Source organism: Triticum urartu, chromosome 2A (assembly GCF_056163025.1).
Source record: "Triticum urartu cultivar PI428250 chromosome 2A, HENAU_Tu73, whole genome shotgun sequence".
Taxonomy (NCBI): Eukaryota; Viridiplantae; Streptophyta; class Magnoliopsida; order Poales; family Poaceae; genus Triticum; species Triticum urartu.
In genome coordinates, this window is record NC_141874.1 from 7,870,105 (window position 1) to 7,922,194 (window position 52,090).

At 46.0% G+C, this 52,090-nt stretch overlaps 3 protein-coding genes across 4 annotated transcripts; all 3 read right to left on the reverse strand.

Annotated features, from left to right (window-relative positions):
* Window positions 1-14,764: 14,764 nt before the first annotated feature.
* Window positions 14,765-17,901, reverse strand: LOC147982786 (uncharacterized). Of its 2 annotated transcripts, none has more exons than XM_087542696.1 (2): window positions 16,662-17,901; window positions 14,765-16,295 (listed from the first exon to the last, which is right to left on the reverse strand). In XM_087542696.1, the coding sequence occupies exons 1-2, from the start codon at window positions 17,872-17,874 to the stop codon at window positions 14,905-14,907; spliced, it is 2,604 nt and encodes an 867-aa protein (XP_087398822.1). In that variant the 5' UTR covers window positions 17,875-17,901; the 3' UTR covers window positions 14,765-14,904. The 2 variants fall into 2 exon arrangements, with proteins under 2 accessions (XP_087398822.1, XP_087398821.1); XM_087542695.1 differs by having other exon boundaries at window positions 15,780-16,117; window positions 16,864-17,901.
* A 4,279-nt stretch (window positions 17,902-22,180) lies between these two features.
* Window positions 22,181-23,359, reverse strand: LOC147982787 (uncharacterized). The gene has a single exon (XM_087540544.1). The coding sequence runs from the start codon at window positions 23,339-23,341 to the stop codon at window positions 22,181-22,183; it is 1,161 nt and encodes a 386-aa protein (XP_087396670.1). The 5' UTR covers window positions 23,342-23,359.
* A 13,709-nt stretch (window positions 23,360-37,068) lies between these two features.
* Window positions 37,069-39,994, reverse strand: LOC125534683 (uncharacterized). Its single transcript, XM_087539348.1, has one exon. It carries the CDS (start codon window positions 39,970-39,972, stop codon window positions 37,180-37,182), a length of 2,793 nt encoding a protein of 930 aa, XP_087395474.1. The 5' UTR covers window positions 39,973-39,994; the 3' UTR covers window positions 37,069-37,179.
* Between the last annotated feature and the right edge of the window lie 12,096 nt (window positions 39,995-52,090).

Here is a 52,090-nt window from a genome sequence, read left to right on the forward strand (position 1 = left end):
ACACAAGAAGATAGCGAAATATGGTAGGGATGTACACCTTATTCCTTCACTCTTCTCCCCTTGACGCGGCTGGAGTATTCCACTGAAGCATACACATCTGACGGTGGTCTCCTTCATCCCGTCGCGCATTGGAGAATATCCATGCATGGTCAATCTACGACGGTGGACCGTCGCCTCCTCATCACATACAGGTAGGGGCCATCAGGCATCGCCGGCGTAGGTGGCATCACAATTAAGTAATCACAAAGAGAGGACTGCACTGAACAACAAATAATTTATCATAAAGATCTCATAACCTAGGGCATTTCTAACCGATACCCTAAAAGGCCATAAGGGAGTAAAAATTCGGTTATACTCCCTTATGGCGCACCTAGCCGATCCCCTAACCGGCATAGTGGAGTAAAGACTTTACTCCAACTCCCAATATCCCCCCCCCCCCCCCCCCGTCCCCCCAAATCTCCCTGAATAGACTCACTCCAGCCGCGGCCGAGTAAAACTGACGCCTCTCTTTCTTTCAACCCCCCGCGCCGCCGCAGCCTCCCCTCCCCCCCCCCCCCCCGGTCCCCCCAAATCTCCCTGAATAGACTCACTCCAGTTGCGGCCGAGTGAAACTGGCGCCTCTCTTTCTTTCAACCCCCCCACGCCGCTGCAGCCTCCCCTCCCCCCCCCCCCCCCCCCCCCGACGCCACCAATGACCGTCCGTCCGTCTGGCGGGAACGGATAGTCCGGACCCTTCCCTGCCGCCCGCTGCCGCCAGCTTTTCGCCACCAAAAATCACCCACGTACCGCCGCCCACGCCGAAGAAGAGTTTGGGGATGAAAAAACCCACCGGGTTCAAGCTCCTCCTCCAACCGCTCCAGTGGTCTCCGGAGTGGCCACCGCATCTCCGGCAACAGCCCGCTGCCCTCCCATCGCTCCCGCCGGAGCCAAACGAGCTCGAAAGCCAACGCCAAACGAGCTCTAACCTGGTGTGACCTTGGGGAAGATCCATTGGAGATGTTGGCACCACACCTGCCGAACCTCGCATATCTACAACTTGCCAATATGCATAGTGCAAATACTTTGGTTATTTCAGCAGATTACTTTCCCAACCTGAAGACACCTGTCTTGAAGCACATGCCTGATGTCAGGGAGCTGAACATCATTGATGCTCTTCCATGCATTGAAAGTTTGTACATTACATCGCTGCCAAAGATGGATAGGATCCCTCGAGGCATCGAATCCCTTTGCTCCCTGAAGAAAGCTCCGGCTGCTGGACTTGCACAGGAATTTTTTGAGTATGGCGCAATGGTGATTGTTATTCCAATTAATTTTTAAGTTATTAGTACTTGTGTTCTGACAAGTTTGTGATTGTTATCTTCTCAGTCTGCACATCGTTAGTACGTATATTACTGTAAGTACATGGATGATGACACAATTATATTCCTCAAATATTGTTGTTCATTGCCTTCCACTTCCAGAGGAACATGTAACCTTCATGCTATTTCAGTTACTCCCTCCGTTCCTAAATATAACACCTTTTAAAGATTTCACTATAGACTACATACAGAGCAAAATGAGTGAATCTACACTCTAAAATATGACTACATACATCCGTATGTAGTGGATAGTGGAATCTCTAGAATGTCTTATATTTAGGAACGAAGGAGTACATGATTGTGTACTGATTTATAATGTAAGAGATATATGTACAGATCGAATCGAACATCCTTTCTAAATAATCCTGTCAAACAGTTTATCCTGTTCTTGATCTACACTGTTTCACCCCAGATCTGATTCCCCACGTTATAATCCGTCCATGAGTGCATAATCTTTTTAGTACAACATTTTTATGTTCTCTAGTATTTGAGGTCCTCAATTTCAAATCACCAGGCTGACTGATCCGATCAGAAATGTACTTAACCTGACTCTCAGATCCTGGGAGATGCTATGCGATGAGTGAATTATTCTGAACTCTCACCCCTGTTTTTCTGTTCCCATCCCCTTCTTCCTCCACATGCCAAGTTCTCACTGGCATCACAATTAATTAATCACAAAGAGAGAACTGCGTTCGTCAACTAATAAATATGATCACAAAGATCTCATAAGTTCATCACACAAGAGAGCAAGGGACGGTCATCTCCTCAAGAACTTGCAGGTCAGCAACTGAGGGTACCATGCAGAAACTCGTCATATAGTGTAATTATTCCGCTACCATTATTCATCAGGGCACTCCAGTGGGATATGCGCGCTGCACCGTCAGAATGCGCAGAGAAGATGATTAATGGTCTGCAGGTAAACACCAAAACATAACAATTTGTTATGACGGGCACATTTCCGATCGCCAGTGTTAGAAACACTACTCCAAAGTCTATTACAACACAACCAACATTACATGGGTGAAAGAGCCTCGCACAAACTGGACGTCTTCAGACGTTTTAGCCGAGAATCGTGACCAGGCGATGTCCAGGGGACTCCTCACTCACATCAAGCCTTGTATCTGGTTCGGTGGGCTCAGCTGGTTCAGGTTGGGGGCACTGCTGTGGCTCCAACTGGGTTTTGAGGTGCTTACGAGTAAGGAATGCGATCACGGCCAGGGCGGGTATGAGCAGTGCAGTAACAAACACAGCCAGTTGCCAGTCCCTGCTGGACCCGGCGGTGTAGGCCACTAGCAGAGTCAGCAAATCAAGCGTGATGACCGCGCGCATCGCCCAGCCATACTGTTCTCCCCTCTTGAGAAACTGTAGCAGCAGCAGCAGTATGGTGACAATAGACCAGGCGAAGGAAGTGGAGTTGCTGTAGAAGAAAATGAGGTACCGCTTCCTCATATTGTGCTCCCAGCCTGCGATGTTGTCCAGATCCGCTTGGCCGACAAAGGCATGTAGGACCGAACCTCATTTTATTTGAAATGCAAGTTGTTGCAGGTGCCTAGTGCAAGAAACCATCAATCACGAGATCTTCGGTTCAAATCCCAGCTCAAACCTTTTTATTGTTTATTTTTATTCCTAGACCCGCTTCCAAAACTTGCATACTTTTGAACCTAAGTTTCATGAGAAAAAGGGTCCAAGCCATGTTCTTCCTATCCATGGAATACACAAAATCCTATCCGGATTGGGCCTAGGACTATTAGCTAACTTTCTTAAGAAAAACATATTGTACTAGCTTGCTTATTGCTATATATATATATATATATATATATATATATATATATATATATATATATATCCGGTCGACTGATCAAGGGTTTCCAGCGGAGGTAGTGAGAGGAGTTGGGAGCTTCACCTTGATCATGCCTTCATAAAGGAAGCGACGCTAAGGGCGTCATCATCACCGGCTCCGGCCACCGGTCGAAGTTCAGATTTTCACCGGAATCCGTCCCAAGAATATCCAACCAGCAACTTGTGCATCTGCAAGACCACCTTCAAAGTCCCGGAGCTAGCTGCACAGTAGCAGTGCCACCGTGGTGTATCCTGACGCTCCGTCCACTGCCGAAGGGCGCCACCGCTGGAGCATGAAGAAAGGGCTGCCACCCCACTGCGCCATGCCGGAAGTGCCATTAGGATGAATCCCAAGCACACTCTTCACCGTCTCTGTACGAAGCGGGATCCATGGTCGAATCCGCCGGACTGCCAGAGCAGCTCTGCCTTGGACATGGGTATGTCCATGCTATGCCGCCGAGAACGATCTGGGCTTCACCATCCGCCACTACCCAGGGCCGCCGCTGAAGCGCGGCGAGGCGACCACCCTGGCCAGGCCATGACCGGAGGCCACCACCGCATGTACATGGCCTGATCTGTCCGGTCCTCCACGGCGTCCTCTGCACGCCGTCGCCACCGGCCTGCAACCAGCCGGCCACACTGCCGTCCAAGGCCACCGCCCGAAGCAAGCCACGTCGCCGCCTAGATCCAAATCGGCAGCGCCTCCTCGCGGGATGAGGTCCGCCCCACCTCCTCCATCACTAGTAGGGAGGGGATCCTCCGCCACCATCGTCGGCCGCCAGGCTTAGCCAAGTGGCGTCCTCCAGCAGCGATGGAGGGAGAGGAGGATGGAGGAAGGAGCCCGGCCGCTAGGGTTTGGGGGCACCCGAGTCGCCCGAGGTGGAGGCGACGCGGGGCGGGCTGGCTGGGAGCACGCCATGCCGTTCACAATTGATTTTAAAGGTGACCGAGAGTTGTGTAGGCCGGGGGCCATGTCAGCCATTGTAAGTTTGAAATACCTGGGTACTTTAAGGTGACTCTCAGATCGTGGGAGATGCTATGCGATGAGTGAATTATTCTGAGCTCTCACCATTGTTTCTCTGTTCCCATCCCCTTCTTCCTCCCCAAGCCAAGTTCTTGCCTGTTTCCTTCCCAATCCCCTCCCCGTATGATCAGAAGGAGGCATCACAAAAAAAATTCGATGAGAGGGGCCACATGGCCCCCGTTTTCATTAAGAAAATGGAGTCTTTTACAAGCAAGGAGCAGTACACTTCTCACATTCCTGGCACTTAACCACATCAGGATGCTACGAAACACTACTGACCAAACCAGCACTAGCATACTTGTCTAGATAATATCTAGCCAGATCGGCGGAACAAAAGCTACTGCAAAAATAGAGGTAGGTGACGATAGAACAAAAGCTAACTATAACCAGCATCAGAAATATCCACTCTTTGGGTGATAGCCAGAAGCGATCCAAGTCTTTGAAACCAGCACGTTCAGCAACTGATTTCATCATATTCTCCTCACATACGGCGCCCACCCATATCCTCTCCTGAAGACATCCCGAGTCACCTGGGCAGTCCTTCTAGCGACTAGCTGTAGCGTGTTTTGTAGTCCTTTTTTCTGCAAAATTTTCCACGAATACAGAAGGGAGCAAACAGACATAATAACATCAGTAGGATCATTGGGCATTACACCTTGAAAGCATGATTTATTTCTTGTTTTCCAAATAGACCATAGCAAAGCAGCAACACCAAGCATAACAACTACTCTATCTTTGCCAATATAGTTAGGCAACCAATTCTGGCATAAATAATCAAGGAAAGACACGGGGGATCTTTGGTTACCCAAGAAGCACCCCACAATACTCCATAAAAACCTAGACATGGAACAAGAGAAGAATAGGTGATCCACATTCTCTATACTGTCACAAAACTCACAATGCTTAGCACCTTTCCACCCTTTTTTACTTAAGTTATCTTTGGTTAGGATGCTATTCTTGATCACTAACCAGGAGAAGGCTTTAATTTTCAATGACATCTTCATTCTCCATAGCAACTTATAAGGGAAAACAACTTGTCGAGCAACAAGATAATGGTACAGAGATTTAACCCAAAAGTTCCCAGAATAGGTAAGAAGCCATTTAACTCTGTCAGGTTCCCCCGACAAAGTCACTTCACTGCACATATCAAGTAATTTGTTCCACATCTCAAGGGTCTCCCCATGCAAACATCTTCTAAATCTGATGCAATCAAAATCCTGGCTAAACACCTTCGCGACCGTGACATGCCTACAAAAGGTCAAGTTGTAAAGACGTGGGAAAACCAAACATAGGGGTTTGTCTCCTAACCAAACATCCTCCCAAAATCTAGTTTTGCGACCATCACCCACAACTCTCTGGCAGCATCTATAAAAAATATCTTTAACCTCCATCAAACCATTCCAGAAATGGGAATTGCCAGGAGATGATTCACATTGAGTCAAAGTTTTCTTTTTCAAATACTTTGTTCTAATCATCTCCTGCCAATCTCCATCCTTGTTCTATAGCCGCCAAAGCCACTTGCACAAAAGATTTATGTTCTTTATATCTAAATTAGTAACTCCCAGGCCACCCTGATCTCTAGGTTGGCACACATCAATCCGGTTTACCAGATGATATTTACGCACACCCTCCTTTTCTTGCCAGACCAACCGAGCTTGGAAAAAGTCAAATCTTTCACCCACGCCTTTTGGTAGTCTAAAAAAAGAGAGCATGTGACTGGGAATGTTACTCATGCAGGTTTCTGCAAGGATTAGCCTACTCCCCATAGGAAGCAAGCTCCCCTGCCAAGTAGCTGCTTTCCTTTCACACTTCTCCTCTGCAGATTTCCAATCCCTATTACCAAGCCTCTTATAATGTAAAGGAAGACCCAGATACCCAAAAGGAAACTCCCCAATAGCACACGTAAAAATCTGAGCATAATCATTCTGTTTTGGTTCAATCCCACCCAAACAATAAACCTCGCTCTTCAGAAAATTAATTTTTAGACCAGTCAAATGCTCGAACACACACAAGATAATTCTTAAGTTTCTACCACCCTCTAAATCATCCTCAGTCATAAAAATAGTATCATCCGCATATTGTAATATAGAAAGGCCACCATCATTCAGCTGGGGAACTAAACCTTTAATAAGACCTTGCTCCTGTGCCCTTTTCACCAAGGTCATCAGGACATCAGCCGCTATATTAAACAACAGGGGGGAAAAGGCATCACAATTAATTAATCACAAAGACAGGACTGCATTGAACAACTAAAGAGTGACCACAAAGATCTCATTAGTTAAGCACGCAAGAGAGCACTCCAGTGGGACGATAGTGTAATTATTCTGCTACCATTATTCATCACGGCACTCCAGTGAGATATGCGCGATGTACCGTCAGAATGTGCTGGGAGGATGATTAATGGTCTGCAGTTTTATTTTTATTTTGAGCACTAACTGTCTTCAGGTAAACACAAGAACATAACAACTTGTTATGACGGACGCGGCAAACTTTTATTTGTAAGTAGAAAGAAACTCGGAATCTTCAGCAAAGCTTTGCAGTAATATGAAATAAACAAATATGAAATGCTTCAGATATCTTGGCAATCCACCTTCTTCACACCTCTTTTTATCAAGACAAGGCAGGGAGATTCCTCCGGACAAAACTGATCATAAAACATTGCCAAGACAATGGCAACTGGCTGTGTTTATGATCAGTTTTGTTTATGATCACGGCCAGGGCGGGTAAGGAGTCTTGGCAATCCAACTGGCTGAAACTAACCAACTGCCCAACAAACACAACTCAACCCAGCCGGCTTTGTAGCCCACGCAGCTACGCGGCGCCCACGCTTCCACGCCTGGCTGCTGAATGCGGGCGATCTGCCCGTCCTCGCGCACGACGCGCTGGACGTGGGAAGCTCTGATCAAACACGGTGATCCCGCTCGGAAAAATATTTACGCATAGGGACGGAGCGTGGACTGCATGGTCGCGGCTGGGTCGTTCGTTTTCCTTTTTTTAGGTGGGTGGGACCCAGAGGGCGCTCGAGCCAGCTGCGGTCGAGGGCTCGAGGCCACCGCTGGCTGCCTGGCTGTGGTCGAGGACTGGAGGCTGAGCGGCCGAGTGATAAGATCATAGATACATACGTATAAATTTTCTTTTGCCAATAATCAAGGTATGGCAGGTGCCATACCTCGCCCACCGGAGCGGTCCGCCACTGCACACGCCGGGAGCGGCTCCTACGGCTGGACGAAAATATCCATGACCAGGCAGGCCGTGGGGTCCTTTCTGGTGGGGTGGTGCTGCCTAGCTCAGGATGTGCCCTCGTCCACTCCCGGCTAGATGGCCCCGCCGAGGAGCCGCGCCAGGTGGCTGCCATGTCCTTGCGGCGGTGGCGGAAGGTTGGGCACATCGGGCTATTTGCTTGGTGGCAGACCGTGGCGGCGAGGTGATGGACTTCCACGCAGGTGCTGGTCGGCCAACGACGCTACGGTCCTATGTTACATGGTACGGGGATACGGGTACGGGATACGGATACGGCGATACGGGAAAACGGCATTTTCGGAAAATAGACTTACGGGGATACGGCGAGTATATGTACAAATGCATAAAAAAAATCATAACCAAAAAACAATTTCTTTGGGAGGATGAGTATCTCCATAGGGGGTAATTTAGGATTGGTATACTTGTTAACAGAGGATTGACGTTGCCTAACGTTGAGAAAAATAGATAGCTAGATCCCCTTCGTTCGGCCCTAAATCCTAATCCATATCATGCAAAAAAACAGAGATCCTGAAACAATGGATTGAACCTTACTTGCGTATAGATTCCGGATGGCAAAGACTTGAAGAATGGAGACGAACTGTGAGGTCTGGCCGGCGGCGCCAAAGGGCAGTCTGGAGATGCGTCGAAACTATCGAGTCTAGTGATTTGGCAACTGCCAGGTGACGGCGAGAGGTAAGATTCCAGCGATTAGATTTATTTATCCAATCGATTAGGCCGTCTGATGGGCTGCAGAGTCGAGTGGTAGCAGGCCCTTACAAATCCGTGATGTATCCCATCCGTGTCCCAGCCGTATTCCGATTTATTTCTTTATTTTAATTCGAAAAAATGTGATACGTACGGATATGCGTATCCCACGCGTATCTGGGCGTATCCCCGTTCCGGTGCAGTATCCTGCACCGATTCGGCACTTCTCTGTCGTATCCCTGCAACATAGCTACGGTCCACCGTCCACGGCCTGGTGGTGGTGTTTCAGATCTGGTCGTCCTGGTGGGGGTGACTGTGGATGCTACCGTGACCTCCCACGGCTACACGACGGTGATGATCGCCAGATGATCTTTGAGAGCATCTTCTCTCAAGATTCAGCGGCTGACTTTGGCGGTGAGATACAAATTATGGACGACGACTTGACGCAGGGGATGGTTGTGCGGCAGTGGCGGGCATCACAAGTAGCTGCTGGGATCGCGGAAAAGTGGTGGCGACAAAACTTAAGTGACTTCGATGGTGGTGCTACTTAGTACCCAGTCTTGAGCTCCGGGATGAAAGCCTAGGTCTGAACCGAGCGGTTCTACCTGGCAATGGCGATATTTTTCTTATGTCATTACCTTGTTGAAGGCATTGCTCGGATATGTCTGAACTGATTTTTCAGGGTGAAAACCTAGATTCTGGCTCTGTGCTTGGATCCGGTGACGGCGGCACTTGAGTGCCGCTCCCTTCCTGAAGGCGTTGCTGTTGAAGAATCTCGTCGTCCATGTGATGTCATGAGATAGTTGATGCGGATATGGTCATTGTTGTAGTTTCCTGACCACATATCTGATCGCTTTTGGGCTTTTTTTCTTTTTCTCGCCTACACATAGTTTTGGTCTTAATGACTTTGCTATTTGTTAGCGTGTTTTCACGTTTGTGTGAGTTGGTGCTGGCTGTGTGCATCCTAGCTATGCAGAAGCCGGATGTGTCCTCATCGTGTTATGTATCTTCTTGATGCTCCATTTTAAGCAAATAAAATCCATCCTTTATCGAAAAAAAAAACACGCACACACACATGCTACTGCCTAGCTATCACCACGAGCGCGCACACACTCATACATACGCCTACGACCCGACACGGCCACACACCAGCGCCCAGCTCGACCAGCAGTACACACTTACGTATGGCCGTGACCCAGCCTCACGGACCCGACCTGGCGCTGACGCTGGTCGCCACTGTGCTCCGTCGCGGCTTATTCCCAACACTGTGCTCCGTCGCGGCTTATTCCCAACACTAGATCACTGATGGCGCGCGTTGCTGTGCCTATCTATTTGTACAACTAAATGATAGAAATTTTTGTAAATATATTATCACATGAAACATATTAAATTTGCATAAACATAACCATAAATCAATCTGTAATATAAGGAAATCTCATATACACACGGTAAAATCATGCTTCACATATTCAAATTGGCTGGGTATAAAATATATACAACAATTTAGATTGTAAATACAACTAATCAGTACTACCAAGACAAATAAGCAATAAGCCATAGATTGTATACATGGTGCATTTTCAAACTCTTCACAAGACTCTACTAAAGGGTGACCATATTAAGAAATAAAGAAATAGGTGAGAACCTAAAGGGCAAACATGTTCGGAAACAAAGAACTGGGTGGGCCTGATGCACCTAGCCATTTCTCACGGAGTTCATCACATTCATGTGATAAGAGTGCTAACAAGGATTATAATTTGTTAGAATTATCAAATAAAATATCCGCCATAATATGGATATGTACTAATCATATAATTCAGTTTTGTTTGCTTGTTTTATTAAAGACCAGCCAGGCGGTAAGAAAGTGACAGACCGACAATTCCATTCGATACATGAAAAGCCTTACCAAGACATCAGCATGGAAAACGGTGTCGCTAGACTTGTATGAATTAAATATAATCCAAATTGAAATGTCGACCAATCAGCAACCAGGCTGTGGCATGACAACATAACTGATATAGCAAGTAACATCTTGTCTCTTGTGTAAGAGAAAAACAAAGAGTATTAGAACGAAAGTGAACTGGAATAAATGCGAAGATGTGTAATAGGTCAATACACCTAGCATGCAACCCGTGCGTCCATGCATTAGTGTACTGAAATTAATTTCAGCAAAGAGTCAATAAAATACTTTTTATTGAAATGAAACTTGAATCCTCTTCAACAACTTCATCTGGCAACTACCAAACTTTCTGCAATAATGTTGAATAAGTTTTAGCATAACAGTTTATATCCTGATTGGCACCCTCGCTTCTTGTATATACCTCGGAACTGTAGTAAACAACATGAGTATTTATGAGGACCAGCAGAACCAAAGGGAATGGACTTTTGTGTTCTTGAGGCTAGCTTATAAGGTTCAGTCGTGTTCGCCAGATAGTTGATGTGGCATCACATGGTAAAACTTAGATTCCGAGTCTGCACTCCACTAATAGCAGAGACACTCGTGAATTAGAAAGCAAAAAACTGTACCTAAGTTATAATCTTAATGTAGTACTATTGCTGCTCATAACTGGAAAAGGGCCGATTTAGAGAAAGATAATCTACAGGATGCGCAAAATAAAATTTGGATGTTGACATATATTGCAACAAAATTCAAGACATTCATAGACTCTAATATATTGTACTTGCTTATTTGCTAGATCAAATATATATAGCAACTGGTTTCTTTTAGGCACTTAATCAGCTATTTATGGAACATGGAAATAAAAACTGTAGGAAATGAGAAAAATGGTAAGTACTAAATGTTTCCAGCTGTGGGACTCCAGAATCATGTATTTACGTTGGAACTAAGTTGGTGCTCCAATGCTATCTTAGTGTCCATCTGAAACTCAATATATGATACACATAGAAGACTTCTGAGTTATAATATGGAAGGAATTGTTGAATTAGAAATTAGAATTACGTAAAGTAGTCGATACCTAGAGATTTATAACATAAAAGTTTGTACGTGTGACGTATTTACGATTAGATGATTTGAATGTTTTCACCATGCTCGCATAGGCCTCCTACAGTAAAAGTAGATAAGTCAAAATACTATTACATGTGTCGCCTATTAGGTCCCACATTCAAACGAACTGAAGTCATTAAATATCTAGCAAAATTACATTGTAATCTCCTTTGCCACCATTCCCAAAGCAACACACATGCATAGTGGGAGATGAGGTCTGGCGACACACTGATACAACAAGGCAATACACTGCCGAAGTAAAGAACAGTGGAACTTATTTCAAGCCTAATTGGATGGAACAAAAAGGACAAACACATAGAACAATGAGAATTCTACCAAAAATATGATGAAAACTTTTCCTTGATATAAATTTAATCATAATAAATTTGAATCTATGAAAGAAACTTGGAGGAATTACATAGTAATATAAACTACGGAATTACCATTGAAGTGAGCAAAGGAATGAATTTGATTTGGGAGATTTCAAGTCGCATACCTGGTATAGAGTAAAATGCTCGGATGACACAACAATTCTGGAGAAAAATGATTCATGTAATCGTGCAGCAGCAACCAATACAGGCCGACAGTAACACTATCGTCCACTTGTATCAAAGACTGAAGTATGCTTCATGAAATAAAACTCGGAGCAGGCAACTTCTTGTGTGTAGCACCAAAACATGATCATTATTAAGAAACCTGTCCTGCCTTTAATGGTTGGTCGCTTGCACACAAGAAAACTGAATAGAACATTAATAAATACAAGTGCAGAACAAAACTACGAGGATGATAGCATCATGTTACTAAAACTGAACAGAGGAAACCATCCTTATATTTTGTAACAACCAATTAACTATATTAATAAAATGGCGCCATTGCAAAATTGTGGGAAAGATACTGTACATGAACATTAGTTTCCTCCAGAAATATTTCCTTTACTTCATAGCACAAAGTTTGGACCTGCAAACTTCTCCATTAGTATAGGAGAAAAGTCACAGATTCAATGAAAATATTGTATGCTTTTCAAAACAAAATAAAATGAAATATTGTACGGACGCGAGTGCAAGACAATGAGAAACACAGTTTTGGAAAATTGTACGAATGTGATTGTATGGTCACCTTGGGAGGAGGGTTTGACATCAACGTCCATAGGAGAAGCCGAGAAGGTGTCATGTCCTGCAGATAAGTGCCCCAAATCCCTTGATGCTTATGGCACGTTCGTCCTGGTTGTGCACCTACAAAGGGCTCTAGAGCCACAAGGCCAGTGGCATAGGATCTTCCTAGAGGGATGGATGGCAGGGGTGGTCGCGTTCCACCTTGAAGGACGGCTCCGAGCACACCGTCGTCGTAGGCAAATCAGCGGAGATGGCGCCGCCGTTTCACTATGCGCGCTGCCGCTAGCGGTCAAGAACGAGTGAGGGGGGCCGCTGGTCGGGGTCGAAGTTGTGGTCCGCGGCGCTGCTGGGAAGGATCCGCGCAGCCGCCTAGATTGGGAGCAGAGGAGAGAGGTCGGGGAGAGGAGGAGTCGGGGAGAGGGGTTGTGCGAGCCTGCGTATCGATCCGCTTCGGGTGAGGAGAGGAGACTCGGTACAGCCCATTGGGCCCAATTTAACACACAACGTCCAAAAATGCTACCGGAGCAGCGGCCCAGTAAGGTGTGGGATCGATATTAGCGAACGAAACGACATTAGGCGCGATTTACATCTAATCCGACGGCCAAAAATGCTTAATTTGACGATCAGACGGCAGGGAACGTTGATGGCCTGAGAGGGCTGGAAAAGTGTGCAGTTTTAATGTATCTAAATAGCGGAGCTGTTTAGCAGTCCTAGACTACGGATGTACTCTTCCTTCAAAAAAAAAAGACTACGGATGTACTCCGCTTCCCCCTACCTCTGTTTGTCACTCTCTGATAAACTTTGTACAGTTTTTCCCCCTACTATAATGAAGAAGGCAGAACTCCTGCCAGTTCCGGTCCAAAAAAAAAGTTACACATCCAACTTCAAATCTACATTCAACAAACAAACGGATTTTGCCACCTTCCCATGTTGATGCTTTGCAGGTACAACCCATGCTCAATGGAGCAACACGTCAAGATGAAGGTGATCAGTGGCCTGTTTCAATTTGCTTCACAGACACTCCCGTCTCTCAGAATCATGCTCCAGGTCTTGGGAGGCCACATCAGTGTCAAGCGTCAACATGGTCACCATGTGCTTCGGCCTGCATCAGAGTTCAAGCTATGATTCCCGCTGATCTCTCTGCTGAGGACGGAGAAGGCCATGCTTTACACTTAGCTAATCACTTCCTGAATCAGCTTCAGGCCAAGAACTGCAATCTTCTCTTTGACAATATATGGCCGTGGTTCAACCAATCAACGATCAAGCTTTCTCTGTGCCAAATGTTAACAGCAATCAAGCCAGCCATCTCTACATTCTGGAAACATTACTGACGAGAACCTGTATCTTATCACAGAGAAATAAACCATGAGGATAGCAGACTAGCAAAGGAAGCAACAAGACACAGGGACTCAGTAGCCTGTACGAACCCTGTACAGGCTTCCTGTCCTGTTCTCTATGCTTAATGTAATCAGCCCTACGGGACAACAGCTCCGGATGTGATGTGTCCACCACATGGTTTTCACTTTCAGTGAGATTTCGGTGAAATTCACTGAATTTCAGTAATTTCAGCAGACACTGAAATATTACGTTTCGGCCAAAATATTTCAGCAATTTCAGTATAGCACAACAATTCCAATATTTTTCATAATATTTTTTAAAATTTTCAAATTTTTAATTGAATTCAAGTGAATATTTCGGTCATTTGGCTGAAATGGAAACTGAAATCACTGAAATTCACTGAATTTCAGTGATTTCAGTTGGTGCTGAAATTTTTCTGAAACTGAAATTGAAAACCATGGTCCACCATATTATCAAGTACATAGTTCAAATTCATCTCGAAACAATTGAGGGAAAAACAGCATAAATATATGCCGAATCGAGTACAGAAACTCCACACTCATATCAAGCCTCTAACTGGTTCAGTGAGTTCAGACCAGTGACACTGGCTCCAATTGGCAACAAACACAGATGAATGACTTCCAGTCAGAGCTGGAGCCACTAGCAAATCGATCAAGCTAAACAATCGTACGTGCGCATAACCCAGACTCTAGTATCTATAAATCCAGAAGTTTAGACACTGACTCTGATAAAGCGGATGCCGGGGAAATTCAGTAGTAATGCTGCTCACCGACACCGTAGGCCTATGCCAACGGCTTGCTCTCGGTGCATTGGCAATGGGATATTAAGGGCACACAAGAACATTACTAGCCATATGGGGGCCGTCAAGTTTGTTTTGAAGCTTCGCATCCTTGTTCCTGGGCAAGATAGTTGCTGCTGTACTCAGGTCATGTATGTGCTTTTAGATCTGTTTCCAAAAGTACCTACTGATAACCATGATTTGGTATCATACTTACAAACCACGTGTATGAAATTTGGTAAGTCTTGTCTTAACGAAACTTAATATTCATTCCGTACATACCTGAATGGAGAGAGGATCAGAGGACTATAACTATTATTCTTATTATCAGTAACTGCAACTATGGAACAATAACAGGTCGTACACACAAAATAAAATAAATGTGCTCGTGCATGCATAGACACCAGAGCCAATTACATAAATGATTATTCTTTCCAATAATTTTGAATATGACTCCTGCAAAATAAACGCGGCACTTGGTGCCGTTACTCCATCGGGGTAAGAGTTTGACGTGAACGTCGACGCAGTAATGCACTTATCATCACCTTGATTAGAATGAGGGCAAGGACGGTTATGACCGGTGCGGCAACAGACAAGGACGATATCCAGTCCCTAGTGGAGCCGATAGCGTAGGCCACCAGCAGAGCCAGCAAATCAAACATAACGACCATGCGCATCACCTTGATATGCAACGGCCATTCTAACCTCTTGAGTTGCCGATGCGCCTGCTTCTTCAGGAAGTGGACTTGCTTCAGTAGTAGCAGCAGCAGCATGATAATGGAGGCCGCGAAGGAAGTGGAGTTGCTGTAGAAGAAGGCAAGGTACCGCTGCTTCCTATTGTCCCGCATTGCCGGTCCGCCTGCATCGTGGCTATTGGAGTCAGTTTGCCAAATTCCGCCTGGCGGATCAAGGCCGGCTTGGTAAGTGACACCGACCACCAGTATTCCTAGCAACATCAGGTGTTTGCGCTTGGCATATTGTGTTTTAATCCCTAATTCTTCATCACTTGGCCTCTCTATACATGACTCTTCTGTTTCTTCCGGCTGATGATCCCTCACCAAGAATACAAGGAGCAGCACAACTAGAATCAAGAAGGCCACAGCCACCAAAAGAAAGATGCCGATAGATGTTGTCAGATGCTGTGTGCTCCCGGCGGCATAGGCACCCATCAGGCAAGATAAGCCTGCCACCGTGCAAACAGTTGCTGCATTCAGCACAGACCTTCGTATATCTAGCCTGTCGGATACTCTGTTCATCAGCAGAATCATGGTGGTGACTGACATCATGAAGCTTAACGAGTTGCAGTAAAAGAAGACAATGTAGCGGCTTGGATGGTTGTACAAGAGGACGGGGTTGCCTGCCGCATGTTCATCATCATCTTGGAGCCAGAACCCGGCCGGAGGGTTCAAACCTGCTTGGTAACTCATGGCCGTGGATAGGGTTGCCAAGAGGTGTAGCAGCTTTCCCTTCTTCCGAAACCGGCTTCGTGAATAATCATAGCTTGGTAACTCATGCTGGTGATAGATAAAGCAGCTGGTAACACAGATCACCACGACTAACAGGACAGCGCCACCCAACGCCATGACATAGAGGGAGGTTTTTAGTTCCCTGCAAGCCCCTGCCGCATATGCACCAATGAGACCAGACAATTCCAGTATCATGACTGTCTTCACCACGCGGAGCCTTCTGAAAGTATCCCTGAACAGGAACCGGATGACGGTAACCAAGGATGCCACAAATGCAACCGAATTGCAGTAGAAGAAGATCCTGTACCGAATGGCACTGGTGGCAAGGAGGATTGGGTCACCGGCGACGTGACCGTTGTCATCCTGCCAAACACCACCAGGCGGATCTAGCCCCGCTGGGTAAGTGATGGCTGTCAAGGTTTTGGTTACCGAATGAGGTAATTTTACCGAGGGGGACTGATAAATGTGGTTACCACGGTTACCGAGAAATACCGACAAATACCGAGAATATTTCGAGCGAATTTTATAGTTGAATTTTGAATTCAAATAAGAAAATGAACGAATATTCAAACCAGAGACCTCTCAAAACAGGAACTAGGTTGCTACCAACATGCCATAACCAACTTTCATTGCATTAATTAGACCCTACATACCTTACTGTAAATCGAGTGTTTAAATTCAAAAATTTCAAAAAAATGGTATTTTTTGCTCGGTATGACGATTTACCGAGGGGCACGGAAATACGTGGTAACCATGGGAAATCTTGAAATTTCGACTGGTAACCAAAACCTTGATGGCCGTTGCAAAAGTGGCGAGCAACAGCAAAAGAGATCTAGGCGGCGGCCGAATAATCCACGCATCCAGATTAGAAGGACGAGAAACACAAATCTCAGCTGGTGCACTTGAAACCCGCCAAATCTCAGCTGAAGGTTGTTCATCAATTTGGAAGAAAGATCGTACTCGGAGTAGAATGCATACCAGACCGGCAATAACCACAAGGACCACGTAGACGGTGGTGCCAGCCTCCCTGCAGCTTCCAGCGGCGTATGCTCCGACAAGACTGAGAAGCACGGCCACGACGCATCCGAACATCTCGCGAGACCGTACGGTCGTTCGCTCATGAAGCTTCCTTCCGAGGAGCAGCATGATGATGAGCAGCGACGCCATGAACGCCGTGGTGTTGCAGATGAAGAAGGTGGTCAGGCGTGCCTTATGGCGGCCGTCGATGAGAATGGCACCGCCAAGGCGGTGGCCACCCTCGGTGTTGTCCCAGAAGCCGCCCGGCAAATTGAGCCCGGACACATACGTGATGCTCACTGCAAATGTCGCGAGCAGTATCAGCACCTTGCGGAGCCGCTCTTCGAGTTTGACTGTGATATTGTCTTGCTCTGCTGGAAGAGAAGGCTCTGGTGTACGGCTGGCCCAGGCCAGGGCCACCTGGACTGTGAGGTAGATGAAAACTCCGGCGGCCATCAGCACCGAGGTGTAGACGGTGCTTAGCATGTCGCGGCAGCTCCCCGCGGCGTATGCACCCATGAAGCTGAGCAGGTCAAGCACCATGAGCACACGCAGCAGCTTGATCCTGATCCACACCACCTCCTTCTTCTCGATCAGATCGATCGAAAGGAGCAGGAAGAGGACGGTGACCAAGACCGACGAAGCCAACGCGAAGGCGTTGCAGTAAAAGAAGACCAGGTACCGGAGGTTGTTGGTGTTGAGGACGATTGAGTCGCCGGCAAGGTGGCCGTCGATGCTGGCTTGCCACACCCCTCCCGGCGGGCTGAACCCTGCGCCGTACGTAACCGTCGCCACCAGCGTGGCTAACATCAGGAGGTACTTCCGCAGGATGTACTCCGATGGAACATTTTTGCAGTGGGCGGGGGCCTCCACTGCCATCGCCACTACCTCAGGCGAGCTTGAGCTTGATGCCATTCCCTCAGCAGTTAAGCTACCTAGTGCACTGCTACTACTCTCAATCTCTAATGCCATGAAGAATGTGAGTGCCAACCGTGCAACTAGAACGACTAGCTTATACTACGTAGTACTCCCTCCGTCCGAAAATACTTGTCATCAAAATGGACAAAAAAAGATGTATAGTTTTAGATACATCTTTTTTTTGTCTATTTTGATGACAGGTATTTTCGGACGGAGGGAGTACTGATTACGCCATTCCTCCACCTCACGTGATGCGGATTTAAATTAAGCACGGAGCTGCTTAAAAAACAACTGTCTTTGCTCACATCTCGATGAATTTATATGTGGGCTGCAGGACCAGTGCTGTAAATCTGTAACCCATCAAGGAACACTCCATCGAATACCACCCTAAGCAATACTAGAATACTACCAGCAGACTGTAATAAGATTAAATACTAACACCGGCCAGCTAAAAGCACTTTGTTTGCAATTGCTTGCCCTAAGATCGAGTACTTTGACTATAAGTCAAGGAGTCGTCTCTTCAATAGCCTCTATAAAGCTTGCATTGCTTTGTGGTTTGACTGAGGCACTAGATGAATGTGTGGCGCAGTGGACTGGAGACTGGGATCAGGTAACACTAGCTTTTTGGTTGCTAGTGGGAGAAATCAAACTTTATCTGGTCGCACAAGTAATGAGAAAGAGAAAGAACTCTGTTAAAAGAAACAAGAAACACGATAGGAAAGCAACATTTCCTCAAAAATTTCCCTTTTTTTATGAATGAGGGGACTATGGGACGGTGAACGGGATCGAGAAAGTAGATGGTTATAATTAACTGACAATCTTATGCACAAAGGTTAATTGTTGATCTTATCACTAGTACCACACAGTCAATAGGAAAAGGAAAGAGGTTTGTTGCTTCGTGCTAGGAATCTGCACCCATGTGCAATTTTGTTTGGTTATGTTTAGTTCCTTGTCCCCAGTTGTGCATCGAGCTGGTCTCAAAGATGGCCTCGTTGACCGTGTACTCTTGTCTTCTCTTGCATGACCATTACTAGGTTAGCTTATAATCCATTTTCTTAAGTTATCTCTTGATTGGATACTGCACGTACGATGAGTAGGGCATATCCATATTTTGGATGCCATATGGCTGTTTGATTTGGGTATAGGATGACAAATTAAAAGAGCACTGCTACCCTCCTTTCACACCTCTCCATCCCCTACAAGTGTACCCTTTGTTGGTATACTTTCCTGTAATGTGCTGTGATGCAAGTTAATCTTGATGAAATTGAGTCAATCAAAATTTCCTGCTCAAAAAAGACAACATTGAAAGCAGAAGATTATTGTGCCCCATATATAAATATGGCTGTGTTCATCACAATGATAAAGAGACCGGGGTGTCACCTCCTTTGTAAAAGAAAAACACTCTATCCCATAAATAAATTAAGCTGTCGATCCGAGCCGGGGGCAGACCAGGTAGGCTGAATCCCAGAAATCAACAACAACAGCAAGCTCACTCTATCAGCAAAATGATACTAGATCCTGCGAGCTTCATGGTGCGGACCATGCAAAATTAAATTATACTAGATCCCATCGTTGGTAAGCTTTCAACTCATTATTGGTTGCTCAAGTTTTGTGTTTAGAAATGAAGCCTAGCCGCTCATATTCCTTTGCACCTTTTTTGCGATTAGAAACATGACATTTAGGTAACTGTACATTCTGAAGACAAACATTAGACCATGAAAAAGTGCAACTAACTGCGTATTTATATGGAGAACATAGTTTTTCTTTTTATATTTTTTTCTTTTCTAGTATATTTTTTTTTCAAGATTAGCTTAAGTCTTGTTGTTGCTTGTGGAGAGAGAAGCCTTGTTCTTTTTCCACAAGCAACTCCAGTACTTAAGCTAATCTTGAAAAAAAAACAGAACAAGGCTTGACTACGCTTGTTGCTGACATCGATCACTGAACATTTGTGCTAGAGCAGCCTTGATAATTCAGCGTGCAAGCAACGCACAGCCTATATCCGAGTTTGTTGTATGGCAGTAGACGTTATCTTTGTCCTATAAAGTCCATTCATCTATTCAGACAAGAAGGACCCTAGAACCCCTGGCTGGACTCGAAGGTATGTTAATTATAGACAACCTCTCAAACGATAAATGGTCTCTCCCTCTGGCAATCATTGGGGATACCGCAGCAAAAGACATGGTACCATAAGAAGTAAAACTGACTGATACTACATATACCATTGGCTAAATGGATTAATAGTACACCCACAGGAGAGGAAGATTGCCCCTTCGGGGGCAATACGTTGGAGCTTATGCTTTGGGGTCTGAAGGTGGAAATCCTACCATTTTGTCACCTGATGTAGTTTCCATTGAAAATGGCAGTTGACAAAAGCCAGACAATGCTAATGAACTCACCGCCATTGTTGAGCTGCCTGGCGTGTGAATCCCTGCTACAGTGGTGTGCCGCATAGCACAACATCTCCACCCACACCCCCAGCAGTACCGTCCACACCGCCATGTTGTCCAGGTCCGGCGCATCATTATATATCAGCCTTTCAACAATCTCGGCTCCACGGACTAAGGCGGGCGGATGTAAACGTACCGAAAGAAGGTTCTCCTTTCCTCTCTCCAGCACCTGCACCTCCTCCCTTATTGTTTCCAACTCCTCCCTTATTTTTTTCAGCTCTCTAGCATGCCATCGCTCCCTCTTTGTTTTGTCCAACTCCTCTCTTTTTTTGTCCAGCTCCGCCATTCTTGTGATGCGCTTAATAAAGGAACCCACCACACAATGCAAATTAAGCTTTTGATATGCTGCCTCAGCATTGGCATATGGTACAGGGCGAGCAGGGCTAGGCAGCATGTACGGACGTTCCAAATGGAGGAATATCATGTATCCGGACAGTCTATTGATTGCCTCCACAACTGGCACCGGCATGCCTTGGTTCCACGTGAAATTGGAAGAACATTTTGGTGGCAAAGTACCAGGCAAGGATTTTGTCATCAAAATCAATGCCAGCGCGTGAGGTGGGATCCTCAAAGGTTACCTGCCATCGACTCAGCGCGCACTGACCACTGTAACTCCTCATGACATCCTCTTGGCCATGGCATTCCTCCACCATTCTGTATACATGGCTCATCACCAACTCCTTAGTACCATCTGAAATGACAGGTAAGGAGCGGTGCAGCTTCTTCCACAAATCTTTGCAGTGCTCCAATTAGAACCACTTGGAAACTTCCACTAGTTTTATTTTCAAATTTCTGAATTATTTTAACCTCTAGTCTATAATCACCACCCCTCATCATTCCAAATCATCTAACTTTCCGAACGGTCACCCATCCTCCCACTCCCCCGGCCTGAGCACGCTTAACTTCCGGGTTCTATTCTCCCTCGCTCCAAGTCTGCACTTGTTGTTTTCCTGACAATACTGAGATGTCAATCCTATTAACCTTCAGGAATTTTGCTTGAGCATGAAGTGACACATTTCATAGTTTTATTTTGAAACTATTGTTTTAAAAAACAATAATTATTTAGTAACACTAATATTTCTTGAATAATTAGTTTGACCATTGTTTGACCACAGTTTGACCAGATTTGACCAAAATTGAAATAACAAAAATAATTATTTAGTAACACTAATATTCTAGAATAATTAGTTTGACCATTATTTGACCACAGTTTGCCCACCGTTTGAATATTTTTCGATTTTTTCCACTCTAGATCTTAAAAGCCCCGTAACTTTTTTTTCTATTAGGTTTTTGAGGATTTTGCAAATGTTTAACGGGGTTTCCCCGGTTAAATTCGGATGTAACTTTTCGAGTAGATGATTTTTCATATAAAAAACTTTTTCATCCGAGTTAGTATGCAAAAGTTATGCCCATTTTTACAAATTTCAAAGAGATTTTGCAAATAAAGTCAAAATTCACATTTGCAAATTTTCCCAACAACTAGACCACATATCACATGGGAAACTTATTTTCTTTTATTTTTTTTGACATTTCCATCATTTTCTTTTATTTTTTTTAAAACTGAAAAGGCGATCCGCTGGGGGGAGGGGGGGTAGAGTTTGAAAATGGGACCTTTAGTACCGGTTCGTGGCACGAACCGGGACTAAAGGTCTCAACCCCATTAGTCCCGGTTCGTGCGTTAAACCGGGACTAAAGGTGTAATCTTTAGTCCCGGTTTGAGGCACGAACGGGGACTAATGGTCATCGCACCCTTTAGTCCCGGTTCATGTCTTAAACCGGGACTAAAGGGGCCGAGTGAACCGGGACTAATGCCTTAGCCGCATGAACCGGGACCAATGCTCACATTAGTCCCGGTTCGTGACTGAACCGGGACTAATGTGAATATTGCCCCATGACCATAGCCCTGTTTTCTACTAGTGTTCCCGGGTCCAGACACCCCTGCCCTGTCCATGTCCAATGCCAGTGGACGGCCTGGGCTGTCCAATAAAACCTGGCCATCTTCTATTTCTTTCCGCAGCCCTGACATGTTGTCGAACAGATACGACTATGCTATGAAGCCGAACCCATCTTCTAGCACGCAACAATGCGCATGCCCATGTTGAACCCATTGCCTTCAACAATGATGTCATCTCTAGGAGGACAGCCCCAGCTATTAAGATGTACGTGACAATGATATCACCTCTGTTGAAGTTGTTCTTGCCAATGCTTGATTGAAATAGGAAGAAAGCACTGATGGTGGAAACCGATGATATCGCACGGATGGAGCATCCATACCATGTGAAGATCACCGCCGCCTTGGTGTACAGGACGTCATGCATCAAGGAGAGCTGCATCTCGATCAGCTCATACAAGCACCCCTTGCGTCTGAATCGGCAGTTGGCTTGAATCTGCAACCGGGACGGCAAGAACTTATAATCGACAAACTGACCCATGCAAATGGGTAATAGATCATGTGCTCCCTGCAGTACTTCAGAATCTAACTTATCCTCTTCGCCCCACTGTGCAGGCAGAGGGTAGGGCCGTTCTTCTTCTCGTTCAGCCTCCTTCAACACCCTCGGCTTCTCAACCTCATCAAGGAACTTACTGATGCTGTCCAGCTTGGAGTTCCTGAGCGCCCATACTCTCTTGCCATACTTAAGAACACCGGCCACAGATACCAGAGCTGCGGCTGTGAACAAGGTCCAGCTACCAGCGACATACTTGTAGAAGACATAACCTACTCCCAATGCCTGCACAACCAGAGAGAGCAGGTGGCGCGGCCACAGCTGGTTGTCTTCTATGGAGTAGGCGGTGATGGTATCCTGGCCACCGAGATGCACCAGCAAGAACGGCGCCCAGAACGCCATGAGCTGTTGCTTCTCGTGGGACCTGCTGCAAATTGACATGTGGCCGAGTATGTATATCACTGTGGAGTCAGCCAGGAGGTATGCTAGCCATAGGAGGGTCCGTGGGACGACGGAGATAGTCTGTCGACGCCTCCCTGCAAACAGGAGCAGGAACACTTGGAGCATGAAGCTTGCAAGCATTAGGATTTGGACCTCCCACTCGTTCCATAGGCGCACCACTCCAGCCATCAGTGACCACTGAATGCACACGAGAGGATCACCATATATTACAATCAAATTAGTTGAAGTAGATACATATATTTCCTTAAAAAGGAGTACACACGCAATAAACCATGGGGACAATATCGCAACCAACATGGCAGTCAAACTAAGCCATTAAAAGTGACCACATACTAATGGAATGTAAATGGTTATACAAGTTTCTACCATGAAGGTCGTTAGGGAATCTTATCTTCTAAGAACTACCTAGTGGAAAATATGGTCCGGGTGGGGCGAATTAGTTGCTGGAGTGTACATGCGGCAGTGTTCTGGACTCATGCTCTTTAGCCATTTTTTGAGGAAAGCCATTTACGTACTTGATTCGATCTGAAAGTAACAGAACACAAATTCATTACCTTGTTTAGTTCAAATTCAATACGGCAATCCAGACTCCACCAGAGCAGAAGCCAAACAATAGCATATGGAGCAGCAACTCTCCTCCTCCAGATCACAATCTTCTTTCAAATCGGTGCAGTGACAACCCAAGGAAAACTGGTAGATCGAGCGCTGAATGACAATAATCCACATAAAAACCACAAGAAAAGAACAATGACAAAAGGTCTCCCTGAAAGGAAAAAAACTAAAAAGAGAAGAGTTGTGAACTGGATAGATCGAAAGCACACGGCAGACAGGAGATGAGTAAACTGTAAAAGAGTACCTTTTGCGCAGTCGCTGGTGCTCGGGCCGCCGAGATAGGGCCGCTGCTATTGCGGAGGAGACGTGGGTATCTGTAATCTCTCAGTCATCAGATTGCATTGAGTGGGCAATCAGCTCCATTGCTAGGCCTCTTAGTCCATCCAAATTATACTCCCATCTCGAAACATTTTATAACATGACAGTATGACACCCTCGTAGAATACACTTTTTTTAAACGCTAATGTCACTCCTACTTCACGTTCACAAGATGTCCTCGTATCAGCCTAGCCAGCATCAGGAGGTACTCCAACGGAACCTTTTTGCACTGTGCGTGATGCAGATTCAAATTAAGCATGGAACTGTTTTGAAAACAACTGTCCTTTGATGCAGGACCTGTACTGTAACCCATCAAGGAGAACTCCATTGAATACCACCCTAACCTAACCAATACTAGAAATAACTATCATTAGCCTGTAAGATTAAAAGACTAAGACCGGCCAGCTAAAGGCACAGTGGTGTGCAATTGTTTGCATCAAGATCAAGTACTTTGATTATATGTCGTCCACGAGCAGAAGCCCCATCTCTTCCGTAGACACTGGATGAATGTGTTGTGTGGCGCAATGCTGGTTTAGCAACCAAGGTAAAGTAACACTTGCCACATATTTGATTAACAGGCTGGATTGCTAGTGGGAGAAATTAAACCTCATTTGAACGCAGAAGTAATGAGAAAGAAGAACTCTCTTAAAAGAAACAAGAAACTCAATAGGAAAGCATCATTAATTTCCTCAACATTGTCCCTTTTTTATGAGCGGAATATGGGACAGTGAACGGGAAAGTAGATGGTTATAATCAAATGTCAATCTTATGCACAAAAGTTAATTGTTGATGTTATCACTAGTACTACACAGTCAATAGGAAAAGGAAAAAGGAAAGAGATTTGTTGCTTGGTGCTAGTAATCTCCAACCATGTGCAATGGTGTTTGGTTATATTTAGTTCCTTGTCCCCAGTTGTGCATGGAGGGTGCTCTTAGAATAAATCTGAGGTCACCGTCGATCATCTGAGGACCAAACAATCACGCAAGGCACGATATCGAGATTTGTTAACGAGGTTCACCGATATGGCTACATCCCCGGGGCTTTACTATGGGCGCTCCTCCTTATGACACCGCTACAATACCGTACCCGGTCGGCCTGGACGCCGGCACATGCCGCCGGCTTCCCTGCGTTCATGTGCTATTATGTTGGCATAGGTTACATCGTATGTCTACCCTCGCTATATTTGAGAGGTCTAAGATACAAGTGTCATATTTGGACACGACTCCATATCTTGTGAACACAATATTACTCAGAGTCCAACTATAACCTACCTTGTACACAATATTCGACACAACTCTAACAAACTCCACCTTCGCGAATATTCTCCACCACCTTGAATTCATCAATGTGTCAAACTTCCATGTACACCGGACTTAGAGTTTATCCCATGAGTACCGCTGCTACTCCAAAGACTTCATGTGACTTCACCTGCAACTTGTAGTCCCTCCTTTTCTTGACCACAGTCAACACTCGAGTAAAATTAAGTTCCACTTTACTCTAGTTTGCACTCCCTACTTCGAGTATATCCGTCCAACGCCATTACACACTGATCACTGACTTACATGAAAGTGAACAACTCACATATTGGGTGTCACACATAAGAGTTACCTGAACTCAACATCACCGCTCATTTCTTGACTGCGTGTCTGAAACTTGAAGAAATTCCACCGTTGCTTGCAGCCATGTGGTGGCCGTCGCCGCTGAGAATCGGGTCTCCCGCACGATGCCCGTCATAGGTATCGTCCCAGAAGCCGCCCGGGGAGTTTAGCCCAGACTCATACGTGATGCTTAACAAGAACGCCGCGAGCAGCATCAGTACTTTCCTGAGCCGCTCTTCGAGTTGGAATTTGTTCTTGTCTCGATCTGCTGGAAGAGGAGACTTTGCACACCGGGCCAGCACCATCTGGACTGTGAGGTAGGTGAAGACCCCGGCTGCCATTAGCACCAAGGTGTAGACGGTTATGAGCATGTCGCGGTAGCTCCCCACAGCATAGGCACCCATGAAGCTGAGCAGGTCAAGCACCATGAGCACACGCAGTGGCTTGATCATTTTTCGATAAAGGGTGAGTTTTATTAGCTCAAATGGAGGATCGAGAAGATACGATATGAGCATACACCCGGCCTCTGCATAATTAGAATGCACACAGCCAACCCAACACACATACATATAAAAAGACCAACAACTAGCAAGGTCACAAGACCAAAAGCTATGCATAGGCATGGAGAACAAAAAATAAGAAGGAAAAAGAAAAAAAAACTCCAAAACGATCAGATCAGCAATGGACAAACTACAACTAAGACCATATCCGCACCAACCATTGACATCACATGGAGACCGATGTTCTTCAACAGCAACGCCTTCAGGAAGGAAGCGACACTCAAGCGCCGCTGTTGCCGGATCCAACCACAAAGGCCAGAATCAAAGTTTTCACCCTGAAAGATAGTCTGAACATATCCAAGCAATGCGTCCAACAAGGTAACGACATAGAAAACATCGCCATTGCCAGGTATGACCACTCAGGTTTGACCTAGGCTTTCACCCCGGAGCTCGAGACCAGGTGCTCACAACACCACCATCAAAGCCACGCATGTGTTGTCGCCACCACTTTTCCGTAATACCAGCAGCTACAATTTGACCGCCGCCACTCCACAAAACATCCCTGTGCGTCAAGTCGTTGTCCATAGTTTGTAACACACCACAGAAAGTCATCCACCGGATCAAGAGATAACACCTCGTCTTTTTGATAACCTCGCTGTCGTGGATCCATAGGAAGTCACTGCAGAACAGTCAACAGTCACCACCGTCTGGCCAATTTTATCTAAATCACCACCATCAACCACTAGTAGAAAAGGGGGCAACGGTCCAGGCCGGGTCAGCCCATTAGTCCCGGTTCAATCTAGAACCGGGACCAATGGGGGCATTGGACCCGGTTCGTGAGCCCAGGGGGCCAGCCGGGCCACGTGGGCCATTGGTCCCGGTTCGTCTGGACCTTTTGGTCCCGATTGGTGGGACGAACCGGGACCAATGGGCCTGGCTCCTGGCCCACCACCATTGGTCCCGATTCGTGGAATGAACCGGGACCACAGGCTCCCCTTTAGTCCCGGTTTGTGCCACGAACCGGGCTAAAGGGTTCGCCCTCGTTGCACCCAGAGTTTAGTCCCACCTCGCCAACCGAAGGGCGCCCATACCTGCTTATAAGTCCGTCCCTCTCTGCGTTGTTGAGCTCTTCTCAAAGTGAAAATAGATGCACCTATAGAGGAAAATTGGACCTAAATTCATAAATAGAAATGAATTATGTATTTATGTTTAATTTTCTCTATAAGTGCATCTATGTTCACTAACAGAGAAGTTTTTATTTTTTGTGACCTAAAAAAAAAGAAATCACTAAAAAACTATAAGTATTTAGTTCTAAGTAGAAATGAAAAAATAAATAGCAAAAAAGGAAAAAAATGCCTATAATATTTGTAAAGTTATTCATAAACTAGTGATTCACACAAATTTTAAAAAATTCAAATTTAAACTATTCAAATTTTAAAACTAATGGCACTAACAGAAAGTTTATAATTTTTGTGACCTAAAATAAAAAAGAAATCACTACAAAACAAAAAAAAGTGCCACCTACAATTAAATAGCAGGAAAAAGATTGACTCAAAAATCAATTTTAACTATTCTACAAAGTGTTTTCACACAAATTTAGTAAACTAGTGATTCATAAACTAGTGATTCACATAAATTTCAAAGAATTCAAATTTTAACTATTCTAATTTGACACTAATGGCACTAGTAAAGTTAATCACAAATTTGAGATTCACACAAATTTCAAAGAATTCAAATTTTAACTATTCTAATTTGAAAACTAATGGCACTAACAGAAAGTTTATAATTAAAAGATGCCACCTACTGGACCACCACGGCCTAAATACGACTAGAAGCCCATCCATGGGCCTGGATTCAGGCCCGCAGAAGGCCCACCAGGCCCACAGGCATCGCGGTGTGAGATTAGGCCCATAGGCCTGCAGTTCTGAGGAGTTCGATGGAGATGGCGAGGCAGCGCTTATAAACAGGTGTGGCCGCTCCTCAGCTAGCGAGGTGGGACTAAACATCCCACCGCACCGCGGCTTTGGCAGGTGCAGGATATTGGTCCCGGTTGGTGCCAAGAACCGGGACCAATGAACACCTTTGGTCCCGGTTCGTGGCACCAACCGGGACCAATGCCCCCTTTTAGTCCCGGTTGATTCCACCAACCGGGACCAACGGCCGCCGCTTCCCGCCCTTTGGGCTGCCGAAAAGTGGTCTTTGGTCCCGGTTGGTGGCACCAACCGGGACTAAAAGGGGGCATTGGTCCCGGTTGGTGCCACGAACCGGGATCAATGCTTCGTCTATATAAGTAGCACTTGTGAAATTTTTCATTCAGTTCGTTCTTCCCCGCCCGATCGACGACGCCGCCAGGCTGCGCCTCGCCGTTGCCGTTGTCGTCGCGCGCCGTCCCGCGCCCCTCTAACGCCGTCCCGCGCCGCCCCGACGCCGTCGCCGCCCCGCGCCACCCCGACGTGGTCGCCCTCTCTGCCCCGACCTCACCGTCGCCGCCCTCTGCCGCGCCTCGTCGTCGCCGCCCAGTGAGCCCCGGCCCCTCCCTTCCCCCACGCCGCCGCCCCTGCCTTCTCTGCTTGCCGCGCGCCGCCGCCACCGCCCCGGCCTGCTCTGCATTGCCGCGCGCCGCCGCTGCCGCCCCGGCCTGCTCTCGATCTGTTTTTTTCATATATATTTTGGATGATCCACCGCCCCGACATGTATATATGGATGTTGTATGTATATGTATATATGTGCAGATGTATGTATGATCCATTGATATGTATGAATTGATATATGTTCATATGTATATATGTGCATATTCAGAAAAAAAAATTGTGTTGCAAAAGTTACATTTAAGGTTAGTTGATTTAATGCACTTGAGGTTATTAGTTCTACTGTTAGTGCATTTTAGGATAGTACATTCTAGGTTAGTGCTTTGAACTAGTTTAATTAGTAGTTGAATTAGTTGATTTAATAAGTACTACTTTATTTTACTATATATACAAGTAGTTTATTTTTAGTTAGTACTACTTTATTTTATTTATAGTAATTAACTACTTATATTAGTAGTAGTTGAACTGGTTGAATTAAGAAAACTAGTTTATTTACTATATATAGAAATAGTGTATTTTTAGCAAGAAAATTAATAGAACTAGTTTATTTTTTTAGTTAAAGCAATTATTCCCGCATCGACGTGGACGATGCCTATCCCGCATCCTCGTCGTCGAGTCGGCGGAGGACGACACCTGCTTGACCAGATGGGCCATGTCTGGGACTGGGCTCCGCCGGGGTGGTACTGGGAGGCGCTACCTTCCGGGGGGCGTAGCTTGGTGAGGAGCCAGCCCGTCGTTGACCCGATCCTTGTTTGGTGGCGATCGCGTGGGCCAGTGACGGTGTCGAGGCTTCCGGACACCGCGGAGGTGGTACGTCACCATGTCAGCGAGGAGGACCAGCACGTCTGTCGCTACATGGTTGCGTTGGAAGGCAGGTTCGAGAATACCTGGCAGGTTCTTCAGGGATCTCACTGGAGCTATGATCCTGTGATGGTTCCTTCCCTTTGGGTGTCCACCGCCCGCGCCGATACCCGTTGGGCGCTACGGTTCTAGCTGTACTGGCGATATGTATGATAGTATTTGACGTGTATTAGTGATAATATTCGATGTACGGACACATGGAGATGATGTAGTTTTTCTTATAATTGAATGCATCCTAATTTGAATACTACTTTATTTTGCGATTTGATTTTTCTTATTGAATGCTCAAATTGGAGAGCACCATGCAAGGCATATGCATATGATTAGTTGAATAATAATGATCTAATTTAGTCTTTGAATTATGAACGTATAGGAAATGTCATCATCGGACGATGGAAGTCTCCTGGGGGAGTGCCACTGGTGCCACGACAATCGAGGTCAGTGCGACAGGCCTCACCTGGACGATGGTCGGCGCTTCAGCATTAAGCTCGAGGAGACCTTTGAAGTTAAAAAGGTACGCAACGACGACAAGTGTTTTTTTTTCATAATTAAGCATGACTTCAACTATTTCAACGTGTAATTTTCATCTTTTACAATTCAAGTATAGTTTATCTCATGCCATGCAAGACGCTATGTCTTGGAGAGGATGGATTTTGAAGACCATGAAAATTTTGAAACAAAGAAAATTCACCTAAGGACCCATCATGATGTGGATTTTGAAGTAAAGTTGTATAATGCTGAGAGCGTAACCCATTTTGGTTGCAAAAATTGGGAAGCATTTTGCAAATTGTATGGTTTTGATGAGGGTATGCTTGTCACCATGGATCTTGGTGATCCCGAAATCGAGCAAGACAATATGGACATTTGGGTCCTTGTTGATACGCCTCCAGTTCTACCGCTATGTGAGTTTCTCAAACATAGTGAATTATTAACTAATTTATTTGTTCATTTCAAAATAGTTGACAGCTTATTTTGAAGTATCAAAGAATGTGCAGAAGATGGTAGATAGAACTTACTACACCGATGGCGCTGAGTTAACTTACAAGGAGAAAACTCATCTGGTTGGATTTTGTAATGATATTGAGAATTACAATATCGACAATCGAACTCCTCAACATTATGGTCAATATGTGCCACTAGTGCATGTGTTGAACTACGATAACTACCATGGAGATACCCTGGTAAATTTTTTTACTATTACGACATCCGTGCATCTTTTTGCATACTTCTAAAACTAGTACATCATTACTAACTACGAAGTTATTACTATGTTTTTCAACAGAGAATCCTAGAGGATTGTGTGCCTCATTTGATGTATCAGAATGGCGGCAGCCTTCGTGTTTTGAACATATATCCAGGTCATCCTACGAATCTCAACTATCCATACCGGATTTCTAAAAGAAGTGGAGACATGACAATCAAAGAATGAAAAAAATGTATGGACAGTCGTAAGGAGCTTCTTGGAAGCAAAAGGAAGCGAGGCGCAAGAATTGGAGACAGGATGATCTCCATTCTTCATAATGGAGAGTCAGGGTCTATATTGTTTTATGCTATTTTACCTTAAGTGTGTTTAGGTCCTACCTGATACTGATGATCATGTGCTAAGAACAATTATGTAGGGTTGGGTTCGATGACTATGAGGATGATGATCGTATGACTTATTATTAATAACGAGTAGAAGTTGTATGATGATGCTTGATTAATTAGTAGGACTTGTTATTATATATGATGATGTATGATGCGAGCATGCATGAGTTATTATATATATATCTGCGGGTGAAATGAACATAGCAGTAGCGTTGGTAAACCAAGGATGAAGATATAAGAGAGGACACTTCTCTCTATTAGCTAGCTAATAACAACCTAAAAATAACCCCTAAACCTCTAAAACAGCCACTTTTTTTAAAAAAGAAAAAAGAAAAACCTCAGCTCCAGCCAGCTGCTGACGCGTGGAGGTCTATTGGTCCCCCTTGCCTGGGCTGCCAGCAGCGGCCACGTGGAGGCCCATCTGTCCCGATTCTAGTTTGAACCGGGACTAAAGGGTGAGGGTATTAGTAACGACCCTTTAGTCCCGGTTCAGGAACCGGGACTAAAGGCCCTTATGAACCGGAACAAAAGGCCGTTTTTCTACTAGTGAACTGAGGATCGCAATGTTAGCGGCCCGCACCGCACATGCAAAAGGCCACCTCATCACGGCAACCCCACATGTCCAGAGACCGTCATGGCCGGAGCAGTGCCATTAAAGATGCACCGCCAAAAGTAGCCGCCGCAGTGGGACGAGCAACGTTGCGACAGCAACCACGACGCCACAGCCACCACCATCGATCGAGGGATGTGGGCGGGGGACCGGAGTAGTGTCGACAGAGAACCACGATGAAGCTTCAACCCTCTACCAAAGGCACGCCGTGACACACACACACCATGGAAAAAGGATGGTCGGCCAGATCCGATCTGGAGCCATGAGAGGGCGGTCCGCCAGATTCGATCTGGAGCCATGAGGGGGGTCCTCCAGCTTGTCATGGTGGAGGAGGGGGTCCGACCCACCGCAGCCCGGCTGGCCGGAACCAAATCTCAGGGGATGGGGGGTGTTGCAGCCGCGGGGTGAGATGTTGAGGGCGGAAGTGCCCCGCCGCCGCCATCCCAGGGACCGGCGCGGCTTCGCCAGCGGGCCCTCCGGCGGCGGCGACGCGGGGTTTGAGCCGAGGGGGCGGGCTACAAGCGCCCGCGGCTAGGTTTCCCCCGTGTCGCCCGTGAGCCACTTATCCTGCTTCTCGACCAGATTGATGGAGAGGAGCAGGAAGAGGACGATGACCAAGACCGATGAAGCCAACGCGAAGGCGTTGCAGTAGAAGAACACAAGGTATCTGATATTGTTGGTGGTCCGGACGATTGGTTCACCGGCAAGGTGGCCGTCCATGCTGTCTGACCAGACTGCCCCCGGCAAGTTGAAACCCACACTGTACGTCACCGTCGCCACCAGCGTGGCCAGCATCAGGATGTACTTCCGCAGGATGTATTCCCATGGCTCCTGCATGGGTTGCGGGGTGACCGCCTCCTCCATTGCCATTGCCATTACCTCAGGCGAGCTTGAGGTTGATGGCATCCTCTTAAAAATCAACTACCTTATACGCTACTATTATCAATCTCTAATGCGATGCAGAATGTGCAGTGCCAACCGTGCTACTAAGGCTTATACTACTATATGTATATATAGGAGTACTAGAGTACTCACCTGCCGTGTCACCACATCACGCGTGATGCAGATTCAAATTAAACAGGGAACTGTTTCAAAAACAACTGTCCTTTTTCGCAACTCAATGAAATTCATATATGGGCTGCAGGACCAGCTCTGTACGTCTGTAATCTATCAAGAGCACTCCATCGAAACCACCATAAGCAATACTAGAATATTACAAGCTGCAGCCTGTAAGAGTAAAAGACCAAGACTGCCCAGCTAAAGGCATGGTAGTGCGCAATACTTTGCATCAAGATTGAGTATTTTGACAATACAGTATGTCGAGGAGAGGAACATGCCGAGATCATCACATTTCTTGTTCATGGTAGTAAGGGGGGGAAAAGATGAAAAAGTTAAAATAAACAAGAAATGCAGTAACAAAGCATCCTTTCCACAGCATTTTCCCTTTTAAGAACAAGGGGAATATGAGCAAAATGATACTGGGTTTTGTGATGCAGACCATGCAAAAATTATACTAGATCCTGTCCATTGGTAAACTTTCAAAGAGTATGAAGGGATCTTAATTGGTCATTATTTTTTATATTTTTTTTCAAAGGAACATTACCCTGGTTGCTGACATCGATCACTGAACCTTTGTGCTGGACCAGCCTTGATAATTCTGTGTGAAACTGAGGGACGACGTAGATCCAAGTTTGTGATGACACGACGGTACTAAAGCTTAATCTACTGTGTAATAGAGTATTTGCCAGTGTGCCTCCACCTCGCGCATGATGCAGATTCAAATTTTGAAAGAATAATTGTTTATAAAACAACTGTCTTTTTTCACATCTCTGTCTAATGCCATGCGGAATGTGCAGCTATTGAGGGAGTAGTAACTTCTTTTGAGGGAGTATAGTAGCTTAGTCCCCTCCCAATGCTCCACCTTGTACAGGTGCTAAGCCTTTCACGTAGGCAAAAAATCTGATGTGTCAAGTTATTTAAGAGGAGAGAGATGGATGTGGTGACCCCAGAAAGAAACAATGCTAAGCACGTGAACCTAGGCAAAGCATTTAAATGAAGGAAGCCCACCAATACATGAAGATCGTTAGTTGCTAAATCATTAAATGAAGCAAGCTTAGCTACCATAAGCTAAGCACCTATGCATTGGGGGGTATAGTTGCTAATCTATTTAATGTGGCTTATGCCTCTTCCAATGCATTGGTGCTAAGGTGGGGTACTAAATGCATTAAAAAGCTAAACAACCACTCTCCCCAATGCATTGGTGTTTAATTTTTGTAGCTAAGGTTGCCTCATTTAATGTTTTAACACCAAAACACCATCATGCATTGGTTCATAGTCACTTTGCATAGGTCCATGCGCTTAGCATCGTTTCCTTCTGGGTTCACCATAATGCTCTCTCTCCTCTTTAATTGCTCTGCCACATCATTTTTTGCCTATGTGGCATCCTTAGCACCGGTACACCTTGGAGCACTGGGAAGGGTAGTAGTGTGTTCGCCGTATGTGAACCTTGATCCAAATTCAAATTAAGGACGGAACCATGTCAGAATAAACTCCTCGATCATTGGTCCTTCCTCAATGCGTGTATGAAATTTACTATTGTCGTGGTTATGTGTGGCGCCCCCCACCCTCATATATATATGTGGGGGGAGAGGGAAGGCAGCCAGGAGGCGCCCCACGTGTGGCCGAATCCCACTTGGGCTCCTGCCACTAGCCCCCCCCCCCCCCCCCCCCCCCGTCCATATTTGTGCCGGAGGGAAAGAAAAGGGGGAGGCCGAATCCCCCTCCTTCCTTTCCCCCATAGGCCTGCTGCCATGGGTGCGCCAGCCCCTTGTCGGCTGGTGTGCTCCCCTTTACTGGCCCAATAGGCCCATCATCCTCCCGGGGCTTCCCGGAACCCCTTTCGGTGATCCGATGACTACCCGGTACCTCCCGAAACTCTTTTGGTGTCCGAATATCATCGTCCTATATATGAATCTTTACCTCCCGACCATTCCGGAGCTCCTCGTCATGTCCGTAATCTCATCCGGGACTCCGAACAACATTCGGTCACCAAATCATATAACTCATATAACACTATATCGTGAACAAACGTTAAGCGTGCGGACCCTACGGGTTCGAAAACTATATAGACATGACCGAGACACCTCTCCGGTCAATAACCAATAGCGGAACCTAGATGTCCATATTGGTTCCTACATATTCTACGAAGATCTTTATCGATCGAACCTTATGACAACATATGTAATTCCCTTTGTCTGTCGGTATGTTACTTACCGGAGATTCGATCGTCGGTATCTTCATACCTAGTTCAATCTCGTTACCGGCAAGTCTTTTTACTGGTTCTGTAATACATCATCTTGTAACTAACTCTTTAGTCACTTTGCTTGCAAGGCTTCTTATGACGTGTATTACCGAGAGGGCCCAGAGATACCTCTTCGATACACGGAGTGACAAATCCTAATCTCGATCTATGCCAACTCAACAAACACCTTCGGAGATACCTGTAGAGAATCTTTATGATCACCCAGCTACGTTGTGACGTTTAATAGCACACAAGGTATTCCTCCGGTATTCGGGAGTTGCATAATCTCATAGTCAAAGGAATATGTATTTGACATTAAGAAAGCAATAGCAATAAACTGAACAATCATATGCTAACCTAAGGGATGGGTCTTGTCCATGACATCATTCTCCTAATGATGTGATCCCGTTATCAAGTGACAATACTTGTCTATGGTTAGGAAACCTTAACCATATTTGATTAACGAGCTAGTCTAGTAGAGGCTTACTATAGGGACACGGTATTTGTTTATGTATCCACACATGTATTTAAGTTTCCAATCAATATAATTCTAGCATGAATAATAAACCTTTATCATGAATAAGGAAAAATAAAATAACAACTTTATTATTGCCTCTAGGGTATATTTCCTTCAGGTGCACCGAGGTGGGGTTCAGCCACTACTTTCCCTTATATTATATAACCATAACATACTTTTAGTTTTGAAATTATGATGATTAAAGCCTGGTCATATTGGGCGTAAAGGATTTTCCTTTTTCATCAATGCTTCCTTGTGAGTGTTCATTTTGTAATATGAAGAAAGAAGGAAATGTCTTTGTCAAGGATTGCATATGGTGCTATGTTTTTTTGGTAAGAAAAAACACAATATTTTCCAAGTTTTTTAAACGACGTCCAAGTTTTGTGACCTAGAAGACAAACTACATGATTAGAAATTAGAAGTCAATCGTAAATGATATGTTGAAGAAGGTTAATGTTCACCCACTAGAATATGTATGCCCTTGTTGCGACACATGAGCAATTAACTATTTCGGATAAGATTGATGTTGAACCATTTTAATATGTACGCCCCGTTGCAACACACAGGCTTCTTGCTAGAAATGTCCCGCTACGGCAGAAAACCGAGTGGGAAGGGGATGGTCCGGCGGGAAAAGGGAAGGGTGCGCCGGGTGTGTTTTTTTTCTTGGCACCGTGTGTTGGGGATAACATTGCGGATAGTTCAGACAGCCACTTTTCTCCCCCATATATGGATTGGATTTGGGGGAACCCGGACAATCCAGACGGTTGAATTTTGGGGAGCCCATTGGGCGCCCATTGGATGTCCCAACACATCCGGACATATAAGGGAGTAAGTTTGGACCTTGAAGACCATTTGTTATGATTGATTTATATGCATTGTAGCCCGTAGCAATGCACGGACGTTCTACTAGTAATTTGTCAGAGTGGATATAATCACTTACTTTTTGCTGACTGGGTCAAGAATGACTTTCTTTAGCGCATATGGTCGCGTGGGGAGCTTTGAAACCCACACAACCACACTTCTCCCGCCTGTGGCTCTGGTCATTCATCGTTATCCAACAATTCCTCCATCTCACTCTCCGTGTTAATCACATGAACAAGACTCTTCTTGTTGGCGCCCTTTTTATTGTTAGCGTCTATCATCTTTCAATCACCTGCATGGACAAAAAGTATTTTGATTACTACACATGATACACCTTGAGGTTTAGAAATTTGTAAGAAATCAAAGCAGTTTCATAAGCACAAGTAAGGAAGCTCATAAGCTAGCACGCAAGTAAAGCTGTCCATAAGAACAAGTTATGTAGTTCATAAGCAGATGTACTGCGATTCATAAGCACAACTTTAGAAGTTTTAAATCAAAAGTTTAGAACTTCTTGGCCAGAAGCACAAATTCATAAGCACAACTTTAGAAGTTTTAAATCACAAGTTGTTACATCAAAAAGTACATTGACTATCGAGCTGTCAGACTCGACAAAGTTTACATTCACCAGTACATAGTTTTACAAATTTCAAAAGTCAGTCGTCGTTGGGGTCAGTTGGCTCAGGAGTTTCATCATCACTATCACGCATGTCTTCCCACCAATCTGGACTATGGTCTGCAGGTGCACCATCCGGCTTATTGTTTTCGCCTCGACGAAACCGTTCAAGTAAATCCAAGTCCTTCAGGTTCTGAACGACCACATCGTTGTTCGGCTCACAGTCTAGGTTTATGCCTTCATAATCTTCATCGATTGGAGCAGCTGGTTCAGTCTGCGTAGGTACCGTGGTCACAACATCCCAGCCCTCGGGATGAGGCTGTCCTGAACGTCCATGCAGTAATGCGCTCACCATCGCCTTGATTACAATGTAGGCAAGGACGATTATGACTAGTGCGGCAACAGACAAAGTCGACTTCCAGTCCCTGCTGGAGCCGGAAGCATAGGCCACTAGTAGAGCCAGCAAATTCAGCATAACAACCGAGTGCATCACCTTAAGGTGCAACGGTCGTTCTAACCTCTTGAGTCGCCGTCCCTGCTGCTGCTGCAGAAGCAGCAGCAACAACATGATAATGGACGCCGCGAAGGAAGCGGAGTTGCTGTAAAAGAAGGCAAAGTACCGCTGCTTCATGTTGTCCTGCATTGCCGGTCCGCCTGCATCGTGGCCAGCGGTGTCGCTCTGCCAAATTCCGCCTGGCGGATCTAGACCAGACTGGTACGTAACACCCGCCACCAGTATTCCTAGCAACATCAGGTGTTTGCGCTTTGTATATAATTTCCTAATTTCTGCTTCTTCTTCACTTATTCTGGGCTCCTCTTCATCTGCCATCATGAAGGTTACTGTCCTCACGAAGAATTTTAGGACCAGTACAACTAGAATCAAGAAGGCCACAGCCAGCAAAAGAAAGATGCCGATGGATGTTGTCAAATGCTGTGTGCTCCCGGCCGCATAGGCACCCATCAGACAAGACAATCCCAACACCGTACAAAAGGTTAGCGCATAGCTTTGTATGGCTGGTCTGTACAGGTCGGGTTTCGCTAGCAAAATCATGGTCGCGACCGACGCCACGAAGCTTAAAGAGTTGGAGTAGAAGAAGACATTGTAGCGGCTTGGATGGTTGTACACGAGGACCGGGTTGCCTGCCTTGTGCCGGTCATCGCTTTGGAGCCAGAAACCGCCCGGAGGGTTAAACCCGGCTTGGTAACTCATGGCTGTGGACAAGGTTACCAGGAGGTACAACAGCTTGCGCTTCTTCCTCAAATTCTCTCCCTCAACATATAGATCATAACTCGTGAGGAAGATAACATGAATCACCAGGTACACGAGAACAGCACTAGCCAATGCCATGACATAGATGAGGGTGTTTATGTCGCTACAAACACCGGCGGCGTATGCACCACTGAGACCAAATAATTGCAGCATCATGACCTTCTTCACTGCGCGTAGCCTGAGCACGTACCCTCTCAACACAAACAGGATGATGGTGACCAAGGAAGAGACAAACGCAACAGAATTGAAGTAGAAGAAGATCCAATACCGAATGGCATTTGTTGTAAGGAGGATCGGGTCGCCGGCGAGATGATCGTTGCCGTTTTCTTGCCAAACGCCACCCGGCGGATCTAGCCCCGCTGGGTAGGTGATGGCCGTTGCAAAAGTGGCCAGCAATAGAAGAAGAGAGCTGGCTGACGAGCGCTGAATCTGCACATTTCTGTCTTCTCTAGCAATCTGTGGAGCTGAAAGAACATGCCAATCTCGGCTGAAGGTTGTTTGTCCTTTTGGAAGAAAGATCTTACAGCTGGAAGTAGGATGCATACCAGACCGGCAGCAACCATAAGGACCACATATATAGGCGGTGGTGCCAGTCTCCCTGCAGCTTCCAGCGGCGTATGCCCCAATGAGACCGACCAGCACAGCCATGATGCATCCGAACATCTCGTGAGACCGTACGGTCGTCCGCTCATGAAGTTTCCGGCCGAGCAGCAGCATGATGATGAGCAGTGAGGCCATGAACGCCGTGGTGTTGCAGACGAAGAAGGTGGCCAGGCGTACCTTATGGTGGCCCTCGCTAAGAACAGCGTCGCCCGGGTGGTGGCCATTCCGGGTGTTGTCCCAGAAGCCACCCGGCGAGTTCAGCCCGGACACGTACGTGATGCTCAAAGCGAACGTAGCGAGAAGCATCATCATCTTGCGGAGCCGCTCTTCAAGTTGGCGCATCTGCACTGTGATATTGTCTTGCTCTGCCGGAAGAGGAAACTCTGGTGTCCGGCTGCCCCACGCCAGCACCACCTGGACTGTGAGGTAGATAAAGACTCCGGCGGCCATTAGCACCGAGGTGTAGACAGTGGTGAGCATGTCACGGAAGCTCCCGGTGGCGTAGGCTCCCATGAAGCTGAGCAGGTCCAGCACCATGAGCACACGGAGTGGCATGATCCTGACCCACACCTCCTTCTTCTCGAGCAGATCAATGGAGAGCAGCAGGAATAGGACGATGACCAAGACCGAGGAAGCCAACGCCAAGGCATTGCAGTAGAAGAACACAAGGTATCGGATCTTGTTGGTGGTCTGGATGATTGGTTCGCCGGCAAGGTGGCTGCCGACGGCAGCATCCACGCTATCTTGCCAGACACCCCCCGGCGGGCTGAACCCCACGCCATATGTCACCGTCGCCACCAGCGTTGCCAGCATCAGGAGGTACTTCCGCAGGATGTACTCCGACGGAACCTTTTTGGTTTGTAAGGGGGCCTCCGATGCCGCCTCCATTATTGCACTTGATGGCATCCTCTCAGGAATTAAGCTACCTAGTGCCCTGCTATTCCCAATCTCTACTGCCATGCGAAATGTGCAGTAATTGAGGGAGTAGTAGCTTGGTAGTTTGTTCAGAGTGTGTGCACCTCGATCCAGATTTAAGGACAGAACCGTTTGAGAATAAACTCCTCGATCGGGTCCTTTTTCACATGTCTATGAGTTTGTGACATGTGGTGGATCGAGTTACCCGAAGATACCTCGTCCCCTCCACGCAGTTGCTAGGTAGTAGCATGGTTTCATGCACGCTCTTAACTATTATTGTAATGCTATTCTTAGTCTCTAACACGATGAGTGTACTCTCGTCTTTGTGATTTAACTTCAGGTGTTGTTCGGATATCTGGATTATACAGAATCTAATTAATCTCTAAAAACAAGGAAAACATCTAAGAATAAATCTAAGTTCAGCTACTCCAACCAACCTGTGGATTCAGAAATTTTGGTTCTCCAAAACCTAGAATTCCAAAACCCTGACGGAGAAAGAGTAGCAATATCCGGTATCCAAACAACCACTTAACGATCAATTTGATTTACATGAGTTGTACTACTGTGCGTGCACTTAGCTCGGGTGTGATGGAGTTCCCTTTCTAGTATACTACTGCGTTCAATTACCGAAGAGACCTTTTGAAAGTCAACCCTTGCTGTGCCTTTTTTGGGCATCTCGATGAAATTTATATGCTCCAAGGCTGCAGGGTTCTGTGTAACCCCGAGGAGCACGCGCAATCCATCCAATACCACCCATATTTCTACATAAAGCACCCTAAGCAGTACAACTAGATTACTGGTACATAGTACAGGCCAGTTAGATTAAGACGGTGGGCAGGCTAAAGACACGGTGGTTTACTAACTTTTGCGCCAAGAGTTTGACTATATGTCGTGCAGCGGAACATGCTCCGTCTCTACCACGTAGTTACTAGCTACTGGCATGGTTTCATTCCTAAGAATCTTTCAATAGGCATCCATGGTTCGTCGATCCTTCTTTTATGGTTTACAACGGATGGGCGCAGGCCGTCGCACATGTGTTCCACCGTGAGAGCTAAGCATGCGACACATGCTCCCCACATTCCACAACAGGCATGTTGTGCCACATTTTTTCGACAACCAGTCACCCAAATTGTCAGAGGGATAGGAACAAATAGGCAGCAATTCAGCATACGTCTGAGGCATTCCAGTAATTCTAATTGTTCCTGAGTGTAAAACCTTTATATTAATACTCATGCAATGAGGAAATTAGGTGGTTTTAGATCCATACCAGGAGCGGCGGCCAGTAGGAAACGGAATCTCATTGGCATCAGTGAAACCTGCAGGAGCAGAGAATGGTAGCTAGCATCGGATGCAAATTAATTTCAGAGCCAGTCCACCCAGCAATGTACACACCCTCTCGTCCACCGCCGCCGGACGGGGACGCATGACCAGCATCAAGATCAGAGAAGCAGGAGATGGCTAAGGAGAGGCTCCCGCCGGACTTCTGGGATGCCAGCGGCGTCTTGGGAGGGCACCCTAGAATATTGGAGGGTTAGGTGTCAGCAGAGATGGTGATGGTTTCCTTCTATATTTGCGCAATCTGGTTTCATAGGCTACTAGGATCTAGTCATTTACAGGTTATAAAAAAAGTATTTAGTCATTTAGCTGACATCATCGGTCAAATTTAGAGCCAAATGATGCTACAATTTTTGTAGCAAAATGATGATTTTTAAATTAAAAAATCAAAGGATTGGCACTAGATTTGTGTGCCATACCGCAAAAATTCACATCCAAATCCGATCGACATTTCAATGAACAAATGGATAGATTCCACTATAGATTTTTGATTGATATTCACTGCAAATTTTGGATTTGCTACGACTAGTTGACAACTCACATGTTGGAATTTGTCTCTTTTTTCTCTTGATCCACCGAGTTTTTATACGACGCCTCCTGGGCTGATAAGTTAGTAAAATTTAGCATAATTTGTAGTTGGTGTTTGGTGAATTGGGCAAATGAAATTTATTGAAAAAATTGAACATAATTTATCATGTTTATTCTGTATGCTGAACCTCTTTTTTGGAGCATTATATATTTCACTTAGTCAGAATATATAGTGCAGTTCTCTCCCTCCCCGGTGAAAATTCAAAAAAAAAAGAATATATAGTGCTGCTAATTGAGGTCTTTCTTTCCCCTCTCTCAAGGCAAGCCAAGGATTAGAATAATGGCATTACGGGATATGACTTTTTTTATTAGAAGTACAGTGTGCACATCAATTTAAGAGCTTCTCAAATTACAGACGTTATTATATTACAGCATTGCCAGGTCACAGACAGTGTAACCTGTACTCCGGTTGGGCCGACTTATAGTATAGCAACTAAAGAAACCATACTGCCTTTTTTTATATTCAACTAATCTAAATTCGTACTTCAAGTTGCTGACCGGCCCTGTTTTTCTTAGCTCCTCGCTGAACCATCGTTTAAAGCGTAAAACACCATTTTATCTTTCCTCTCACATCCTGTTTTCCCTGTTTATTTTCCTCTTATTCATGTCTAGCAGGATTCATTTGCTACGGACCAACCTTTTGTCAAGCAGCATCACAACCTTCTCTCAGGAAACATAACAGTCAACAAAGATATTTCGGTCTTGATTGCGCAAATTGACTAGTAGCAATCGACTTATTCTTGGACAGATTAAAAAAAATTAGCTGCATGATCAAATGGATTGTTCTGATAACTTTCTTAACCAAACTAGCCTTTTTTTTTAGTAAACGCTTCCCTGAAGCCGAAATAGATTATTCTTTCCGGACCGAAGCAAGCTGTTGTTTAGTTTCAATTTCATGTCAAACATGTGACTTTTCTGCGTTCCCTCAAAAGGCAAGTGTGCCAAACAAAATCGAAAACTAATCAACAAAATTATTATATGGATAGGAATAACTATGCAGCGCAATTCAGCTAACTGGAGCATTCCAGTAATTCTAATTGTTCCTTTTTTTGTGTCTTTGTACCTGTACATAACTTTTCAATAATACTCCTGCGATAGAAAAATCAAGTGGTTTTAGATCCATACCCTGAGTGGCGGCGCTGTGGCCCATAGCAAGCGGAGAGGCATCTCGCCGCCGAAGGATACACAAGACCTGCGAGGAACAGGAAAGGTAGCCAGCATCAGATGCTAACTAATTTCAGAGGCAACCTACACCGGGGTGTAGAACAGCGTTCTGCACTGTAGAAAATGTCCCTCTCGGTCGGCGGCGGCATGCCAGGACGCGCGACCAACACTGGAATCAGTCCAGTCCATACAAAACGCTAAGCACTATTCTCTGATCATCCACTGTAAATCTGCAGTTCAATTTTCCGGCCTATGTTCCCTTAAGAATCTCCGTTTTCTTTTAGCACTTACATAAGCTCAACGATGACTGACTATTGTTAATGGCATAAAACAACATTTTATCCTCCCAGGTCCCTGTTTTGTTTCCAATTTCTGTCCCTTTTAATCATGTCTAGCAGGATACATTTGCTATGGACAGACATTTCTGAAGCAACATTATATCCTTCTCTCTAAGAGCAACTGTAGCCAATCCCCTAAAATTTAGAGTAAACAGCCGAGTATCCTTTAGTGAAATATTTTTACTCAAAATTTTGGTCTTTTCTAGTCGATCCCCTAAACTTAGCCGAGTAAAAAACAATTGGTGCACACAAACACAAATTCAATTCAAACAAGTACTTATAAAACCTACTAAGACGAAATTCGGTGCCGATTCATAATATTTTACATTGACATTAACTGAAACTTAGACTAAACTAATCAAAACATACTTAATTAATCACTATCCTTCAACAAGCTTCTTCCAATCGCCTCTAGTAAGCCCATCGATCATGGGGTCAAGGCCTTGGCCGACGTCGTCGTTATCATTGCCGCCGCCGTCTTCATCATTCCTAGACAAAACAATGACATCCTTCCCACCTGCCGCTAGCTGCTCGTACAAGCGGCACTCCGCCTTGACTTGCTCTGGGTAGCGATGGTAGAGCTCCGCTATGTACGCCTTGCCGTCGGCTTCCGCCGTGATGTGTTCTCGAGCCTCCAGGTCCTCCCTCCTTACAGGGACCATCCGCGGGTCGACAGGATCCAACCGCGGCATCTCTCCAAACTCGAAGTTCTGGTGGCCGTCAGCGCGCCGTGCAGGCGACGGACATGATTTTGTACGCCTATGCCGCTTGCTCGGCAGAATGGAAGCTCCTGGTCCAGATCTTTTTGTGGGTGAGCCGGTCGGTTATCTTGACCACCATCGTTTCCCAATTCCGCTGCCGCACGCCGATGTACTGCCTCTGTGGCGGCGGCGGAAGCTCGGGGATGCCGGGCAGGCGGCGGCGGAAGCTCGGGGATGCCGGGCAGGCGGCCGCGGGAGGAAGAAACGGCGGCACGGCCACGGCCTCAGGACCGTCGTGGCGGCGTGGATCTACGCCGCGGATGGGCGGCGGGTAGCGGCGGCGGTGGGATCCAACCATTATCAGCGCGGGAGTGGGTGTGGGTGCGGGTGCGGGGCTCGTTGGCGAAGATTGGGCGGCGGGGATTTGGTGGAGCAAGGCGGTTGGATTTTACTCCGCGACCGCGAGTAGTAGTAAATATAAGGGTTTGGCGCCGCCCAGATTAAATTTCTTACTCCTCAAGTATTTTTGGGCTTTGGTTAGGTGCCGGTTAGAGGAGAAAACCCGAAAAAAAAATCTCCTCTAATCAGTTTTAGGGGATCGGCTAGAGTTAGCTCCAAGGAAACATAACATTTAACAAATGTGTTTTAGTGTTGATTGCACAAATCGACTAGCAACACTACAATTATACGACGACAGATTAAAGTTGTTCCGAAATACTCCCATTTCTTAAGAGAAAAAAAATGAAGCATTTTGTTTGGTCAGTGCAGTTGTTAATGCTTTGCTGAAGCTAAACTGGATTTTTTCCCCTTTTCAGTCCCAACTCCCAAATAAGATGTTGTTTACAAACGAATATGAACCACTTTTTCTTTTTTTGACATACAATCACCCAAATCAATATGCTTACTATTATGCGTTAAGAAAATCAAGTGATTTTGAGATCCATACCCGGAGCGGCTGGAGGCCCGAGCGGATGGAGATGCAGCAGACGCCGATCGATTTCGGGGCCAATCTGCACCGCAGCGTAGTGGAACAGTGGGTGCCCCGCGCCCATCCCTTCCCTCTTGTTCTTGTCCGGCGACGGGGGACGGTGGGGGGTGACCAGCAGCGGGATCGGAGGAGCCAGCCGGAGACGGCGAAGGAGGGGCGCCGGCGGCCCGCCCCCGGCCTGCAGTGCCTCGGCGCCGGCGGCACCGTGGGAGGGCGCTCTAGAGGTGTTGGCGGCAGTGGCGATTTGGGCAAAATCTGCTTTTGCAGGCTATTAGGGCATCTCCAGCCGCGCCCCCAACAGGCCCCCCCAGGCCACTTTTTCGGCGCCGGCGCCGAAAAAACGGCCCAGTCGCGCCCCCAGGACGCCGAAAATCGCCGGTTCGGACCTTTTTTCCGCCCGGCGGTCACAGGCCGAACCCGGCGCGCTGGGGAGCCGTTGGGGGCTCCGGCACTAGGGAAAAGCACGCCTGGCCCACACCGCCAGGGGAAAAGTCAAGGTTTTCTTCCCCGACTCGCCTCGCACCCCCCGCGCCCTCGGCCACCACTAGCTGTATCCCGGCGACGGCCGCCGCCCGACTCCGGTAGATAGCCATTCCCCGCGGGAAAATAGCAGCGCTTCGCCGCGGCAGCCCCTCCCGCAACAGCTGGGCGTTTCCGGTTGCAGTTTCCGACCGCGGAGGCGCGGTTTAACGGCGGGTTCACGGCCACCGAGCGCAAGGTGTTCGGCGATTTGCCCGTCTCGGCGATGGACTCAGATGAGGAGGAAGAGCTCGCCGCGCTGCTGGAGGAGGAAGCCGCGGCCGACGTCCAGGAAGAAGAGCATCTGATGGTGCTCGCCGCCCTCGCCCAGCTGCTGGCGAGCAGTGAAAAGCCGCGGCGAGGTGGCTCGGCGCCGGGGCGGGTGAAAGCAAAGAACCGGCATCGTCTGCAAGGCTACTGCATGCTCTACTCCGACTACTTCGCCGATGCTCCACTTCATGGCGAGAGAATATTTCGGCGCCGTTATCGGATGAGCCGAAAGCTCTTCCTCAGGATTGTGAATTCCATCCGGGAGTTCGACAACTACTTCAAGTGCAAGATGGATTGCACTGGCGCTCTTGGATTCACCTCCATCCAGAAGTGCACGACAGCGATGAGGATGCTTGCATATGGAGCTCCCAGTGATTCACTCGACGACTATGGGCGCATGGCCGAGTCCACCAGCATAAAGTGTTTCTACAAGTTCTGTCGGGCAGTGGTGGCAGTGTTTGGGCCACAATACTTGAGAACACCCAATGCGGAAGATGAAGGAAATATGCCCTAGAGGCAATAATAAAGTTATTATTTATTTCCTTATATCATGATAAATGTTTATTATTCATGCTAGAATTGTATTAACCGGAAACATAATACATGTGTGAATACATAGACAAACAGAGTGTCACTAGTATGCCTCTACTTGACTAGCTCGTTAATCAAAGATGGTTATGTTTCCTAACCATAAACAAAGAGTTGTTATTTGATTAACGAGATCACATCATTAGGTGAATGATCTGATTGACATGACCCATTCCATTAGCTTAGCACCCGATCGTTTAGTATGTTGCTATTGCTTTCTTCATGACTTATACATGTTTCTATGACTATGAGATTATGCAACTCCCGTTTGCCGGAGGAACACTTTGTGTGCTACCAAACGTCACAACGTAAATGGGTGATTATAAAGGTGCTCTACAGGTGTCTCCAAAGGTACATGTTGGGTTGGCGTATTTCGAGATTAGGATTTGTCACTCCGATTGTCGGAGAGGTATCTCTGGGCCCTCTCGGTAATGCACATCACATAAGCCTTGCAAGCATTGCAACTAATGAGTTAGTTGCGAGATGATGCATTACAGAACGAGTAAAGAGACTTGTCGGTAACGAGATTGAACTAGGTATTGGATACCGACGATCGAATCTCGGGCAAGTAACATACCGATGACAAAGGGAACAACGTATGTTGTTATGCGGTCTGACCGATAAAGATCTTCATAGAATATGTAGGAGCCAATATGGGCATCCAGGTCCCGCTGTTGGTTATTGACCGGAGATTTGTCTCAGTCATGTCTACATTGTTCTCGAACAGTAGGGTCCGCACGCTTAACGTTACGATGACAGTTATTATGAGTTTATGCATTTTGATGTACCGAAGTTAGTTCGGAGTCCCGGATGTGATCACGGACATGACGAGGAGTCTCGAAATGGTCGAGACATAAAGATTGATATATTGGACGACTATATTCGGACACCGGAAGTGTTTCGGAAAGGTTTCGGATAAAACCGGAGCACCCGGGGGTTACCGGAACCCCCCGGGGGGTTAATGGGCCTCATGGGCCTAAAGTGGAGAAGAGGAAGGGGCTGCCAGGGCAGGCCGCGCGCCCCCTCTCCCCCTAGTCCGAATTGGACAAGGAGGGAGGGGCGGCGCCCCCCCTTTTTCCTTCTCTTCTTCCACCTCTCCTACTTGGACAAGGAAAGGGAGGGGAGTCCTACTCCCGGTAGGAGTAGGACTCCTCCTGCGCGCCTCCTCTAGGGCCGGCCGCACCCCCCCTTGGATCCTTTATATACGGAAGCAGGGGGGCACCCTAGAACACACAAGTTGATCTTCGTGATCGTTCCTTAGCCGTGTGCGGTGCCCCCTTCCACCATATTCCACCTCGGTCATATCGTTGCAGTGCTTAGGCGAAGCCCTGCGTCGGTAGAACATCATCATCGTCACCATGCCGTTGTGCTAACGGAACTCATCCCCGAAGCTTTGCTGGATCGGAGCCCGGGGAGCGTCATCGAGCTGTACGTGTGCTAAGAACTCGGAGGTGCCGGAGTAACGGTGCTTGGATCGATCGGATCGGGAAGACGTACGACTACTTCCTCTACGTTGTGTCAACGCTTCCGCTTCGGTCTACGAGGGTATGTAGACAACACTCTCCCCTCTCGTTGCTATGCATCACCATGATCTTGTGTGTGCGTAGGAAATTTTTTGAAATTACTACGTTCCCCAACAGTGACATCCGAGCCTAGGTTTTATGTGTTGATGTTATATGCACGAGTAGAACACAAGTGAGTTGTGGGCGATATAAGTCATACTGCTTACCAGCATGTCATACTTTGGTTCGGCGGTATTGTTGGACGAAGCGGCCCGGACCGACATTACGCGTACGCTTACGCGAGACCAGTTCTCCCGACGTGCTTTGCACATAGGTGGCTTGCGGGTGACAGTTTCTCCAACTTTAGTTGAACTAAGTGTGGCTACGCCCGGTCCTTGCGAAGGTTAAAACAGCACGAACTTGATGAACTATCGTTGTGGTTTTGATGCGTAGGTAAGATTGGTTCTTGCTTAAGCCCGTAGCAGCCACGTAAAACTTGCAACAACAAAGTAGAGGACATCTAACTTGTTTTTGCAGGGCATGTTGTGATGTGATATGGTCAAGACATGATGCTAAATTTTATTGTATGAGATGATCATGTTTTGTAACCGAGTTATCGGCAACTGGCAGGAGCCATATGGTTGTCGCTTTATTGTATGCAATGCAATCGCACTGTAATGCTTTACTTTATCACTAAGCGGTAGCGATAGTCGTGGAAGCATAAGATTGGCGAGACGACAACGATGCTACGATGGAGATCAAGGTGTCGCGCCGGTGACGATGGTGATCATGACGGTGCTTCGGAGATGGAGATCACAGGCACAAGATGATGATGGCCATATCATATCACTTATATTGATTGCATGTGATGTTTATCTTTTATGCATCTTATCTTGCTTTGATTGACGGTAGCATTATAAGATGATCTCTCACTAAATTATCAAGATAAAAGTGTTCTCCCTGAGTATGCACCGTTGCCAAAGTTCGTCGTGCCCAGACACCACGTGATGATCGGGTGTGATAAGCTCTACGTCCATCTACAACGGGTGCAAGCCAGTTTTGCACACGCAGAATACTCAGGTTAAGCTTGACGAGCCTAGCATATGCAGATATGGCCTCGGAACACTGAGATCGAAAGATCGAGCGTGAATCATATAGTAGATATGATCAACATAGCGATGTTCACCATTGGAAACTACTCCATTTCACGTGATGATCGGTTATGGTTTAGTTGATTTGGATCACGTGATCACTTAGAGGATTAGAGGGATGTCTATCTAAGTGGGAGTTCTTTAAGTAATTTGATTAATTGAACTTAAATTTATCATGAACTTAGTACCTGATAGTATCTTGCTTATGTATGTTTGATTGTAGATAGATGGCCCGTGCTGTTGTTCCGTTAAATTTTAATGCGTTCCTTGAGAAAGCAAAGTTGAAAGATGATGGTAGCAATTACACAGACTGGGTCCGTAACTTGAGGATTATCCTCATTGCTGCACAGAAGAATTACGTCCTGGAAGCACCGCTGGGTGCCAGGCCTGCTGCTGGAGCAACACCAGATATTATGAACGTCTGGCAGAGCAAAGCTAATGACTACTCGATAGTTCAGTGTGCCATGCTTTATGGCTTAGAATCGGGACTTCAACGACGTTTTGAACGTCACGGAGCATATGAGATGTTTCAGGAGTTGAAGTTAATATTTCAAGCAAATGCCCGGATTGAGAGATATGAAGTCTTCAATAAGTTCTATAGCTGCAAGATGGAGGAGAACAGTTCCGTCAGTGAGCATATACTCAAAATGTCTGGGTATAATAATCACTTGATTCAATTGGGAGTTAATCTTCCAGATGATTGCGTCATAGACAGAATTCTCCAATCACTACCACCAAGCTACAAGAGCTTCGTGATGAACTATAATATGCAAGGGATGAATAAGACAATTCCCGAGCTCTTCGCAATGCTGAAAACTGCGGAGGTAGAAATCAAGAAGGAGCATCAAGTGTTGATGGTCAACAAGACCACTAGTTTCAAGAAAAAGGGCAAAGGGAAGAAGAAGGGGAACTTCAAGAAGAACGGCAAGCAAGTTGCTGCTCAAGAGAAGAAACCCAAGTCTGGACCTAAGCCTGAAACTGAGTGTTTCTACTGCAAGCAGACTGGTCACTGGAAGCGGAACTGCCCCAAGTATTTGGCGGATAAGAAGGATGGCAAGGTGAACAAAGGTATATGTGATATACATGTTATTTATGTGTACCTTACTAGAGCTCGCAGTAGCACCTGGGTATTTGATACTGGTTCTGTTGCTAATATTTGCAACTCGAAACAGGGACTACGGATTAAGCGAACACTGGCAAAGGACGAGGTGACGATGCGCGTGGGAAATGGTTCCAAAGTCGATGTGATCGCGGTCGGCACGCTACCTCTACATCTACCTTCAGGATTAGTATTAGACCTAAATAATTGTTATTTGGTGCCAGCGTTGAGCATGAACATTATATCTGGATCTTGTTTGATGCGAGACGGTTATTCATTTAAATCAGAGAATAATGGTTGTTCTATTTATATGAGTAATATCTTTTATGATCATGCACCTTTGAAGAGTGGTCTATTTTTGATGAATCTCGATAGTAGTAACACACATATTCATAATGTTGAAGCCAAAAGATGCAGAGTTGATAATGATAGTGCAACTTATTTGTGGCACTGTCGTTTAGGTCATATCGGTATAAAACGCATGAAGAAACTCCATACTGATGGACTTTTGGAACCACTTGATTATGAATCACTTGGTACTTGCGAACCGTGCCTCATGGGCAAGATGACTAAAACACCGTTCTCCGGTACTATGGAGAGAGCAACAGATTTGTTGGAAATCATACATACCGATGTATGTGGTCCGATGAATATTGAGGCTCGTGGCGGATATCGTTTTTTTATCACCTTCACAGATGACTTAAGCAGATATGGGTATATCTACTTAATGAAACACAAGTCTGAAACATTTGAAAAGTTCAAAGAATTTCAGAGTGAAGTTGAAAATCATCGTAACAAGAAAATAAAATTTCTACAATCTGATCGTGGAGGAGAATATTTGAGTTACGAGTTTGGTGTACATTTGAAACAATGTGGAATAGTTTCGCAACTCACGCCACCCGGAACACCACAGTGTAATGGTGTGTCCGAACGTCGTAATCGTACTTTACTAGATATGGTGCGATCTATGATGTCTCTTACTGATTTACCGCTATCGTTTTGGGGTTATGCTTTAGAGACGGCCGCATTCACGTTAAATAGGGCACCATCAAAATCCGTTGAGACGACGCCTTATGAACTATGGTTTGGCAAGAAACCAAAGTTGTCGTTTCTTAAAGTTTGGGGATGCGATGCTTATGTGAAAAAGCTTCAACCTGATAAGCTCGAACCCAAATCGGAGAAATGTGTCTTCATAGGATACCCAAAGGAGACTGTTGGGTACACCTTCTATCACAGATCCGAAGGCAAGACATTCGTTGCTAAGAATGGATCCTTTCTAGAGAAGGAGTTTCTCTCGAAAGAAGTGAGTGGGAGGAAAGTAGAACTTGACGAGGTAACTGTACCTGCTCCCTTATTGGAAAGTAGTACATCACAGAAACCTGTTTCTGCGACACCTACACCAATTAGTGAGGAAGCTAATGATAATGATCATGAAACTTCAGAACAAGATACTACTGAACCTCGTAGATCAACCAGAGTAAGATCCGTACCAGAGTGGTACGGTAATCCTGTTCTGGAAGTCATGCTACTAGATCATGATGAACCTACGAACTATGAAGAAGCGATGGTGAGCCCAGATTCCGCAAAATGGCTTGAAGCCATGAAATCTGAGATGGGATCCATGTATGAGAACAAAGTCTGGACTTTGGTTGACTTGCCCGATGATCGGCAAGCAATTGAGAATAAATGGATCTTCAAGAAGAAGACTGACGCTGACGGTAATGTTACTGTCTACAAAGCTCGACTTGTCGCAAAAGGTTTTCGACAAGTTCAAGGGATTGACTACGATGAGACCTTCTCACCCGTAGCGATGCTTAAGTCTGTCCGAATCATGTTAGCAATTGCCGCATTTTATGATTATGAAATTTGGCAGATGGATGTCAAAACTGCATTCCTGAATGGATTTCTGGAAGAAGAGTT

What these genes read in the sequence shown, in the direction of transcription:
- LOC147982786 (XM_087542696.1), bottom strand. Translation starts at nt 17,874, where the DNA reads ATGGCATTAGAGATTGAGAGTAGTAGCAGTGCACTAGGTAGCTTAACT. An exon ending in CATCAAGGTTTTGGTTACCA is followed by an intron (nt 16,296 to 16,661) that starts GTCGAAATTTCA and finishes AAACCTTGACAG; the next exon opens with CCATCACTTACCCAGCGGGG.
- LOC147982787 (XM_087540544.1), bottom strand. Translation starts at nt 23,341, where the DNA reads ATGGCTGGAGTGGTGCGCCTATGGAACGAGTGGGAGGTCCAAATCCTA.
- LOC125534683 (XM_087539348.1), bottom strand. Translation starts at nt 39,972, where the DNA reads ATGGCAGTAGAGATTGGGAATAGCAGGGCACTAGGTAGCTTAATTCCT.